This window comes from Cuculus canorus, chromosome 3 (genome assembly GCF_017976375.1).
Source record: "Cuculus canorus isolate bCucCan1 chromosome 3, bCucCan1.pri, whole genome shotgun sequence".
Taxonomy (NCBI): domain Eukaryota; kingdom Metazoa; phylum Chordata; class Aves; order Cuculiformes; family Cuculidae; genus Cuculus; species Cuculus canorus.
In genome coordinates, this window is record NC_071403.1 from 119,747,064 (window position 1) to 119,801,715 (window position 54,652).

The 54,652-nt window shown below is 40.3% G+C and overlaps 1 protein-coding gene across 3 annotated transcripts; it reads right to left on the reverse strand.

The window, feature by feature from the left end:
* Positions 1-6,057: 6,057 nt before the first annotated feature.
* Positions 6,058-40,535, reverse strand: OPN5 (opsin 5). Of its 3 annotated transcripts, none has more exons than XM_054064236.1 (7): positions 40,250-40,535; positions 30,579-30,731; positions 24,787-24,906; positions 20,935-21,105; positions 17,510-17,844; positions 14,269-14,513; positions 6,058-12,914 (listed from the first exon to the last, which is right to left on the reverse strand). In XM_054064236.1, exons 2-7 carry the CDS (start codon positions 30,715-30,717, stop codon positions 12,851-12,853), a joined length of 1,074 nt encoding a protein of 357 aa, XP_053920211.1. In that variant the 5' UTR covers positions 30,718-30,731; positions 40,250-40,535; the 3' UTR covers positions 6,058-12,850. The 3 variants fall into 3 exon arrangements, with proteins under 3 accessions (XP_053920211.1, XP_053920212.1, XP_053920213.1); XM_054064237.1 differs by lacking the exon at positions 40,250-40,535 and adding an exon at positions 34,605-35,080; XM_054064238.1 differs by lacking the exon at positions 40,250-40,535 and having other exon boundaries at positions 30,526-30,621.
* Positions 40,536-54,652: the final 14,117 nt, after the last annotated feature.

Here is a 54,652-nt window from a genome sequence, read left to right on the forward strand (position 1 = left end):
CCGAGACCAATGGGATGAGGTTTAACAAGGCCAAATGCCGGGTCCTGCACTTGGGGCACAACAACCCTATGCAGTGCTACAGACTGGGGGAAGAATGGCTGGAGAGCTGCACGGAAGAGAAGGACCTGGGGGCAATGGTTGACAGCCGACTGAACATGAGCCAGCAGTGTGCCCAGGTGGCCAAGAAGGCCAACGGCATCTTGGCTTGTATCAGAAATGGGGTCACCAGCAGGTCCAGGGAGGTGATTCTCCCTCTGTACTCAGCACTGGTGAGACCGCATCTCAAGTACTGTGTTCAGTTCTGGACCCCTCACCACAAGAAGGATGTTGAGGCTCTGGAGCGTGTCCAGAGAAGAGCAACAAAGCTGGTGAGGGGGCTGGAGAACAAGTCTTATGAGGAGCGGCTGAGAGAGCTGGGGTTGTTTAGCCTTGAGAAGAGGAGGCTGAGGGGAGACCTTATTACTCTCTACAACTCCCTGAAAGGAGGTTGTGGAGAGGAGGGAGCTGGCCTCTTCTCCCAAGTGACAGGGGACAGGACAAGAGGGAATGGCCTGAAGCTCCGTCAGGGGAGGTTCAGGTTGGATATCAGAAAAAAATTCTTCACAGTAAGAGTCATCGGGCACTGGAACAGCTGCCCAGGGAGGGGGTCGAGTCGCCTTCCCTGGAGGTGTTTAAGGAACGGGTGGATGAAGTACTTAGGGACATGGTTTAGGGAGTGTTAGGAATGGTTGGACTCGATGATCCAATGGGTCCTTTCCAACCTTGTGATTCTGTGATTCTGTGATTCTGTGATTCTGTGAATGGCAGCCAACAAAAAAATAGCAGTGTTGGAGGGCAGCCAGGATATTAATGTACTGTAGGTGCTTTTGCTTGTCTGTCTTTGAGAGTCATTGTGACCTTGGAAGAGGTAGCACAGTCTTGAGGATGTCCCATCCCTCAAGCTACACACGAGGGTAGCACAAAACAGCTGTAAAGCCAGCCTGGTGTACTTCTATTTCTGCTCAGCAGAGTTCAATCAAAAGATATCCAATATTATGCTTGTAATCATATCTTCTGTCCACTAAGGTGTCTCTGCTCATGTAAAGCCACAGGAGAGGCACTGGTAGAAAGGAGTGGGTGGTGAGCGCACAGGTCCTGCACATGTGCCCCAATTGTAGAATATGAAGAGGGAGAGCTTGGCGTGACCAGCAGATAAACAACTGCATTTTGCTCTTTTCAGCCTGAAGTCCAGTTTAATACATCAGAGAAGCCAACATTATAATTTTCTCACTCTCTTTTGAAAATGCTTCTTGGCTCACTGTCTGCTCAGACATGACTGTGATGCATTAAAGCATTAATGCTAACCAATTTCTATGCAAAACTCTATGTAACAAATATCCAGTGCATATTTCATGTCTTCAGGAAGGCTATGCATTGAATGAGAATGAAACAGGAATAGAAACTTCAAACCCTATCTTTTATAAAGCTGGCAGTTTTATCTCTGCATCATTCATGATGCCTTTATCCTTTATTCCACTTTCTTTGAATAAACATCAATAAGGTTTCAAACCCAAAATTTTTATTCTTTCTGCTATGCCCAGATCTACTTTACTACCAGTGTGGTACACAGCAGCAAACTACTTTCAGCTAGAGTATAGTTTTCTTCTTTTTTCCTCTCTGTTTTTCTTTGTTTTCTTGTTCGTACAGCAGTAATTTGTGTTGGTTCCTGATATAGGTACAAAACTATATCCTGTGGCTATTGATTCATACAAAGCCCTAAATACCTTTCCAGGCAACACACCAAGGGATTTCAAACTCAACAGAATTATTCCAGGATAAATTCTAAGTATTACAAGATTAATCTCTATTTAAAGGAATGAATCCCTCACTAAAAAACTTTACTTTCACCATGGTAATGAAAATATCATCCTAGGAAATAATTCTACCAAAATGTGATGTTGGAGTTTAAGATACTGGTCATCGAGACTGAATTCGGTGGAGATGACATTTAGAGATACAGAAATTGAGACATCTAAACAAAAAGTTTGCTCTTTCAAGGACACAGTCTGATTCCTTTGAGTCCTTGTTGCTTGATGGTTATCTTTAGGCTGAAGAGAAGAAAGTGAAAATATTCCTATGGAAAGATATAGGCATGACTCTCCATTTCTCCTTCTCAGTCTCTTCAGAAAGGCAACTTGCTTGGGCTAAACAATGAAATAGTAATGGGGCAAGAGAAAAATAGAGAAACTAACTATGCTGACATCAAGAGTCTTTGAAATACAGCCAGACTGATTAAAATTCCTTTCTCCAGTGGGACAGAAGAAGCAATTGAACCTTCACTGTCCACTTGCTCTGTGTGCACCGTACACTCGCTGCTATTATGAATCTCAGGAAAGGCTTTCAAATTTCTCTACAGATAATGGGAGAAGCATCAGTATCACACTAGGTATGTGGGTGAGGTATTTAGACAGAGAGCAGAACTTTAATAAAGCCTGACATTCGGCTCCCACTGGATTAATGTAGTCTATAAGTCCATCACAGTTTTCCTCCCTATAGGCAAATCAATGATTTGCTTTACATGATTTTAAAACATTCTTTTAAAATCAAGCATGAAACATTCCAAGAAGAGAAACTATTCACACAGTTTTCCACAAAAATATCAAGATAAGTGAAAGCGTACTTGCCAATATTGTTGTTCTGCTTCGCAATTAAAAGTAAAGAGAAGAAATTGAGGGAAAAGCTTTTTAGCAGGGCCTGTAGCAAAAGAACAAGGGGTAGTGGTTTTAAATTAAAAGAGAAAAAGTTTAGACTAGATGTTAGAAAGGAATTTTTCATGCTGAGGGTGGTGAATCGCTGGCACAGGTTGCTCAGGGAGGTGGTGGATGCCCCATCGCTGGAAACATTCAAGGTCAAGTTGGACGGGGCTCTGAGCAACCTGATCTAGATGAAGGTGTCCCTGCTCACTGCAGGCGATTGGACTAGATGACCTGCAAATGTCCCTTCCAACCGAAACCATTCTATGATTCTTCAGTTTTCTTCACAAAACTTCACCTGTGGTGACCACCCGCAAATATCCTGAAAAGGGACGCCCTTCCTCAAGTTGAATATCAGTATTTTTGAACAGTAGGTACCTAAAAGCTATCTTGCCTTCACCACTCCTCTATGCTTTCTACTTACTGAATCCCAGGAGAAGTGTATGAAAAACTAAAGACGTGTTCACACAAACTTGTCTTCATGTTAACCAATACTTTCATGAACCCATTTCTGATTGGATTCCCATCAACCGCAGCCCTGCGCTCTTGAGCACTGCAGCTCCTGCCAAGCAGGGAGAGCTTTCATGTGGAAAGGGTTTTAAAAACTCAGCTTTGACCCAAAATACCGACTCTGTGAGATGCAGGTTTCTTCTAGAATCACATCATAGAAGTGCACAAGGTTTTACAGTATTTTACTCCTGAAAACCTTCCTCAAATAAATAGTGAGTCTTCATTTAATACAACAATGAAACAAATCTTTTATATTGAAATTCAAACCCCTGTTTGATTCCCAGCTGCAAATTCCACACATAAGGTTTGAATCCACCACAACCTCCTCTCTTCTTCAAATCCTGATTAAATTCTTATTTCATTTTCAGCTTCCACTACAGAAGAAGCTTACAACAAGCAGAAAGCTCCCCACTAATCTTCAAATCTCCAAGGAGAGTACATCTGTTATGGTTCTCTCTCTGATCTTACAGTTATCCTACTGATCTAAAAATAAAGTTTTTTTGCTCATAATTATTTTTTACAAAACCCTTTGTTTCTTTCTCCATATATCAGAGTAACAGCTACAAAATAAAGGAAAAAAAACCTGGGTTTTTATTCTGGCTTTGAAGAAAGCTGATAGAAATAACCCTTTGTTCACCTGGAGGACTATTTTTGTGTCATTTGTAAGTGTGACCTTCAAAGAAAGACAAAGCACCTTCTTCAGTGCCTTGAAATAGCTGTTGTTGGATCTAAACCTATGTCAATGGAATCAAAGCGCAGCGCTCTCAGTTTCGGTGGACCCATGCGATGTAGGGAGGAGACAGCTCCCCATGGCTGTTAAAGAAAGGCTGTTTTTCAACGCTTTGTCAGGGAACGTGTTTTTTGTCACCTTTGCGGGACCAGAACCTGCCAGGAAGAGCTCCTATGGCTCCTGCACAAAAATAATTTTGTACTTTTCCCTTTGTATGATCACAGAGTGCCTCTGCACAATTGGCCAGAGGCCCAAATTCTGCTGCAGAACGAATGCCCCCCACCACTTAACGATGTTCTTCCAGGACAATGAACACCCTTTCCTTTTCCTCAGACCTGCTTTGTTATACCGGGATGATTCATTTGGGGCTTTCCAACTTCTGCACGGTGAAGAAATGGATTCCTTTCACCCTTCCCATGCCATCTGCGATCTGTACCACATCCTACCAGACTTCACCCTCTTCCAAGGTGAGCTCATTTAACCTGTCTTTGTACAGAAGCTGTTCCGTGTCTGGTGACAGAGGTTTGCTGTCCTTCACCTGATCTTTCTTTCTTCCACCCTTAGGGCTGAGACGGGGCACTTGGAGCCGTGCATGTCCACCTCAGACACAGCACGCCAGGAGCGCAGGCAGCAGCTTGGCATTAGTTTCCAGCCCAATCCCTTTACTTACAGACCTTCCTGCCTTGTTTTTCGCTGTAGCTGAGCTGGCCGTGAGGGCAGAGCAAAATGAGATTGAAATACCGCCAGTCACGCCACCTGACACTCAGCTTTGTGGTGGTGTAATCTCCTGCAGTTTCTGAGCTTTGGCTGCTCAGATTTACGCACAGATTACTGCTGGCGGGGAGAGGATGAGTCTGGGAGGAAAAGCTCTCGAGGGCTGGGCAGCCTCTTGCCTGCCTGTATCACTTTACCTGCTGCCAGCGCTGCCTGGCAAGGTTTTCCACCATGTCCTTGGTGTCAGAAGAATGGATAAATGACAGCGAAGAGTCTCGACGTCCTTCCCTTGTTATCCACAGCTGGACCGCTGACTTGTGCAGCCCACAAACCCTTCCCAGCTGGGGGAATCAGCCTCACCCTGCAGTTTCTCCAGCTCATTTCCTGCCCTCTGGCCAAGCCAGCAGCACGACAGCTAATCAGAGCAGTGGATAAACCTGCAGCATGGGATCCTTGGGTCTAACTCACTTTGCACAGATCCTCTTCTTGCTGTCCCTCACTTGGAGGCTGAGTTATGCACCTGAAAACCTTGCAGGGGATGTGATGCTGTCCTGGAGTCCCTGGAGTTCCAGGCAGTGTCCCTGGGCTCTCCCTTGCAGCCATCGCTCCCTGAGCAGTACCAGCAGTGATGTGCTGCCCACCCGCTGCTTCCAGCCTCGCGTACTCGCTGCTCAGCCCATCTAATTAATCCTCACGCTTCTGTTTTTTCCATGTGATGCTCCTATTCAGTTGCATAAACAAACCAATTCTGGACAACAGCTACCAGCCCGTCTAAGCTGACACCTGATCCGAATGCTAGTGGCTCTTAAGAGCGGGGTTTCTCTCTCTTTCTCCAGTTTTCAACTCCTCTCAGTATTCTTAAAGAAAAAGGAGGTAAAAATGAGAGCATCCCGCTTTTATGGACCTTCAACGGAAAGCATATTAAAAACCTGTCAAGGCAGCACTGCAGAGGACCAGGATGCCCAAACCGTGGTACCTTCTGCAGCTATGCAGGATCCCTCGGCCACAGCTGCCGGCTGTCTTGTGGGTCTGAGGGGGCAGTGGAAAAAAGAAATGAAAAAAAATGTATATTGTTCTTCTAATCAGGTTGGCAGAGACAAGAAAAAGCAACTTCTTAACCTCACACTCTGAGCGCTTCTCATTACACTGAACTGGGCTTTACCCTCTTTCTGCAGGCGCTTAAGTCACAGCAAAGCCCTTGACTACAGACATATATGGGTTATAGCTTGAAGTAAAATAGCACCAAAGGTAGCCCTGGTGTGAAAACATCCAACTTTGTAATCAAAACCCAGAGACAAAAGGGCAGGTAAAAACATCAATCCATTCTCTTGCTTTATTTGAAAGCACATTCAGATAACAAAGTGTGGAAAATAAAGTCTGCTCGTGATGCCATCAGTCTGTTTGTGTGTTCAGAGGAATGAAAAAGGGCAGAGAAAAATGAAAATAACCGGTTTGTTGCTCCAATAAAGTGACAGCAAAGTGTCCCCTGGTGTTAAGTGCAGCCAGTAGGTTTGGTTTTTTACTGCTTCATAACACAGTGTTATATATTAACAAATATTAACTCAGCAACGCTGCTTGAAAACTTACACAGTTATTTACAGATTCACTCCATAAATTTTCTCTCCCATTGCTGATTGCAGTTCCAGGACATTGCACTGACACACAATGCGTTGGGAACATTTATGGATGCTAACAACCAAATTTCCTACTGTGAGTTACAAGACTGTGGCAGTTTATGAATTCTCCCACTGCTCTGACCTCTGAGGTACATTAATAACCACACTCAGATCTTCTGTGATACTTTGAGCTCCAGTATACCGAAAAAAAATGCAGTAATAAGAATTCTAGGAAGTTCTGTATTAATTTCTTGTAGCTCTTTACAGCTTTGAATGTTGCTTGCGGCACCAACTTGCTGCCACTGACACTTCAGCTGTGCAGCCCAGGAGGCAACTGGGGAGGTTAAATGCATTTTAAAAACCACAAAATGAAGCAGAACATGGAAAAATCTGATACAACCCAGCGACAGGAACAAAGTAGTCTTCAGACTTCCTCGCCTTTACGCTTCTGGCCAAGTTAAATCCTCACAGCAGTTGGTACCTCCTCTCAGCAAGAGGGATCCTCCTAGCTCCAGGTCTCGTTATGTAAGTCAGAGCTGGAGAACTAACCCCGGAAAATGGTCAATAAATCTGACTTTTCCTGAGTCTGGCATGCTTTCTCCTTTTATTTGTAACACAATTTCAGAGCACAGCCAGTTGCCTGATCTCAGTGGAGTTGCTCCCGGTTTGTGTAAGCGAGAGAGCAATCCGGCCCCTGCCTACTTTCCCTTTGCCTTAAGGACCCAAACCCTCTGCTTCAGGCATTATAAATGATGTCCAAGGCCGGCAGTGCTGCTGTAGTGGCAAACATGGGAGACAAATAGGAAACCTGAGACCTTTTTTACAGAAGAAACTGGAAATAGATGCAGAGCGTGGACTTCTGAGGACGTGTGCACCTATTCTCAGCAGGAAGGAATCTGATCTCCTAAAGAAAGGAATAAAACTGGCTACTAAGTGCCTGTCTTATCCTGCTCGACAATACTAAGCATAGATCACTATCACAGCATCAAATGTGAATACAATTCTACTGCCAACAAAATGAGACAAAATATATAACACACACTAGAAGGGACACTTGAAGTAATTTCTTAATAAGACAGACCTTTAGCAGTAGGTATATCTTTCTATTCAATGATCATACCTCAGCTTTCAATGACAACTAAATTCCAGTTATATTGCATCAGTATCACTAAAAGTCTATTGATGTCTTTGTAAATTTATCCCTATTAGAAATTTAATTCCTAAGAATGAAAAGGTAGATCTACCAACATATATTTTTCTAAAGGTAATTTTCTCATGTAATTTCCTTGTGGTTATTTGTTATATTTTAATTTAATCGCTTTGAGATTCCTGATTTATTATCATATTCTCCAAAGCTCAGTAGCATAACTGTAAATATTTTATTCTAAGAAATTGTATATGGCAGAAATCACAGCACTTCATCTAATCTTGAACTCCCAGGTGTTGCAAAATGCTACCTCTGAAAAGCTCATCTAACAAATGAGAAAACAAAGATACTTCTTTCATAACAAAGTTTGACTTGGCATCTAAACATGCCACAGCATTGCACCAACTATGGATTTTGAAACAAATTCATTAAAAGTGAGCTTTACCGTGTGACAGGTCTTTTGAAGCTGGTTTCAGTGTGTCTACAATCTAGCTGTCCACACGGGAAGGTCAGCATTGCTCCCTCAGAAACACAGATGGGTCCTAAGGTGAGATACTGCCAACATTTAAATCAAGACTTCATTCAGAAAATCAGATATCAGGACTAAAAATGGCCATTTAACAGTGTTTCCATTTGTAAATAATTTCTGATAATGGATTGGGTAATCTGCTCTTGATTTGCTGCTAAATCATGTCCTAAATTCTCCCCTTAAGATCTGTTCCAAATCCTGACTCTTCCACTAGTTAAGAAAGCCCCATCTCAGCTTTTCCTGCCTTACCTTCCAGCTTTGCTTTCTTTTTATCACCTTCTGAAACTGAATGATTCCCTTTCTTAATTTGCATTATAATTGCCTTAAAGCTGCTTATAGACTGATATGATTTACTCTCAGACCTTTCCTTTTCTGGGCTGCCTTAGCTTAACCCTGTCATCTTCTCCTCTTAGCTTCCCTATAACTAAATCAAAAGAAAAATCAAAAGATTTTGTTCAACAGCTCAATAACTTACGTAAACATGTTGATGATGATGATAATAAAGACCTCTTTCCTTCATTGCAATGCTCTAAGAGGGAGTGAACCAATCATCCATCTGCCTTGGGAGAGGAGAGGGAGAGAAATAGGTGTTGTGGTGCACATCATTTATTAAGAGTTTTCTACCCAGGGCAGGGAATATCCTGAGCTGGGAAATGTAACTAAAAAGATGTCAAACCTGCTTTCCTAAGGGATGTAGGATGGTATGTCCGCGAGTTCCCCGGAGGCAAAAAAGGCGGTAGAAACGGGATCATAAAATGAATAATGTACAATTGCAGAACGAGTAAGTGCTTGGTCATTTAAGAGTAATTAATATTTATTCTCATGACCAAGATCACTGTGCATAATGGAGATGGGACCGCCTTCAAACAACATTGTCCATACACAGTCATCCAAGAGAAAAGTTCCACCAAAAAATCCAATTCTCTAGCATTTCACCTGTCAGTTTGTTAACCGTACTCTCTTCATATAAAGTCACATCATTTTTCTCTTTCCCTTTGGATGTCACAAAGCCAAAAGTTTTCTACTGGCTGCAATCGTGCATTGTAGGTCATAAATATTTTTAACAAACCATTTATTGGGTTGGGGATTTTTTCATTATTATTGCAGGGGTAGAAATAAATTTTGCTACAGCTGCATTCGCCTGCACAAACAAACATTCTCTACTGTATCCCAAAAGCTCATAACAATAACTTCTAGTTTTAGTGCTTTATATTTTGAAATTCTGCCACAAACGTTTGCTTAATTCCCCTATTTCATGTGTCTCTTTGAGTATTGATAGCTCTACATTGTCAACAGATTTCAGAGTCTGTAGAAGATGGTTTATAGGTATTCCTCACCTCTGGCTGAAAATAACCAAACTAAAAACCATCCATGGTTTGCATAATTTCACTGCCTTAACCTTGAAATACAGAGTAGTGCCTTAATCTCAGTGGGACAATCCAACTCTTCAGGTCAGCTCATTATCTAAACAAAGGCTTAACTTGTGTCAATTATTTCCTTCAAGCCCCTGACAGTGAATTCAGATAACGCCTTCTTCTTGGCAGCTCAATCTGGATGTCCACATAGGATATATAATAAAAGATTCTCATCTATAGCTATTATTCTTGATGCCACTATTTTCATTGAAAAACATTTAGTTTAATGTTAATACATAAAAGAGGGAAATTTCTTAATTTAACAAAGAGGCTGAAATATTGAAAATGCAATAAGAAATTTGCTCATCAGAGTCGTATTCCTTATTCATCACACTGGTTTTACTTTGTTGGTGCTTTGATTAAGCTCAGGTCACAAAACAACGTGTTTGAATCTTGCAGAACATTTAAAAGATTTCTTGAATGTAAATGAGAGATTCCTTTTCTCTTGATGACCTTAGACCAAGGCGACAGGTCTCAGTTATATATAATAATCAATTATCAGACTCAACACATGGACGTGACAAAACTCTGTCCTGAACATCAAAAGCAAATGATTACCTTTTGAACCATCAGGCTACAGCTTCGGATTCAATTCAAAATTGATTGTAAAAATTTGTATCCATAATAAGGCCCTGTGTTCCTCCACCGCTGCGATCCCAAATGGAGCATAAACTAATTGCATGATGTTCACAGGTAGAGAAAGAAGGTGCTCCAGCTCTCTTTTATCATTGAATCAGATGAGATCCATGACCTCTTATGTTAGGATTCTGCATTTGAATCACAATACTGCATGCTTGAATGTCTTGCTTGACTCAGGAAAACATCTTTCATTTGAACACGTGCTCAATGTAAATAGCTCTCTAACTTCCTGCTCAAATTAGTCTTAGAATTTCCTACTATTCAGCAGCAATAAAATTGTGTCTTCAAACATATGTAATTATGGAACTGAATAAAAAAATAATATCTTTAGATAAATCATGAGAAACACATTTATCATGATTCCAGAAATTCATATTTAGACTTTACTAAATTTCTGACCTATTTACATAGCACATCTACCTAGCACGTTCCCTCTAGTGGAATGCAAATATATTTTACAGTCTTTAAGAATATAAAATTCAGCCCTACCACAAATGTGTATGTCTTTCTGGGATGACTCAGAAGCGATTTCCAAGGGAGTGCATACTTTTTAAATTAAAAAGTAAAGAGAAAAGCTTCCCCAATTAAAACCATAGGAAGGATTCATGTACAAATTGTGAAATGATCTACCCTGAAATCTGGTAACTCCTTCAGTCTTACCAGCAGTTTTCCTCCAACTAATCTACTTTTACAGGGCCACAGTACGTCTGTCTAAGAGCAGACCTTTGTTAAGATAAGCATCTACAGACATCACCTGAGGTTTGCCTGGACGAAGAAAGGAATAAAAGCTGCAGGAAAACAGAGGGAAGATTTTCAACAGACAGCTTCGTAACCAAATCTGGAAATATTGTAATGGGTGCCCTCTGCTCTGGATCAATTTTGGGGCACAATTTGCAGCTGTAGTCAAGTAATAAACTTGACTTATATTGAACAGTCTATAGAGGTGAAAGAACCCAACTTCTTGGTGAAAATACAGCAAAAAATATTGTACAGGTAAGATGGTAACACCTTCTACCTCTGTGCGTTCTCCAAGTATTTATTCAAAACCCCTTATCTAAAATATTGCAGAGGAGGAAACAATACTTTCTTCTACTCAGCTTAGGAAATTCAACAAAATTCAACTTCTACAACATTGTCTGCAGAATGAGACGGTTGGGATATGCCAGTAAACAACAGATTACTTTAAACCTTCATGATATTGTGTATAAAACAAGATTAACATCAGTACAGATCAGCTACAAAGAAGTTCAGTTCGGTGTGGCAGGGAGTATGTGTTAAACACAATCGAGGAACAGCAGCATGATAAAAAGCACCATTAAACGCTAAACAGGAAAACAATGAACCTCTTTCATAAACGCTTTCTTTCCTTAGAGGAACAATTCAGAAGGAAACTTTAACCCTCCTAACTTTCTTATTTTTTAATGAATGGTCAGCATAAATCTGTGTGGGAGACTCTGTGATTTGCAAGTAACTTACTTTTTATCGTATCACGTTCTTCCTAAAGAAATGACCCACAAACATCAAAATCATTATTTCAAGCGTTAAAAAGCTGCTTATACTGAACTGCTAATTTTTGGTCTGTAGCCATGCCTCTACCTTAAGGTTAATTAAAAAAAAAATAAAAAGAAAAGGTATAATTACATCTCAGATTCAATACAGCTATTTTGGCTGCCTCACTCTGCAGGTCTTTTCAAGGCACATTGTTTCTCCATTGTGTACATTAGGAACTTGAAGCTTTCTTCTAGTAGGACTGTTGTTTTCCTAAATTGTTCCTAATCCTCATTCTTCCACAGTTTAGTGTTTAAAGACTGGATACAACTGCATTTGAGAAAGACTCATGTGTAACCTTTTGCACAAATTCACTAGTTTTGAGCCTGGTTTCATGCTTAGGATTGAGGAAGGATTTGTCACGTTATATTCAATAATGATCACATAAAGAATTGTGGAGAGGACCATACGAAGTGAAAAAAGTCAAGTTACTTTCCAAGAAGACAAACCTGTCTGCTTATTGCCATGACTTTTCACCTTAATTTTGGCCAGAGTATAATAAAAACGTGTGCAAACTTTTGGTTTGCTCACATTGGCAAACGTGAACTGACTTCATTTAGGTTCTGCTTTTTTATTACAAGGTTATTAAGAATTCCACACTATTGAAATGAAACTAGCATTTGAGCAAGAGACCTGTCCCCTCTCATTCGTAAGTACTGACCTGTGTGAATGCAGCACTTCTGACCCTCCCTTGACTAGAATCAAAATATTTCTCAATATTAAAGTGGTTTTAAGACAGCTTGTAGTCACTTGAGTTGGAGAGGCATTCACAAGGGATAATCAGTGGGCTAATTTTTCTCCAGTGGGTGATTCAGAGCCCTGATAAGTGAATTTCTGACTGATTTGTCCTCTAAGGAATCCTTTCTCTCATGCTCCAGTTCTCCAGTGACTGCAGCAGGAATCTCAGGAGAATAGCTTTAGCAAACTATGACTGGCCTTTGTGAATACTTTGTTTTCTGTGAAGGACAATATCGTCCAAATTATCACTTCTTTTACAACTGAAAAAAAAAAAAAGAGGTGTTTTAAAGGCTCTGAATAAAAAAAAATTAGATGTGAATCTTTTCTGTTTCTTCTTCTTCTGAGTACATAAAATATATGCCCAGCTCTAATCCCACTACTTCAGCCAGGATGGAAAGAAATACATTGTACATAGGATTAAGGAGTGAAATAGAAGTGTCATCATGTTTTAATTTATTTACAGAAAGAGGAACTGGAGATAGTACGATTTTTTGTCATCAGGTTTTCATTTGCTTTGTGCAAAAATGAGCCTTCAGACTTCCATTTGGGTTTCGTTCATTGCTGTCGAGTCTCTTTGTGCAGATATGGAATACATCCTATGGGAAGGAGAGAGCAGAATCATCATTTTGTTCTTACCAAGATGGCAATTAAGTTCCTAACTCTAGTAAGCGAGTTTTCCAAATCATTTAGCTCATGTGCAGGCCTACGTGAGCCAACTTGCATTCACCATGACAGACCAGGAGAAACCTATTTCATAGAATCATTAGGTTGGAAAAGACCTTTGAAATCATCAACTCCAACATTGGAACGCTAGGATTGAAGACAAATAGGGATTGAAGACAAATCCAGAGTCTGAAGATTCACTGAAGGCTACTTCAGATATGTCTCCCATTTACCTAAAACTGCAGATAGAGAGGTTTTTGATAAACTATGAATTCAGCGCTTCAAACACTTACAACCCATATAAACTCTGTGTTCTGCAGATGGGATAAATCTGAGCGTAGGATTAATTTGCTAAGGGAAGCTGTTGAAGCTCAAGATAATGATTCACTCTCTCAATGATACACCAAAAAATGTTGGAATTGGTAAGGTAATAATACGGATGATGAAATAGCCCCGTGTCTCTAATAAGTACACACTGAGGCACACACATTTTAGGTTTCTGAATCAAGTTAGTCTACCGGAGTTCTATGGATTCACAGTCACTGACATACGTAGGGCATTTGTCATCTTTTTATCAGTTTACACTGTCAGATTAACATCCATCATCATATCTCATTGTTCTTCAGTCACAGAAGTGAGATACTCTTCTGGCATAAGACAGACCTAGAACCACTTTTCCTCCAAGTGCATAATTAATGTTACCAGAAGCTCCAGTGGTGCTGAGCACAGATTTTACCAGAAAGTTGGAAATAGAAAAGAAGCCATTTATGAGACCTTATTACACATTGGTTTGTTCATTTCGAGATTTTTTTTTTTTGTTGTGAGTGGTACCTACAGGGTGATTAAGGAATTATTGCCTCTCCTTGCTAATTCTGTGGCTAAAAGGCGTAGTATTGTATCAACAGGTTAATTACATAAGGAATTAACACAATTCTCTCATTCACATCACTGGCAATGGAGATCATCAACACCTTCCAGAGGTGATCCATATAATGACATGAAAGTAAAGGAACAGGAGGACAGGGGCAATCCATAAACCAGTAAAACCAATGGCACTTTTTCCCAACTGTATCAATGGAGTGGCAGCTGGATGTAAAAGAATCATCTCCTTGCTTCTCTTTCTACACCTTACAAATTTTCATGGCGAAAAAGACTCTGAACAGTTCAGGATAAAAAAAACCCAAGAAATAAAATTCAAAGAACTGTGTGTCTGGGTAGATCTGACTTGGGTACATTTTTGGGACACTGTGTACCTTAAGATATCCTACCTCTCCAAGAAGAAATTACCTTGAATTCTTCGAAGAGCTCTCCTTCTGCAGTGTCTTCATTCCACGCGACCGGCAACAGGCAAACTTACAATCAATGACCTGGTAAATGATTGGGTTGTACATGGCTGCTGATTTTGCAAGGAGAGTTGGTACCACTGAAAACTGAATGGGAACAGAATCCGGCTGTCCGAAGGCTGACCAGACAGAGACCACAGCGTAAGGGATCCAGGCGATGAGGAACCCTGCGCAGATCAACATTGCCACCTTGTGTGAGGAAAAGAGAGAAAGAGGTTGATCTCTGTAGACACTGACAGCACAGAGCTAGGCAGAATGCACATGAAATTGCCACAGAATGGAAGAGAAAAATAATAACCCACTTCAGATAAAGTTACAATATGAACAAAAGCTGTCAGGCATTTCTCTTCTCTTTATTTAGCGCCTATTTACTTTCACCTGACACAGAGCAGTTAATGAGTGTGCTATCACAGGGCTTTAAAAACGTTTTAAGGTTAGGCTAAATGTGAACAAACTAAATGAGGTCTCAGAAAATATAGTATTTTGACATCAAATTTAAACCATGTAAGGAGCAGAGTCTTTTGAAAATATACAGACTCTCTTTGTTAGGATAATATATGACACAGAACTCTGAAAGCCTTTTAAAATCTTAGCCAGATCTTTGAAATGACAGCAGGTTAAACTGGAAACGCTGCCCGTTGGGGTTTTCTTTGTTATTTTGGTTTTTTTTTTTTCCTTGCTTATTTGCAGAGACTCTCACTTCTATAGCCGATATTCCAATCAAATGTTTTTCAGATTGTCAAAGAGAAACCCAGGCTCTTTTCCATTCCCGTATGAAAGAAGCACACGCTGGGAAAGCAAAACAAAAAAAATAATTAAGTGCAGGTCTTCCAGATTTTGGGTCCTTTGAAATCATATTCCAAAGTTCATAAAATCAAAGTCTTTGAAGATGTTTCCAGGACTGAATTAAATCCTGATGGTATGTGAGAGTGGGGGAACCTGAGTATCTCTGTATGTGATTTTTGGTTTTAGGAGAGTGTGTACCTGCCTATATATACATTACTGCTCCTTCTTTTGTATCACCTAGTGTTAGTCACCGAGGCAAAAGCAAAGGAAATTGGGAAAAGAAGAAAAGAGAAGAGTTTGCAATATCCTGATGTAATGCAGAACTGCTTCTGCCCTTGTAGGTGGTGTTGATATCTCACACAGAAGGTGTCAAAATCCAGTGGGACCAATCGCCTGCTATGAAGATGGCTACTGGTAACATGAGAAAGGAGAAAATATTTTGCCAAACTAGATTTACCTTCTGCCAGCACCCAGGGGGGCGTTATGGCTGTCACTGGAAAAATGACAATCATTTTAATTCCTTTTAAGACAAATACAGAACAAGTAACCATAAAGTCATGTGCTGTCAGGTCTCTGGGTACACCCATTCCAGCAGCTGAAAAATAACTGTATTTACATGGGTAAACCAGAATTGTAACTGTTGGGATTTCACTTGGAAGTGAGAATGTTAGTACAATGTCCAGTTTTCTGCCGCTTAACCCACAGAATGGAATTTCTACTCCATTAGAATCTACAGATGCTTTAAAAAGCAAATTTCTACTAAATATTTAGATTGCCTTCCTGGCAATGAGAAAAGAACTTCTTTGTAACAGGAGGAAATGTAGCCATAGGAATGTTTTGTATAAATATGAAGGAATAACTCTTTGGGGCCAAAATTAGTGATTTATATACTTTACCTGAACCAGCCTGCCTGCACTCAGCTGCAGCTCGATATAGCTTCAAATGCCATCATGCAATAATACATCTTGAAGAACATATGCCATTTGAGTGCTGCCATTGACTGACTATTACTGCTTCCAGACTGACAGAATTACACGTGCACTCACTAGGAACAATGTCATTGGCAGTATTCCAACAAAAAAAATTCATCAGAAAGCACAAGGTTTTTGGTTATTGTATAACCTTTTGTGCATCCTATAGTTCCACATCTTGATGGTAATATTGTTTTCAGGGAAATTTCATTCTTCTCTGCTTTTTTTTGTCATCTGTCATTGAAGAAACAAGACAGGCAAGCCGAGGATCTCAAACACAGCCTGCTTGAAATCGTGCTGTGGAGTTAAAGGTGTTATGACGGAGACTCGTTTTCCATATTTATATATAAACCAACATTATGCTCTCCACTGTAGATCTGAGACAGAAGAGACAACCAACGTTTCCATTCAAATTACATTAAAAGTTTTACACAATCCCTCCAATAGGGAGAAAATAAATACCCAACCTCAAACTGAAGGTTTTAATTGTTCTTCAAAGGAAAGGCGCTGGATAACCACAAAGCAGTACTGTACTGAAAGAAACCTTACTAAAGACAAGTACAGTTTTACTGGCAATGTTGTCCACATGGACCATACAAACAGCTACCCGAGGTTCTCTATCTTTTGAGGCATAATGCCACTTATAGCTGGATATTGTCTAACTTTCAGTTCAACTCCCCAAAAATGTAATAAAAATTGATCAGCCAAGCAAAAGATACTGTTTTTCTCCCTCTCAGCATGGCTTAGAGATGCTGGTAAACCTTTCAAAACTAAGGAATCTGGTTTTGTTCGGTATAAGCTTTTATTTCGTGAGATTCTTGGCACAATTGCAAGAATCAGCAAGGATCGTGGCTGCCAAACAGAAAACAGATTCCATCAGAAAGGGGAGATAAGATATGACCTGAGATGGAAAATTAATGTTATCACTTGAGTACATTTTTATCAGCTGCACCTAACGGATACATTATTTGCGTAAAAACAATTGCAATATAACGGGAGTGGCTTTGGTTTATGTCTTCATTAGCAGAGGAACATAAGCTGTCTGAAAGTTTTATCTGCTTTTCTGTTACAACTTCTGGGCACCTCAAACATCTTAAAATATTTCTTTACAACTGTTTCTGAAAGCAAAGGGATCTTTATGATTGGGAACAGAGCCACACGGAGATGATGTGATTTGTATAAGGTCACACAGGAAGGCTGTGGCAAAGCTTCAAACTGAATCATGACCTGAGGGACTCAAATGGCCTAATCCCAAAATTATGTTTCAATGCCTGTCTCTTCCCACGTTGACATTAACGGAGGAGAACACTTGAAAACACACCTTCAGAGCGCTGCACTATCATTCAGAATAGAAGAGTATAAGGTTAAAGTCTCCAAGTCTGTTTTAACAACCCGTCAAAGCAAAGTGAGTTAAATCTTCCTGCCTACCTTGGTCAGCTTCATCTCCAGTATGTGGCTGTTCTGAATCCTGGTATCATAGTGAGCAACCTCTTTGGTGGATGACTTGACTTTTAAAATTATTTTGACATAGGAAAACACAATCACCGCAGTCGGGAACAGGAGGCAGAAGAAAAGAATACTCAGAACAAAAGCCTGTCCAGCCACCGAAGCCTGCGCCAACCACCAGTCCAGAGTGCAGGAGGTCCCAAACGGTTCAGGGGCGTAGCTCCCCACACCAGCAAAAGGCACCGTAGCCCAGAATGTTGCATAGGCCCAGATTATTGCTAGACAGATAAACGCATGATGTCTCTTAAGCCAGGTACCTAGAAGATAATTCAAGAGGTACAAGTTCAAGTCCATATGTATTTAGCTCAATTGTCAATGTCATTCTACACATGCAGTAAAAGTTTTCTTGGCTGTTCAACAATGACCCAGTAGGGTTCATCTCGTCTCCTCCCAGGTATTGATAGTGACTGCTGGGCTAGCCACCCTAGCTCATATTGGACCTCACAAAGGGAAATGCACACTCCTATGGAGGGTTCCAGCTGACTTTCTGTCAGATCTTTACTTTAGGCTATGATGATTTGCAACCTAGAATAGTCTGTACAAAAGCAATCCAAATAATTAGCTCAGCAACGATCCTGGGATTCTTGTCTAGAAATTTTGAAAATTGCTTTGTGGTCAGTAAAGGCACATTCATAGCGTGTGGTCAGATGAGATGGAGGCTCAACCCATGTGAAGGACTAAGTGTTTAGTTCAGCCTCTCATTATTCATTATGAAGGCTCGCTAGCTTCTGCTATTTCCTACTCCTCCTGCATGTATTAAATGGCCAAATAATCGATCTCAGGATGCTTCTTAACATAAATCATTAAATCAAGTGACTGAAAGACAAGACTTTACAGAGGATACCTCATACACATAATTTATTTTTTCCTTGTCATTCTTTTCCAGTACAGTAAATCACCATGTGAGTACTGTCAGAATTATTCTTAATAGGTGTTTTCATGTATCATCAACATTTATTTTATTAAACACTAATGGCACTCCCAGAGTTGTAGAATAAAATATTGTCACTCTGCTTATCTTTCATACAACCCTAATTAATCAACAAAAGCTTTAGTTTACAAGCTTCCCATCATCACCTATGTTCAACATGTTAGATTCAGCTAGGACTAACAACTTAAAACCTACATTTTACACAGAAACTCAGACTATGGTATTATAACAGTTCCTTCCACCTTAAAAGATCTCATTTATTTTTACTGCCCATTCACTGACATTGAGGACCTTTCTTCAGGGTTTGGGAATAACTGAAAACAAATCCAAAGGAAAGAAATTACTCTAATTGCTCAATGATCTAAAGGATCATTGTCCTTTCCCCAGGTAATTTTACCTTTCCAGATCAGCAGAAGGAAGATGAAGACTGACCGTCAGAATTCAAGGACAATGACTGAGAGACAGGAAGTTGGTTTATTGTGTTCAGGTATAGAAAAACTAGAGCAACAGTTGCATGAAGATTAAAATAGAGGCATTATTTTCATAGCTATTGTCAAACCACAGCAATCTTTTAGCAAAAAAAAATTCAGTTGCTGCTTTTGTTGCGAAACAAAGACATAAGTATATAGTCAGGTGCTCTGGGGTCCTCATTGATTTAGGCCATGGGACCTGCTTTCAGAAATTGAACATACAACTTGCAGGATGCACTTCCTAAGACAAGGGTCTTCCAGTACCTGAAGGGGCTACAAGAGAGCTGGGGAGGGACGTTTTACAAAGTCTTGTAGTGACAGGACAAGGAACAACGGCTTTAAAAGGGAGAGGGGCAGATTTAGACTAGACATAAGGAAGAACTTCTTCATGATGAGCACGGTGAGGCACAGGAACAGGTTGCCCAGGGAAGTTGTGACTGCCCTCTCCCTGGAATTGCCCAAGGCTGAGTTGGATGGGCCTTTGAGCAGCCTCATCCAGTGGGAGGCATCCCTGCCCAAGGCAAGGGGGTTGGAACTAGATAATTTTTAAGGTCCCTTCCAAACCAAACTATTCTATGATTCTATGATTCTATTCCAACAGGACAGGAGTAGATAACTTATTCCTAATAAGCCAGAGATTAGCTTGCCATGTTGGACATCCTACTGGAACCAGGTACCTTCCCATGGAAGAGTAACATGGGAAAGGTTGGGTTGTAAATCCCAGGTTTCAGGAATTTAAATGAGAATAAATGTTCTTATACAGAAGAATGGCAAAGTTAATCACCTGGACTGAATATGCTAAATGTGTTTTTTGCTCTCCAACATTTTGTATGGACTAATTCAATCAGAGGTCTGACCGCCCTTGAGAGGAAAGATTTTGAAGTGTTCTGTCGACCTTGAACTAAGAGGTCATACAAGAGCTAACTGTATGAATGCAACCGGCCATGAAATACATACTTCAGTACTCCAAGTCTGAAAAATTGGCTATGAGTTGTGTTGCCACTGAATTAGTTTGATAAGACCTTTACAGAAAGAATGGAAATCCTGATTAATGTGAATGATGTAATTAAAACTTGGCTAAGGAGACCTTTCCTGTACTCATGTTTCAGGAAAAAGTATGGACATGCCAGGATTTAAGGTAGCAGATCTCTGCTCAGTACCATAGATTTTAACTGACAGCGCACAGCTGTTGGACAGACCAGCTTTACATACCCTTCCTAGCCACAAACATTTCTTGTAACTTAACATCTGTTAAGAGATCAGTTTTATGTCCCTCAGGTTGTATGGGCAAGTAATTTCTTATATGTAAAGTCATTTTCTGTATTGTGTTGAGGGGTTATTCCCTTCCAATACAAGAAAAACATCTTTTCTAATTGGTGACAGCATCTATTAACTGGAAAGAATGAAGCATGTATTCAATTCATATTCAAGAGGTACAAGATATGGATGGATATGATGATAACAGCTTTCATTGCTAAATCCATTTCATCCTCTCAGGTTCCTTCTCTGACAACATCCCATTTATTATGACCTACTGCATATCCAGACCTTTTAGACGTTTTAAATAGCTCATCGTATATCTTAAAGGAATTTAGCAGTCTAATAAGGAACACTTTTGTGTGTTGGGCCATAAGACCTTGCAAGATGCGCAATACTTGAACGTATTAATGCCAGTAGGCCTTGACAGACAAAGTGATATATCCATGGGTGGTTACTAAAACTTACAGCTTAAGCAGTCAGAAGAGAGAAAACAGTGAAGGTGTTGTATCCAGCAATACAAATTTAACTGGGACTACTTGGGTCATACAAATAAATTCCTTTTATCTGTGTGTTCCGCATAATATTTCATAAAAGCAATTTAGAGAGTTAAAGCATGATTTCAGTCTAGAAAACTATCACTTATTATAATTTTTCTGTAGTCATTTCATACAGCTTTTCTTTCTTACCATAAGACAAGTGGCAGATCTTTAGGTATCTATCCAGGCTGACAGCTGTCATGGTAATAAGGCTCCCACAGCCAAAGAAGAATCCAGCCCATCCATACCAGCGGCAGCCCATCCATCCAAAGATCCAGCGGTGAGAAAAGAAGGAAATTATACTAAAGGGTTTTCCTACAACTTCAAAAGGAGAAAAGAATATCAGTTGACGGACAAAACCCATCACTGATAAAACCACTCTTTTCCAAAAAAAAGCAAACCCTCCCTTTCCGCAAAGCTAACACCAGGAAAAATGCTCTGCAACTTGGAGAGAGGACTTCAGGCACAACAGATGTGATGACTTGAATGCCCTTCATTCATGAGACTAAGACAGTTGTAGCTAGATCCCGTAGCATCTATGCCATGGTAGGATGAGATAAGCCTGCAGAGTGGCTGGAAACAGGTGCTTTACTGCAGCCCATGTGGACGACAAGTAAACTCGTGGTGCTGGGCACGTGCAAGCTCTGCCCCTTATGAAAACGTCAGAATATGTTTTAAGTCCACATGTAAACACATGCCAGTAGATAAACAGTATAGTTTATGGGTAAGTCTGGGTTTACAACAGGCACAGATCAAGTTAGGCTACGTCTCCATAGTCAATTCAGTGTCTTCAAACACAGGGTAAAGAAATTTGCCTTCAAAGAGGACTTCTGCAAACCTACCAAGACTCCACACTAGGATGCAGACCACGATGTAGCGTTAGTTTAAAAAAGAAGGTGGTGCTATTGTTGCAGCATAGATTCGAGCTGTGGAAGTGGTTTCAGCTCCTGTCCGTATCACACTCTTCCTCGGTGACTCTCAGCAAGTCACCTGGTCACGGATATTAAATTATTTAAAGCATCCCCAAATGGAAGGGAAATACCTAACTATTTCAGAGACTGTCCTAATGGCATCTTAGCTCATGTCTCCGTTTGTAAGTGGGTGGTTCATTTTGGCAGAAGTGAAGTCGAGGCTTCTGTTGTTCCGTCTTCACTTTAAAAAAGATTAACACCACTCATATTTTTTCTAAATATCATAAAAATAAGAAAGTTTGGAAAATGTGATTTCCTAGCTGGAAATCTCCACTTTCTGGTTTTTATTTTTTAACGTTTTGTCTCAAAATAGACCAAAAAAAAAAATCAACTTTAATTGAATAGAAAACTACAAAAATTTACAATCTAGGAATATTAGTATGCTTTCCAGATCCTTCTTTACTGCTTATCAGACCGACCTGAAATGCTTCAAGGTCTGAACGGTTCATTTAAACAACATTAAATGTTAAACTCCACTTTCCTGTGACTGTATTTCTTCCTGCACAGCAGTATCCAGAGAACCTCAAGGATTTGAAAACATCCCAGCTGCCTCGGATCAGTTTCCCTGGATGAACCACACTGTCTATAATGTCACGGTAGCTCAATGAATTGGTTTCTAAAGAAGACTAAAACGGTCTTGCAAACTACAATTCCCTCAAGTAACGTATTCATAGAAATCGAGATAAAATCTCTTTTGTTGAAGTGATCCGTAGAAAAACATTTTTGATTGTTCCCATAAATATTCTATTTCAGATCAAACTGATGCAAAACTAAGCACTCTTTTTTCATTCTTAACAGAAAATTAAAACATTTCCATCAAAATAAAATCTTGCAGAAAATGGCCTTTGCTCCATTTTCTATGCCAAAAAGCATCATGCTTGAAAACACTTCAAAATAAGACTTATTTTTAAACAAAGTATTTTGGAATTCTTTTTCTTTAATTGAAGCCTACAAGGAAAAGTCAATATACTACGTGCTTTTCTCCAAGCAGAAGAAATGTATTCTAATTTTTCAAGCAAAAGCTGACCCCAATGATTAAGGTTTCTGGAAAAACATTAACTATCTCAAGTTCTAAGACATATGCTGGGAGTCAGAAGCTGTAATCATGTAAATCTCTGCCATCTCTAAAGGCCAAAACATTTACTTGCTCAAAATCCTGTTTCTGTTCAGCGACATAGGACTGGGAACATTAAATCAGTGCAAAAAGAGCCCGATGCAGTTTTGAACAAGCTGCTGGTGCCACCCTGTGGAAAACTTCAGGAAGCAGAGCCGTGGCAGAACGTGTTTCTTGAACATGATGCCAAGATAAGTATGTGAAATAGGAATATATCGGAATAAAATAGTCCAATCTTCAATCAATTTAGCAGACAAAACACATCATATTGTTTGAGTCAATATGTTACATAAATAAGAAAAAAAAAAGGAAAGATAGGGTAGATAAAGTATGCACAGCTGTGCTAATCACAATTAGTTTTAATTACAAAAGTTAAACACACAGATGGATTGAGATCCCCATGGAGAACAAGGTGCCCAGTTGGTATGGTGGTGACAGACCTTGATAGAGAAACCAGCAGCCTTCACACGAAGAGGGTTCCCAAACTTGCTGTAGTTTGTGTGGTTCAGACAGGCAGCTTCTAAGATCAGGAGATAGCTGTTACGTTGCAGATGTATAACTGTGGCAATTCTCCTGAAAAGATCTCTCTCACTGGGGTGACTCTCATTGGGGTCAGATATGAGCCTGATAAAGTCAGACAGACTCTCAGGACACAGAGGAGATGGGAGAACCAAAGAAGCAAAACCAGGCTTGGTTTTTTTCTTCACTTCTGCTCCAAGACGGAAATACTGTCCCCACGGCTCATGTGCCAAAGAAATCATTGGGATTTCTTTGTGTGGAAGTCAAGCAGAGATATTTATACTGAAGCCTTTCTTCTGTTGAATTTATATCTCCTTCAGAAGACCATATTTATTGATCACCAAGAGGCATCAAAGTTACTGGGAGCCCAGCAGCTCCTCGGCCACGTGCAATGAAAGCAAAATGAGCTTTGGTTTTGGGAGGCTGGAAGCCATCATTTTATGTTGTTCGGTGCTATTTTAGGCATTTGGATAAAAAAGAAAGCATTTGGCAGAGTCAAGGACCCGAAAAGGGTGCAACGGAGCTGGAGGCAGGGTTGCTGGTGTGTGCAAAACACAGGGGACAGATGACTTTAGGAGCATGGGAACATACTGTCGTTTATATTGCACTGGGGACATCTCATGATCAGCCTCTTTATCCCTTAGATTGTCTGCTACACAAAATATCCCTTTTTAGAGGATGTCCATTCCTCTCTTTGCATTTTCATGTGGTCATGAGTAGCTGAACGAGACTCACGTCAGGAGCCAAAAGAATCTTCAAAGGCTTTTGATTCTGCAGCTTCTTGTAAACCTTTCTAAAACCCCCTTCCTCTCACGCCAGGGCATCCAGGCTGTGGGGTTGAAGTAAAAACCCCTCCAGCTGCCTGATGTTGCCCCTACTCTACAGCAAATGCTCGTTTTCCTGATACAGAGGCAAAAGATAATGGTCATTGAAGAGAGAAAGACCTTAGCTTTGATTGGTTGATTACCAATGGCATTTTCCAATTCTTTCCCCTCATGCTCCTCCTCAGTCATATTTGGCTAAATATGTATTTTTTGATCCTTCCTGTTGCACCCTACAGCAAGAAAATATAGTTTTCTTCAACCGTAACACCAAATTATTTTGTGGTTATTGTGCCAGGATCCACACAGGAGCTGTCTTTGAACACCTGCCTGTGCTCAGTAAACAGGAGTTTTGCCTGAATAATACAACTAACCCTGTTTTTTAACTCTTCACTTTTCATTTCTTTCCATCGTATCATTCAGTAATGTTATTTTCTATACTTCCCTCTTTGTTATATGCAAATAATAGAATAAAAAGCATTTGGGGCTCCCCATGCCTTCCAGAAGACTGTTTCTTGCTGCTGCCAGAACGAATAGTGAGAAAGCAAGAATGAGTGAAAACAAGACGGGAAATTACCTGAAATGCCTAGATCACACACTGCTAAATTAACAGTCATTATCTCAGCAGGTCTCAACTTCTTTTTGCGTTTTGAGGACATATAAATAACGTATCCATTTCCCAGGGTTGAGAGAATCCCTAGAGAAAAAAAGAAATTAAAAGAGAAAACCAATAAAATTAGGATTCTCCTCAAAATCAACAATATCTCATCTTCCTTGGGAAATTTTCTGATGTTTTCAGCCAGAATCTGTAGTCCTAAGGCTAGACATTTTGTTCTGAAATATGATCATCTCATCCTTATTATGGAGCTCATAGAGACGGTTACTGCAGATATCTCCCTCCCACAACGAGTGCTGTTTTCTCCCCTGCAGTAGGACATTACCTTCTTCACCTGAGCCTGCACGACTATAGTTTGAATGCATGTGATGGAAATCCCATCATTCCTCTGTTCTGACTAACCTCGTTGGTCTCACAAAGACTTATACAACTCCAAGAACAAAAAATAACTGTCTGTAATAACAAGGATGGCAGCCTCTGACCCATTAATTTTAATAATTAATAATTATTAATTTTAATAATTATTAATTTTAATAATTTACTATAATCAGAGGTTGAGGGATAAATTTCTAAAATAAAGTTAAGCAAGATATTAATATCACATCTTAAATTTTACAATAAACATTTATTTCTATCATAAGAAAGAAAAATAATAATATATCTGATTTTTAACTTCCAGATAGAATTCAGTGCATGAGGAGGGATCTTTTTCGTGTTGACTGACATCTTTTTTGCCGTATCACTATGCAAGGACCCGCAGGGCTCAACGCTGAGAGTAGTTAATCAGCCATGGAGCTAATCACAGTGGTACCAAAAATTACAGCATTTCTGGCTTCTGTTTTCCTTAAAGAAAAGCATTTATTCACCAACTCATGGCATTAAGGGAGAAGCTGGAGTGAGGTTCAGCCTGGGAAAATGAGGAGAGAGGAGAGGTGTTTTCCTGAAGCATTTTGTTTGTCATGTTTGTTTCTCACTACTTGAATCAGTAATTAACTATTTTCAGTTAAGTTAAATTCCCTAAGATGAATCTGTTTTGCCCACTGGTGAGTGATCTCCCTGCCTTCACCTCCACTCCGCCTTTATCTCCACCGCTTTTGCTCCCTCTCCCACTGCCGGGACTGTAAGCGAGTGGCTGCCCTGAGTGCTGGGCTGCTGGCCAACGCCAACCTTCCCACTGCTATAAAAAAGTCATAAATAACTCAATTTTCCTCTGTTGGTGAAGCAGAAAAGTCACTCTTCGTAGTGCCTTCCTACACGTGGGTCTGGTGGTGCAAACTCAGCTGTCTTCCATGGATCAAAAAGACCCCACAGTGCCCCCATCCACCCAGCAATGCCATCCCCTCCAAATATTGTCTCTTTGAGCACCACATAATTTTCCTCAGAGTCTGCTGGAAGGCCAGAGCTCAGGAATTAAACCTCAGGAGTTAAATGGGTATTTCCTCTGGCCCATAAATGGGATGATCACCTTGCAAAGGTGCCATGTCCTCACCCAACCAAGAAATCCAACCTGGGGACATCCAACCAAGAAATCCAACCTGGGGACATCCATGAGGTAAAGAGAAAAATGGTTCCCAGAGACTAAAACCAGACTATTTCTTAAGAAATACAAGCAACAGTAACTGAAAAATTACCAAACTCAGGAGAAAAAAACTTGGATTTTGAATTTGTCAGTAATAAATGCAACAACTGCCTAATTGAAAACACTTTTTATTTTTATGCTGACAGCTTTTGTTTTCTATATTATTTAAAAAAATAAACAGGACAGAAGTTGGCTTGCCATTTAATATTAGGTTTATTCAAGAATAATTTGATTTATCCTTGGTGAATTCTTATGGCTCTGAAAATTTAATCAGAATTATAAGTAGATAGAGATATTAATTTGAATTATTTTCTTCCTTGCAGCTAAGTGAATGAATCTCAGTTTTTCTGTGCATTTGTCATATATCTCAACCCTTTTCTCTCTTCCTGCCATTTTCATTCTAACATTATTTAAGATATCTAGTGTGCCAGCATTTACTTTGAAATATCTTTCAAAAGCACCTAACACCTTGCTGAATCGTTTTCAGCTGACTGGGAGTGCAGAGAGATGTCTTCGTCGGGCAAGTCTCTGAAGAAATCACAGAATCACAGAATCACAAGGTTGGAAAGGACCCATTGGATCATCGAGTCCAACCATTCCTAACACTCCCTAAACCATGTCCCTCAGCACTTCATCCACCCGTTCCTTAAACACCTCCAGGGAAGGCGACTCGACCCCCTCCCTGGGCAGCTGTTCCAGTACCCAATGACTCTTACTGTGAAGAATTTTTTTCTGATATCCAACCTGAACCTCCCCTGGCGGAGCTTGAGGCCATAATGCTCATTATTAGTAGCAAAGTTTCAGAGAGCCCCAGTCCATGACCTCCTAGTCCTACTGGCTGGAAGACTCCAGTGATAATTTAAGTTGCCTTTTGTCCACACCTGTGTCTGACCATGTCTTATCTGAATTATTTTTTAACTCCTTGGTGACACAACTGTCCGTGGCATCCTAACACTATTACATAAATATACACAAAGAGACAAGAAATGAGGTAACTAAAAAAGTGATGCCTACAGAGAAAGAGCCAACCTGCAGTGAATGGTGCAAGTGTATAAAAGATGGAATCTGAACAGGTAGGGTTCTTTTTCTGCAGTCTGACAGCAATGCTAAACCATCAGAGAAATAAATAAAAAATAAAAAAAAAATAAGAAAAAGAAGATAGTTCAGATTACACAGTAATTTGCAGATTACACAGTTTACAAAGTGAATGTGCAATACTGCAGAGTTACCACAGGACAAAACTACACCCCAGAGCTATTTAAGCACATAAGTTTTGCTTACTATTTTGGATACTTGAGAGCTGGGATTAATTATAAAGCTGCGAATTAAAGCAAATTTACAGCTTGGCAAGCCTTTTTTTGTGGAATTTGGTGTCAGTGAATGGTTTTATAGAGCTAGACTTTCTTCTCTACTACCTCAAGGTTCACTGTCTACCACCAAAAATCTCTCCGTGGCAGTTCTTCATGTCCCAACAGAAACGTGGATGCTTTGAACTGTCAAAACTCAGCTTAGTGGAAAAGAAGATTTAGGATAATTTTTGCCTGCAGAAAGTAAAAATAGGCACTCATATATATGCCTGGGAATAACAAAGATTAATTTCCCTTTAAGTAAGTTCTCATATTTTCGCAGGTCCACGCTATTATCAAAATGTTGCCATCTGCCTGAACAAGAATGAGCTATAAAATACAGATCTGCACATCAACAGGAGCTAACAGAGGCATCCCCAAGGCAATAAGACAAATTGATTTTGTACGGTACAACTTGCATTAGCCCAAGCAAAGTCTTTTTTTTTTCTTAGCAAAAAAAAATATATATTTAAAGACTATTTTACTGCACAGAATACCTGACATTGCTCCTTCCACCAGTTTTGCTTAACTCCTTCTCTTTGTGGCTGAGCTCTGAGGTGTAATCCAGCTTTACTGATAGAAAGCATAACTGTTTTCTTCCTCATGCAAACCCTTATAAAAGGAGGGGACTGTACTTCTGTTGGCCTCTGGCAAATCAACACCTCTTACTGTATTGAATGCAGCGCCTAAAATACTGCTGTGCTGGGGTAGGAAACACAAAACCAGTTGCTATTGCTGAAATGATTGAGGCTACAACTGACTGGCAGCTGAGCAATGACTGCTTAAAATCATCGTAATGATTGCTAGAAGGAATTAAAAGTAGCTGTGCAGGACAACTGTGGTATCTCATATGATCGATGCAAGTCCAAGGAAGCTGCAAATATAGCATTTATAGGTGCATGTGAAATATTAGGCTCGAATGAAAGCTGTTTAACTAAAGTGTGTAATGACCATACAGTAACCAAGTAAAACGCAATGCAAAATGAACGGATGAAACAAATCAGTTAAACCCACAGCAAAATGTAGGATATGTTGTGTAGAGATACACCTGCACACAGCAGAGCTACGGTTTGAACCTTCCTTGAACCTTGGGCACTTTGTACGAGTCCACCGCAGGCTGTGTCCAATCCACAACACCAGGAAGGGGGGACTCTTAGTGATAAGAACAATATCAAAATTATCATCAGCCCTTTATAAACTATAATTTTAGTCTCCTCACATTACTCGTGTGAATCTGTTCCTTCATGGTTAGCTTTTTGGTTTGTCACTGGAAATTCATTATTTCTGTTTCTTGCCTTAATTTGATTACATCTATATTTTTCAAGATGTTTCACACCTGACAGGGGTATTTCTTTGGAAATAGATAAATCTACACTAAATGCAGCCAATATAACAAGGCAACACAATTGGAAGGATTCATTTCAACTCCTCAGACATATTTCCCAGGATTAAAACTAAATTTGCTTAGCCAAGCAAAAAGAGAACCAAAGGGGGTTATTTTGGACAGTTCAATGAAGACAACTGTCTGCATAGCAGCAGAAAAAAAAGTTATATGTGAAAAGCTAGGATAAATACAATTGAAAAAGGAATTCAGAGCGGCTGAGATGGCAGACGAAGATTTCTCTCTGTGCTGTTCTCATGCACGTACAGTTTTGTATTAGACATAAGCAGAAGATAAATAAGAAATAAGTGTTATTCAAGCTTTTGAGAGACCTTCACTGCAGAAAAGATTAGATTACTTGGAATGGTTGAGGGAAAGGCAGTGAGAAAGAGCAGGAATTAGAGATGTATAATAGCGAATGAGAAACATGAAGGTAGGACTGAAAAACCTTTACAATTTGTGCAGAAGGGATAGAACAAGAGAATTAATCAAAACTAAAAGAAATATCAAGGAATACTCTATACATCTTGTACTCATCCTAGTGTCCAGCTATTTGAGAGCTCAGTTTGGTGTAACACCGTCACATGACTTTAGCCCGGCTTTACTGAGAAAAGAGCAGTGAGAAACTGCATGAACTAGAGCCGTAAAACATAGGGAAACCTAAACCATGGGAAGAATCATAAACATTGAGGCAACATTTAGAAGCTTAGTGTACTTGAGAGCAAAGGTATTGACACAAAATATACCACCCTGCCCCCATCCCCGGAGAAAAGATGGTAAATCATCAAGAAGGAGGACCTTTTTAGTCCTAGAAGTAATAGAGACCGGTATTTCCCAAGTGAATGGCAACTTCTTGGCATATGAATAATTAATGTAGAAACCAGTCTCAGCTGTCATCTGTGTGCACTAACCAATAAATAATTGTATTTATTCTGCTTGAAAAGTCACTTTGCACATGGTAAAAGACTCCAAAACAAAAGGGAGAGGTGTTAGGCAGAGAACACTATTCAATAGAATATGTAACAGAGGACAGCTGACGCCAGGAGCTGAGCCAGATTCGAATGAACATGTCTGAGGATGTTCTCTTTGCTGCTCAGGCACATAAGAAAGGCTTTGAAAACTGGACATAAAATTCTTATGGCATAAGGGCAAAAGTCAGTCCTGGTTGGGAACAATGAAACTGCAAGCCAGTAACCTATCAGGAGAAAAAAAATGAGTATTTCTTCACTTTTTGCAGGAAGATCTACTGCCTAGAGCGACACTGTCTATTGACACTGCTGACACCATATTTCTAACACACTCTCTCCTCTCCCTGCTGGATTTTTCCATCTAGTATGAAGAAATATGTAGTTACCCATGTAATAAACAGCAGCTTCTGCCTTCCTTATGAGTACCTGCAAGAATGCAGTGACAGTCATGTTTCAAAGATGAATTATAAAATCATTACCAATCACTGTCAGATAAAACCCAGCCACGATGTCAGCTTCTCTGGAAAGCTTTGAGGCAAAGGGATCTTCCTTCTGGAGGTAATGAGGGAGGTCTTCTTCCTGGGAGGAAGTGTTGTGGTCTGATGCCATCCCATTCATGTCCAGCTCAGGGTCTGAAAAACAATAGTGAAGAGTTTAGAAGAGGTCACCAGAAAATGTAAAGATATTTTTGTTCCTAAACAAGATTTATCCTCCTGTCTTCATTTCTGCTCTGCTGGCTCCCAGGGCATTTCAGGATCCAATTCAAAATTGGATAAAGCATCCTGCCACCGTTTATTTCATTACTTGCCTTATCCAATAGTATCATCCTTCATATGGCACTCATCAGAGTAATCCGTCTGAGCAGAATCCAGGTACCAGTGTGCTGCAGCGTTCGAACCAGGGCCTCTGAAGTGCCATTCCTGAATATCTAAAGGGAGGTGTCCCTGCCCATGGCATTGGGGCTGGAACTGGATGACCTTTAAGGTCCCTTCCAACCCAATCTATTCTGATTCTATCTGAAGGATCTTCATGTTTCCACTTAGATGTGGGTGTGATCCGAGACTGAGAATACAGAATAAAACAAGGGCAATTGTTCATGCCTGAATTGCTTCATTGCTCAATGTGTTTAATGCACACTGAACCTGTTGTCTTTACCCATTCACACTGTTCCCTTAATCCCAATAAACTGGGAATTATCAGTTAGACAGTCTCAGGAATTTCTTCCTATCCTGAGGGGCGCTACGTCTACAGTGTAGCTCCGTGAATTTTACAGTTAAGTGAAAAGTTACATCTATATATTCCCCTTGGAGTTATTTAGGTGGTGGGTTCTAATGTAAATAATTTTACTTGATAGTGGTTATAAACTGTAATTGGCTATTACAGTTCTGAAGATACAACAGGAGTATTAAATAATACATTCATCTAGGCAAGCTTGTTGAGTTTTTCCCCATTTGTTTTTGTGTGGAAACAGGCGACTGAGGTCAAATGGCAGGAGCCTTCTTTGGTCAAAGTGGACTGCTACAACATGGCAGATTTTGTTGCTTCACTCAATAGAAGCTGTTCACCTGCCTGCAAATGTTAGTGTTATGACAGGCTAGTCTTATCTGGTTGCTGAAAAAAAGAAGAAAAACTCTTATCTTGGCTTTAAGCAAAGAGAACACTTAATTTCTTGAAAATTTCCAACAAAAATAAAAAGATTAATGTCTAACTTCCAAAAAGACACACAAATTTTCCTCAATGTTTGAAATGCTGTCTGGCAAATGAACAAAAAGATAAGTTTCAGATATAGGAAGATAAAAACCAGCTTTGCTTGATGAACACAAAAAGAGTTACAATGAGGTATAATACAGGATTTTAATACCAGATTATGGCTTTAGAAGATTTTCATCATCCTGATTAGGTAGGAGGTAATCGTGCTTCTCAAATGAAGCTGTATTCAAGCATTAAGTCTCACTTCAAGAGTGTAAAAAACATAAGGGAGATGTAATTGACGAGACAGAATAATTATTCCTGTCATAATTCCAAGTTCAAGAAAAGCCATAACTTTTAAACTATTAGGTAAAGCCTAGCAAATATTGGGGATGTGCATTTTCCCAGATCAATTACTCCAGGAGCCAAGATTTGAACTGCTGTGTCTTTTCCTTTGGGTTTGTTTATACATTTATTTTTTTAGGACACCACAGCACTAAATGACTGATAAAAGTCATGAGGTTCTGATCTACAGTCCCTAAAAGTTAATGAGTCAGAAGCTATGAAATGTTATTTTAATATAAACCTCACCGATCCAGATTTCATTGCTGTTCCTGTGAAGTTGTAAAACCTGTTGGAAGCTACAAAGAGGAACGTTGTATGAACCCAGATTCAAATTAAGGCTTTTTCCATGCAGCTTAGGTAAATATTGGAAGATATTGGCAAAATCTGAAGTCCTTAAATTAAATTAGGAAGAAAACCATTGGTATATGTTAGCCTGCCAAAAATGGATGTATTTAGTTCATGCAGAATAGCCAAACTGGTGTGAACTGGGGAAAGCATTTCTGTAAGTTTGCAGGGAAATGAAGGAAATATTAATACCAGCCATCTTATAGAATCATGAAATTGTTTAGGTTGGAAAATATCTCTAAGATCAAGTCCAATCATCAACACAACCCCACGGTGCCTATTAAACCATGCCCTGAAGTGCCACATCTACACGTGTTTTGAACCCCTCTAGGGGTGGAGACTCCACCACTGCCCTGGGCAGCCCCTGCCAGAGCTCCACCACTCTGTCAGTAAAGAGTGTGTTGGGGATCAGATGAGAAAGGAGCGGTGTGTCATGTGTGCCATAAGAATCGCAGAACCTCTGCGACAGTTGGACATTGCAAAGAGAGTCCTCTGCGAATGCCACTGCAGGAGCAACGCTTTGATGCGCTTGAGAAGAGAGTACGAGGAATGAAATATTACATTCAAAGTCATGGACCACATGTAAGTGCTGTAATTATTTGTAGAAACACATGAATTTACCAAGAGAAAAATGGTAGAGTGAAACAGACGATGTCTGTGGATCCAGTGCTACCGCATAGAAAGAATTAGTAGAGTTACTTTGAAATGAATTAACACAGCTAAAGTGATACTATTGATCTTATTAATTAAGAAAATAACTTTCTGCCCTCTCATGATATTTTACAACAGTAGAACTATAAATAATTTTATCTGAGTCAGAAAAAGACAAAAGTTTAAAAGATACATTAGTGTCAAAGGGTATTGTTCTCTTTTAAAGAGGAAAAAGGAGAATTATCTTTTTCTTTAATATGGCCAATGACATCTATTTCTCAAAGTCTCCATAAGCAAAGTTAGTCAGCTCTCAGTGCCTGCTGGACCCCAGTTCATACTGCCAAGTGTCATTTTTATTCTAAATTTCCCCCTTATACTTCGCAGAGCCCGTCTCACCAGCGTGGGCTGTGGAAGGCAAAGGTCCCCAGTGGCCATTGCCTTGTCCTCCTACACCCATCCCGGCTTCTACTCTGATAGCACAAACCATGAGTGCAACACACCTGGCAACAAACGCTGCTCCACCCTTTCACTGCCTACTTAGCAGCACTCGTTTTTCTCCAGTGTGATGATGACTGTCAACATTTATTTCTGTAACAAGCACACTTAGCCAAGTATTTCCCAGCAGCCCAACTAACTGCTGTATTTAGGAACATAAACAACAGCCACCAGAAGACTTATCCCAAAACATCCACAAAGCATCCTCCTTTCTTTTTTTTTTTCCTGACCTCCTAATATAGTAAAAGAGATTTCCTTAAGAAAGAAGTTCTTGATTTAATCTCAGTTGAGGGCTAAAGTCTGAAGACTCAAAATATAGACTGGGAATCTTTCTTTTGTCTTTAGTAGACTTGTTTCGCCACCAGTCTGTTGGTCATTGTAGAATAGATTCTCTCACCCCTGTTGAAAAGCAATCATCACTTTGAATTCAATGCACTAAATGTTTAAACTAAAAGTTTAAAAAAAAAAACAAAAAAACCTAAATGTTTAAACTAAAAATTTCTGCATTTCAGATGAACACTGTGCTTCATCAGATCTGATGGCTGCTCTTTTGCTAAGCAGGACAAAAATCAGAAAAAAACCCAACATTTTTCCAAGTATCAGTGCTCAAAAAACCAGGAGGGTGTTTGTGCAAATATGTGACAATAACAAAAAATTGAACAGTAAGGGGCAAACCTTTTTTTTTTTTAATTAAGTCCTTGACTGATAGAATCATTAGGTTGGAAAAGACCCTAAAGTTCAACTCCAACCATACCTGTCCACTACTAAATCATGTCCCCAAGCACCTCATTTACCAGACTTTTAAACTCCTTCAGGGATGAGGACTCCACCACCTCCCTGGGCAGCCCCTGCCAGGGCCTGAGAACCCTTTCCATGAAGAAATTTTTCCCAATGTCCAATCTAAACTTCCCCTAGCACGGCTTGAGGCCATTTCCTATTGTCCCATCACCTGTCACTTGGGAGAAGAGACCAACACCCACCTCTCTGCAAGCTCCTTTTGTGTAGTTGTAGACAGTGAGGAGGTCTCCCCTCAGCCTCCTCTTCTCCAGGATAAACAACGCCAGTTCCCTCAGCTGCTCCTCACATGACTTGTTCTCCACCCCTTCACCAGTTTCGTTGCTCTTCTGTGGATGTGCTCCAGGACCTCAATGTCTTTCTCACAATGAGGGGCCCAAAAGTGAGCACAGTATTCGAGGTGTGGCCTCACCAGTGTGGAGTACAGAGGGGGATCAATAGGCATAGATTAAACCCCAAACTCTCAAACGATGTTTTGCAACATAAGTGCTTTGTCTGTTGGGGTAGGCACACCTCAAGAAGTATTGGAAAATAAAAGAGTTATCAAGGGCTGGTTTCTTCTTTCTCCCTTGGAAGACTAAAAAATTCCATTTTGCAGTAGGTCTCCAATGACCAAAATGTGGGAACAGAGAGCACTACACCGTAGTCATTTACAGACCGTTTTTCCATCTCACACCCTGCTGAAAGGTTCTCAGTGCCTGTGAAAAGAGATTTTAAACCATAACAAAAGACACCAATCTGCTGCTTCCTATTAGAAATGAAACCATGCTTATTCCTGTGCTGCAGACATTCATATTTAATTAATACAAACAATTCCACTTTTAAATAATATATTCTTTAAAATGGAACTGCTCCACTATAGCCAACCTCAGGAGATCCACTGTCCTGACTCAGACACTATAAAATGATTATACCGAGCCTCAAAACTTCTGAGATTGAAAAAAAAAAGGCAATTTGAGGATTTTTGTTAGGTCTAATCAATGCAGCCCTACATCAGTTACGCTCCTTGCTCTGTCCTTATCACCCACTGAGGTGTTTCACCGTGTGCTTTGTGGCTTGGTCAGGCTCTTCTTGCCCTGAGGAGGAAGACAAGGACCTCTTATGAGAAAGGTGCAGACCACAGATAGCACCAACCTTCCTGTTGCTTTTCTCCTATAGGAAGGGCACTGAAGGAGTGAGCAGAAAAATCTCAGTTATTCCTGCAGAGCACTGACCACATGATGTTCTTCCTAAGGTTTAGACAAATCCAAGGAATTTTCACCTTCAGGACATTTTACAGGGGGCAAATGACAGCGACTACAATGGACCCAACCGTTGCCTGACATTTATCAGGCACTGACTTGGTTTCAGGGCTTTGTAGTCCCCTCTGTAAAAGGCACAGTGCAGACAGAGTGTGAGACTTTCTATGCCCCAGGCAAGGCCACATCTGCCTTGACATCATCATCCACAGAACACGGGATCTTCATAGTAACTGCTGCTTCAGCAGCTGTAAACCGCCAATGGGATGCATCCAGGCTTTGGTTTTGTCCACTTACATTTCATCACACACCATGACTTTGCCACTGTCCATCTTCTCCATCCTGGTTTAGCTGCTTTCCCATCTTCTAAAGGAGACTCACGGGCCCCCTGCCCTCCTGAGAGGAGCAGACAGGTCTGGAGGACCAAGCGCAGAGCCATCCCCGGGGGTCCTGCAGAGTCTCATCTCTACTTCCACACAATGGGCCATTTTCAGCAAATTGCTAAAGCTCTTCCCGCAGAAAGAAAACAGAGTGAGCTTGTGTCTGCGGCAGAGGTGGGCCAACGGGCTAATGTGTGCTGGTGCAATGCCTCTCAGGTCAGTGATATGAGCAAGAACAATGTGTTCTGCTGGTTTGGAGAAATATTATAAACCACAAGCTGTCCTAAGTAAAGGCACACAAAGCTTTTTAGAAGTAAGAACGGACTTAGCAGCTGCTGTAATGAGAGACTGATTTTGCTGGTGACATCATTCTCAGAGACCTGAAGCTGTTTTCTTCCCCAGGATAGCATCTTTGCAAGACAACTGATTTATTTAATATAAGGAGATCAAAACTGAAATGTCAGATCCATCTCACCAGCCTGTTAAGTTTTCAATCAGAAGCATTATGTTTTCACAACACTGTGACTATACAGTTAGTCCTCAATATCCAAAGGCCACATAACAGCATCCACAAGCCTGAAGTCACCTGAATTTTACTATTTATATGTGGGTTAGTTTTCCTTTAGCTCAACAAATCAACAAATAGCCCTCTGAGTGGTATAATACCTGCTAATATCCCTGACAGCAGCCAGATACGTGTTTGTGTCCCGGAACAGTATCCAAAAGTGTTGGGGTGTGCAAATTGTGGACAATCTTCTTCTTCTGTAAACAACAGAGTATTTGAACAAGATTGGTGGAGCAGCAGCCTTCACATCGTTTACCTCCAGTTAGGAAAGACAAATCTCTTAACGATTCACTTTGGCTGCTAATAAATCCCACCGTGTGTGTTTTCCAAAAGGTCAGAACCACGATAATTCTGGAGGACCGGGTGATATTTCAAATAAAACCAACTGATTGGTGACTGGGGCTTTACACCCTCTGGAAGGCAGACACCGAGAAACGAAATTGTGGGAAACAGTCATTATACCTCCTACAACCAAAAAACAGACTGAGGAGGACATCAAGCAAACACATAATCCTTGCCTGACTTGAAGGCAGGACAAATTCTGGCTATATTGTCACAAGCTGTTGTCCAGCCTATTGTCAACATGGAAATTTCACAGGTAATTTTTATTCCTGATGTTAATTAAAATTCTCACAGGGAGACACCACTCGCTTCTTAAGCGACTCCCATCGTTAGAACAGAGAGACTCACTTCCCCAGAAAAATCCTTAATATCCAGTCAGGCAGATCCTTTTAAGGAGGAGTCATATTAAGGATTAATTTCACTATTTTGGTAGTTTAATTAGTGTAGGTTCAATAATCTGCTGTTTCAATCTTGATAATAGAGTTGTTAATGCAAAAGGGATTATAAGCAACATTGAGCTCAAGGAAGAACAATTCAAGTGCCTCGAACAGGTGACATATATATGGAGAAGTGTACATTTATGGTAAGCAGTGTCACTGGTTTGGTAAGAATTGGGCATCAACAGAGCTCTTTGGGGACTCAAAATAATTTGAAACTCACCATAATAGTATACTACAAAAAATTGCAAGAGTTCTAGGAGCAGGAAAGTTAGAGGAAAGAAATAAGAGAAATTCAGCATAATCTGAATTCAAAAACAAGCATTATTTTGTCTGGAGAATAGAAGGTGTTTAAGAAGCACTGACTGAAACTCAATTTGGGCACAAATATTAAAATTAATAGACATATAAGCGTCTGAGAAGCAACAATAAAGATTTCCTACTGCTTGGGTTTTCGTTCATAAAATCAACCCAACTGCAAAGTGTGGTACACGCTGACACCGTTATCACACTCTACGCAGCACCGTGTGCCGGATGCAGTGCCCAGAGCAGAGGGCATTTCTAGTGCCCTTGCCACAGGGCGTGGGAAGGCAACACCCCAAACGCCCTCACGGCTTTCCCAAGAAGAATATATTATTGCAGGGGCCCTGTTTAGATTTTAAAAAAGTTAATCTCCAGATTCAAGCCTTTACTGCAAAGTTGCTTATCTTTGAGAGACAGCATATTAGGAGATCTTTGTCCTCACTGTATCCCCAGGGAGTTCTCTGGCACATCAGAATTTCCTCACATCCATGTTCGAGTTCGCCTTGTTTATGAATTTCAGAGCACACACTCTTGCTCTTGTCTGGGGCAGATAGGACTGTATTTCCTTGCAATAGTTTTCCTGGGAGTCCTGGTGGCAAAGAGACCTTCAGCCGTGTGAACCTGCCGCAGCCAAATAATGCTGACTTAATGCATACCACCTACCCAGCTCTACCCATCTTTCAGAGGGAACTTGAGGGTCTCTATAGACCTGAACCAAAACGAAGCAAAAGAAAACAGAGCAGACACTTCACAGGATCTGAAGAGGCTGCAAAGCTGTTATTGACTATTTCTATGGCACAGACGACAGAGCAGTGCTAAAGCAGGTTTGACACTCCTGCTTTCCTGAGGTTGACTTGTGCAAAAAAGCATGTGCCGCTCAAATATAGGAGATACATAACAGCAGAGACCATTTGGAGGAAAAGGGAAAGCAGTCACAGTGATGGCATGGGTCAGAGAGGGCAAAAACGAGGCTGAGTAACCCAGCGAGTACAATTCTAACCAAGAAAGCAGTACCCTGATAGCAGTACCACAGGACAAACAACAACGAGAAGCTATGGAAACAGGACCAGCTAAAGAAGAACAGAAAGGCAATGCCAATCCCTAAGATCCAGCACCGGTAATTTTGATTTAGGGTTCTGGAACACTTGTAGGTGGAGGTTTCTTATTGCAGAAGAAATCCTATTCCTCTGCTTTGACAGAGCGATCCGTTTATCCATTAAACAAGAGCCCTGGAGACATGCAAAAACCTGATCCCGTCTCAAGGAGAAACAAATGCCTTCTGGTCGACCAGCTTATGAAATCTCATCTGCTCCTTTCTCATGTAAAACAATAAGACCTGGAGTAAATACATGCATAACTATTTTCCAGCTCATAAATCCAATTAGAATGGCTTAGTGATTTACGGGCAGTCACATAGCGAGTGAGAGGCTGGGAATGTAACTTGGAAAAGCTGACTCCCTTCCCCTCGCTCTCTCGCCTGGATCTCTCTCCTTCTGTTACAGGCTGCGACTGATATTAGAATGGTCCTTTTGGTCCCTCTTTACTACTGAAGCAGCAGTTGAGTGCTGCAGACCCCAGTGCAGTCAGGCACACAGGGGGTGCCCGCACCTCACTCAGCAAAGAAACACTCTTCAACTACATGTGAACACTAGAATTTCCTGATGCCTGGCTCTCAGGTGAGTACTTCAGTGCTAATTTGCAATTAAAACCAGTTTGGAGTTCTGCTAAATACAAAGAGCTGTTTTTTTGCTTTGCTGTGAAGTGCCATCACAGCCCTGTGCTGACTTACAGCTTTACACCTCCAGGCAATTGTCCTTTCTGCAAACAAGCAAAGCTCTGAGGAAGGGAATCAAACACAGTTTCTGCAAATACTTTCCCTCCTGTTGTAAGAGTATTTTGGGACATTTGTTTTAATTTCTTACTTTGAAAGCAACCAGTAAGCAGTATAAAAATAATACCAATCAGATAATCAGTAGCAACTCAAATCAATATTTCAGGTTCTTGATATTGCTCAAAGACACAAATGATCACTGCTTTCAAATTCATTCTGTAACAAAGATAATGCCAGATCTGTACAGAACTTAAAAAGACTATAGGAAACACCAGTCCAAAAAGGACAATATTGATGAAAATTCCATTATGCTGCCCAGGATTGTCACATCATGAGATTACCCCTGGTTACATCACACATACCCAGAGACCTGATGCCACCAGAAGGAGTGGAGGAGAGAAAGACAACAAGAACACTGTGGAACCACTAAGTATCAAAACTTTCAGAACATTTTTTCTGACTTGGATCCCTCGGCTACATCCTAAAATCTTTATTCTTATGATGAAACTTTATTCTTATGAGGAAAGTAGGAAGGCAATCAGGAGGATTCTATGTGAAACTTAAGTGTTAGTGAAGGTAATATGAAGATGGACCTAAATTAAGAATGCAGTGAAAATACATAATGTGAGCACATTGATGTGCACATATCCATGCAATTATGCAGCTGCACTTTTTGCATATAGACACCGATACTTCCAGCATCTTAGAAGAACAGGAGGAGAAACAGGACATACCTTATTTGTGAACTCCGTATACAGCATCCCCTCTAGAGCTCCACAGCTGATTTTATTTCAATATCAAGACTGGAACGATCTGTAAAAGCCTAAATCCACAGTGCTCTTGGTATTTGAAGTTTTAGAATTCAAGAGGACGGGGGAAAAAATCACACAGCTCCTCCTTTCTCTGCTTCCCAACTCAGGCTCCCAGGTCCTGGATGCTGTCCTGTTCCTCCCTCTCTCCCTCCTTCCCAGCAGTGCTGCTGTTGATCATCCCATGAAAATCACTGTGTGGAGCATCCTGCCCCTGTGTCCGTGCCTATCAGCTTTCCAAAGAAGCAGAGACACCTCAGCGAGAGACCCTGGGAGTGTACCACTGGTGGAGGAAGGGGTGTAAGCCGGACCCAGCCAAATTCTGCTAAACCACATGTCACATGCTGCTGGATCCCTCCTGCCAGCACAGCTGTAATCCTGCTCAGCGCCCGAGCCACAAAACAGAGAAAGATTTCGAACTCGGAAGTTTACATGCTTTCTCTCATTAGGCAATTCTTACTTTCTGGCAGGAGAGGAAAAAAATCTGCTGTCTTAAATGGTGCTTTCACAGAGTTGCAAACAGCATCTTTTAGCATTATTTTTCATTTGTGTTTACCAGCATCACCAGTCACTTATAAAACTCATCTGGATAATAAGAAGATGTAAATCATCATCACTATCCTCAACTCAGTACATTTTTACATTAACTGAAGACCTGACTTTCAATCCCCACTGCAGTAAAATAAAATTTAAAGCCTGCAAAAGAAGTTTAAAATACGGAATGCAGGAATCAATCCCAAATTGATTGAAATTGAAGTTTGAATCTCAATTGAAATTAAGATTGAAATCTCACCAAGGCAGATTTTGGAGTCTGCACAGCTCTGCCCCACAGAATCAGTTTGCTTTCATCAGCTGCCTGGTCAAGAAGCACTTTGCTGGGTAACAGCAAAATGAATCCAATCCTGGATATGAAAAGAATTTTGGGGGTAACATTTTTAGTTTCTCTGTTTGCAGAGAGTAGCGCTGTCACCTCTCTGCCCGGGGCTGAGATATGAGGGGTGTAGAAGTCACTGAAAGCTTTTAATAAGTAACAACTTCATGTCACATTTTGATTCCAAAGATCAATACAGACGCTGGTACTTTCTTGTAGTCCATTTTTTAAAAGCCACCATCACTAATTTTGTCAGCATCTATCAGTGCTTGCCGAGAGGTGTAAGGGTTGTATGCTCCAAGCAAATGAGAAAAAAGGGTTGTATATTAAGATGGTAAAAGAAGATAAGAGAAAGTAAATGATTTGCAGAACTGTGGAGATTCATAGAATCATAGAACGGTTTGATTTGGAAGGGACCTCAAAGCCCATCCAGTCCCACCCCTGCCATGGGCAGGGACACCTCCCACTGGCCCAGGCTGCTCCAAGCCCCATCCAACCTGGCCTGGAACCCCTCCAGGGATGGGGCAGCCACAGCTTCCCTGGGCAACCTGGGCCAGGACTTCACCTGCCTAACATTCTTCCTAATGTCTAATCTACATCTCCCCTCTTTCAGCTTAAATCTGTTACCCCTCATCCTATCCCTGCACTTCCTGATAAAGTGCCCCTCTCCAGATTTTCTGTAAGACCCCTGGACCATTGCTCAAGATGCCACAGTATAAATTATTACTACATCATCATCATCATCATTATTATTATTATTATTATGGAAAGCTGGGGCTGTTATTGTTATTATTAGTTTTATTATTATTATTAATATAACAATAATAACATCAAATATTGTTATTATTACTTTAACAAGGAACATTTATACTACTACTATTACTACTAACAATAACAATAATAATAATAATAATAATAATAATAATAATAATAACAACAGCCCCTCCCCAGCTTTCCTTTAAGTACTGTAAGGATGCTCTAAGGTCTCCTCAGAGCCTTCTCTTCTCCAGGCTGAACACCCCAACTCTCTCAGCCTGTCCCTCATAGCAGAGGTGCTCCAACCCTGGGGTCATCTTTGTGGCCTCCTCTGGACTTGCTTCAACAGCCCCGTGTCCTTCCTGTGCTGAGGACTCCAGAACTGAACACAGTACTCCAGGTAAGGTCTCACAAGAGCAAAGCAGGGTATGTTTTCTCCTTTCCTAATGAAAGGATTGGGAGCAGCCGGGTTTTTGGTTATGGACCGGCCCCCGTTAGTTCACTTTGACTGAAGCTTTCTTTGACGCATACGAGGATCCTTCAGCCTGTAGGCACGACACATAAAGGGAAGAATAATGAAGCTCCAGAGACTAACTCTCTAACTGACCCGAAATCCAGGCTGCACCATCAAAAAGCATGTGTGACAAGGGATTTCAGGGCAGTTCACTGCAGAATTAACCGGAACACGGTGCTTTATGCTCAATTGATTTGAAGTTGCTTTGCAGAAAATGCCTGTCTTTAATGCCATGTTTTACTTACAGGGTGAAGAATCAGGGCAGAGAAAGAGGAAAAGCACAAACTTTTTCATACAGAACATTCCAACCTGGTGATTCTATGATTCTATGATTAACTCTGGGTAAGATTCTCAGTCTTCCAAACAGTCAGCATGTGTCCAAACAGTATGTAGACATCTTGAGATATGAAATCCCAGAAACTCTAGCCTCTCCGGTTCCCCTCCAGCACCAGGAGAAGGACACCAAACCTCAAGAGGACACCAAGCTGAGCGGCTGCTCTGCAGGTGATAAGTCCCCAACAGACGCCGCGTGGTATCCTTCCTTTCCTTACCTCCGCTGTTATTCATATCAATATGGAGAACAGTGGTAAAGAGCAACACAGAAACGGTTGAAGAAAGCAGTACAACACAGGTCAGGACTTGACACATGAAAAGGAGGAAAAGGGCAAAATGGGTGTAATTTATAACATCACTGAGAGCCTTTGGCATTAGGAAACTATAGGAGCTTGGCCCTCCTCCAAAGCAGTTACCAAAGACCTGGTCCTTCAGAGCTCCCGTGGACACTTTGGACTCAAAATATCTTTTTTTTTTTTTAAGAAGGAGTTTGATATTTTCTATGGAGTGAAACACCAATAGATGTAAAGTATAAATTGAAGTCCTTTTGGGTCATGTCACTTATTTCCAGAAAGGATTTTGCTTTTTCTAGTTGCAGAAATCATAGCAAACAACACATGACAGGCAGAAGTGGAAGCAAACTGAGTTTATTCCTCAGTTTATTGCAGGTAATGTTGGTGATATGATGTTGTCATTATTAGTAACAGACTACTGACCTCAAGTCCTCCTTTTAGCCCTCGTCTTGACTGCTTGCTTTACTTGCTCCAGCACCAAAGTAGTCAGGAGACTAAACTCAACGCAAAAGAAAATGGTCAGATTATTATTTTTTTAACAACAATTCTTGTTCAGTACCTTTAAAACTTGGATTTATTCACATTTAGTAAAGTTTAGTCTTATCACATATGGCAAAAGTCCAGCAAAGAAACCCATGTGAACAAAAGTCTTAACATAGTCCAGGATCACAGATCACTAGGAAAGATCCTTACTAACAAACAACAGTGTGAAAATATCCCCAAGCAAACCTCAAAACTAAAGAGTATCAAAAGAAAGCGTTGCCATCAAAAGCAGCGCTGCCGACTTGGGGCAATGACATCTTGTCTTGAAAGCCCTTGTTGAGCACCCTCAGGAAATTACAGGAACCTCAAGGGTGAGAAAGTAGCTTGGAGAAGAGGAACAGCAAGAGGGCAGTGGAGTCTGTGTAGATATTGTTATTAATTGCATTAGTAATTTTACACCTTCTATTTTAATTAAACAATTTGGATTACTGATGCGTAAGTGTTGTTTCAATTGGATTAGTAGCAGCTTTTGATTTATTTTAATTGGATTAGTAGTCACTTCTTGTATGTGTGTGTAAAGTCCATAACAAGATTTTGACTGCATCAGGTCAGGCTGAGGATGTGGTACCAATGTAAACGCTGCGAAGCCTTCGATGAATTAGTTCAATCATGTGGGGCTTAGTGAAGAAGTGAGACTTAAAATTCAGGTTGCGGAACTTTTTTTTTTTTTCAGGGACTTTAAGGGAAAAAAAGCCACAGTTTGGAAAATGATCCAGTGACTGAAGAGAGCCAAAAGGCTGCTGGTCTTCCCCAGCTTGGATGAATCAAGGTGGTATGTACCTTTCATGTCAAGACCACCATAAACAGAGAAATGGAAGGCAATAGTGAACGTGCAAGAACACAAATCTGAATATTTGATTGGTGGGTTTTTTTAAGAAAAAAAGGTACAGAACTCAAAAGGTGTGGAGGAAGGAAACCCACTAATTCATTCTCTTCATTTGTTGATTTTTTTCTATTTTTAAAGCAGCCTTTTAAGAAATTATTGATTTAACACAAAAGTAAAGGAAAAAAAAAAACAAAACCATCACAACAGAAAGGCAGGATTTCAATTATTGATACACCCCAGGAAGTAATGTATCTCTTTGACAAACAACACAAAGTAAAATAAAGCTCCATACATCACTTGCACCACTATGAGTGTTCTTGGTGCAGTAGGTAGAACCTTAGTCCAAAGTAAACATGGTCATGGGCCAACTGCAGATTGTCTTAAATGTTCAGCATGTTCATTCACATGGTTGTAAGTACAAATCATTGGCTTGATGCTTAATGTCACACTGATCAACTGAGATAAAACCTAAATAATGCTCTGCTCTGCTCATGCAGTTGCAGCTTGGCAACTCACAACGGCCTGAAAAAGGAGAATTTGAGGGCAAAAGCTTCACTCAACAGGGTGTGTCCACCCAAATTACTCCTATGGCTCTTCCACTCTCTCATTAAGAAATAGATGCCAGGATTCATTAGAGGGAAAGTTGTGCAAACCTCCAAGTCACACATCATGACATGTGACAGAACAAATTAACACAATGCTGGTGCAAAGCTTTAGGCGTGGAAGACCTCGGCAGTGGTTGGTGCCATCATCTCTTGACGCTTCATTTTCTAGTGCCAAAACATGTTAACTGAATCTTGACTATACTAAATATATTAGCAGCATTTTGTTCAATATCTTAAATATTAATGCTGAGACAGCGTTTGCCAAGGGAAGACATTGTGCCCGTCCCCAAGCCTTCGCAGTTGGCATGACAGTAAATGAACTCTGGTGCTCTTAACACTGAGACTTTCTCCAGGGTCACCAAACCACTATGGAAGATACATCGCACAGCAAATGACAGTGATGCAAGCGCATCAGCCCACTGATATCAAACTGAGAGTTCTTGAGGAGTTAGAGATATATGGGATGGAGGAGCTATAGCATTTTAAAACAATGCAGAGCAATTTAGCAGAAAAGAGTTAAGAAAATATGTCCAAAGGAGTACTGAATCCTTACTGCACCAAAACCTCACAGTTCCTTTTCAACCACAGATTTCAGATTGAAATAGCAACAATAGAACTGAAATGCCTCTCTTCCTTTTGGATACCAGTTTTTCAAGTAGCCTCCAGTTCCACACAATTCCCAGTTGAGTATTGAAGTGGATGATCAACAGTACAGCTCAAATTACAGCCAAAAGCACGCAAATGAAAATGAGAGTTTTATCTTTTGGCCTCTAAGGAAAGTTCGTACTTATTTGTCTGCCTGTCCGTGCCTGCCCAGTGTATTTCAGCTGTAAGTGAAAGAAGTTTTTCTTCAAGTTTTCTCCAAGTTTTTCTTCATTTCTTCAAAACACCATTTGTATTCAAATTACCAGTATTATTTGTCAAGGGATAGCCTGTTCTAGCCCTTCTCACTAGTAAATGCTCCAGCTCTGAAGTTATGAATTAGTCACCTGTAAGTTCTTGAGAAGGTAAAATGCAGCACAAAAGCTCCAGCATGTTTAGTTCATCAAAATACAGCTCTGTCCACCTATATACTGCAGGTAGGTACTGGCAGTACTGTTCCTTTTGGACAAACAGCTCGAGTTGGGTAGGAAGGTAAAATATTACCTTTTTCTTCTGACCCCTAAGGAAAAAAAAATAATTCTTCTTAACATGTAATCTTCAAGAGAAATACAATCTTTTTGTACGTGAACAGAAATCCTTGTATGGGTATGTGAGTTTCTCAGTCTTTGTGCAGTGTCTATGTCCACTGCTCTATCAGCAATTGGACTTTCAGGAGGACAAGTTCTGCATATTTAGCTATGGAGAATTCCTCAAGGCCCCCCTCTTCTCTTGTTTTCTGCTTGTCTTTGCCCTCATCCTGTCATAAATAACCCTCTTCAACCTTTTCTCTTGCTCTTAGTCCTTACTGATTTCTTGATTTCTAATTCCTCTCTCCCTTGCACGCAGAACAAAATTTCTCAGATGTGTTGTCTGTCTGTCAGTCACTTTAAGATGCCACAGAATGGAATCCATCTACATTAGCTCGTATCCCTTACTGCAGAGAAACGGATAGTTTGGTTCGCATTATTGCCGGAGGACATTTCACCTTATTATCAAAAGCATAACTGAGAGTAGTCAAGTGCATTGCTCTCCAAATTTTCCAAGTCCAGATTTTCTAGGACTGGAGATCTAGGTCTAAAATTAGACGTAATTCTCACTTATCAGATACACATCCCTCTGAAACAGCCTGTACCAACCTCTGCTGCAGATGTAAGCAATATCTCCTTTAGGACGCATGCACGTAGGAATATTTTTTCTCTTACTAAGGCATAAAAAAGATCTGTCTGATCAATGAAGCAACTAATTCTGTCCTCTGGGTCTGCAGAACCTGTCAAAGACAACTTTAAATTAGGTCACTTGCTGACAGTTCACTCAGGCCATCTGGGTATGTCTCACTTCCAGAAAGTCCTGTCTCAGGCAATGAGGACACCTTGGGATTTCTGGTTTCTGCCAGTGGTTCCCTGGTCTTCCAAAGGGAGGAACATGAAAGGTACAAAGCAAAGAGACAGTCAATTGAATTGCAGCAGCCCATCATGTACAGTTGAGCAGACTTCTGGACTCAGTCCCACAATGTATGAAGATAATTCTACACGCAGGCCAAGATTCATTTCCCCTAACATTAGCTGATGAAATAGTAAACATCAAAATTTCAATGTTTACACTCCTCTTATCTTTAAGTATAAGAAAAATAAGCAGAAAACAACACTTTCATCATGGAACAGTTCAAAGTAGGAAATAGGTTAAATAAAGAAAAATGGAAAAATATATTTTTTTAAAAAGTTTCTGAAGTTAAAAATTTTCTAAATACTCATTTTTAACTTATTTACCCCTGAAAACTTACATTAATTGTGAAAATTTAATGACAATTAAGCAGCTTACTTGCCTCCATGTTTCTTAAGGAAGTGAGGACTACACAATTACAGTGTCCAAGTTGTCCCCAATAACTTTTGAACTGATTCATTCCCTCCAAAACAAAATGAGTAGAAATCTCTCAATAGATCTTATTTTTGATGTTTTGAAAGGTCAGTAAGAACACTGATGAAAGGAATGCAGAACCATGACCTCTGCTGTTGATGGAGGCCAAGAAAGGACATCAGCCTTTGTTTAGTGCTTCATCGACAAGTGAAACTCCAGTATTTCTGTGTACAATATTTTTCTTTAGACATCTCTTAAGGTTAAGAGGCATGGAAAAAACGTAGCAAGATTGTTTTAGAGGGAAAAGGGAAGATATTCATTAATAAGTGAAGAATAATAGAAAAAAATCAAGCTTTATTGATTCCACTACTTGTGATAAAACTGATTATTTGCTCGTATTTATTTGAAACCATAAAAAGCTCACTGATTTCACAAGCTATAGAGATCAACTATCCAGGTTGGTAGACTGGTAAGTATGGGCAGATCCTGTACATAAAATGAGAAATGGTTCCACCTAAGAGTCTAGAAAAAAGGCAAGAGAATGAGCATTTTAGTGTAACTCTGAGCTGATCAGGGCTGGATCAGCTCAGTCACTTAAAACACTAAAGGATCCTCCTACTTGTCCTGTTTGCTTGTGTGTGTGCACATCCACTTACCTGGTCAGGTGATGGGACAAGAGGGAATGGCTTTAAGCTGCGTCAGGGGAAGTTTAGATTGGACACTGGGGAAAATGTCTTCACAGAAAGGGTTCTCAGGCCCTGTCAGAGGCTGCCCAGGGAGGTGGTGGAGTCCCCACCCCTGGAGGGGTTTAAAAGGATGAGGTGCTTGGGGACGTGATTTAGTAGTAGACAGGTATGGCTGGAATTGATGATCTCTACGGTCTTTTCCAGCCGAATGATTCTATGATTCTATGAAAAGGAATAGTAGAATGAGCAGAAAAGCAGTAGCAGCTGGGCAAAAAAAAAGAAAGGCATTCCAAACAGTAAGAAGGAAGAGAGGAAAGTCTGGAAGTAAAACGGATCAGAAGAGGTTCAAAGGTAAAAAAATAAAGTGGAAGTGTTTCTGAAAATGATTTGTCAGTAGTTTAAACTGCATCTTCTATGATTCAACAACCTCCAACATCGCCTTTAATGTTTCAAGGTAGGGACATCGTCCCTTTCCACTTCCTTCAGCCCTCTGCTCAGCCTTGTTTATCACTTGCCCACTTTTCCTCTCCTCCCACTCCCCTCCCAAGCACTGTTGTTTCCCTGTGCATGTCACACATTTTAGCCCTTGGACCACAGGCTCCTCGCCTCCCCAATCCCACAAGTGTCAGGCTGAAGTCTATTTACTATGCTCTATTTAATTCCAGAGAAAGAAAAACAAGCAGCCAAGAAGAGTTTTGGCGACTGTGGTGCCTGGTCTCGGTTATGCTCATCGTGCCCCACCAACGCGAGTAAGAGCAAGTGTGGCAGCAGGAAAGTCTCTGCATGCAGCCGAGTGTTAAGCAGACTCTACCATCGAATTAACACTTATATATACTAACAAAAACCCCACCCTAAGCAGTGTTACCTCCAACGCAACAGGAGGTGGCAGCAAAGAAAATATATAAGTTTCTCAAGTCACCCCGAAGGTGGTAAAACCAACAGAATTAGTGCTTGGAGATGTGAAATATTAGCTGGTTAAACTTTGTCATTGATTCGTTTCTGGTGCATTGGTTAAAAATGAGAGATCTTAAAAAAATAAACAATAATCACAGCGTCAGAAAAAAATGATTATTATTAATTTTTTTTTCTGGAAAATGCAAAGGAAATGTTTTGTTTCATCAATTTGAATGTGTTTGTGTTAGATGCAGGCTTAATATCAAAACTCTCATGGTATTTTCACAAAGTTCTAATACAGATGGACAAGTCACACTTTATATTTTAAACAGGTAGCAAAAAACTTAACCACTGTCTATGTTTGTTATCAATGCACCAGTACTTACCCATTTACAGAATCATAGAATGGTTTGGGCTGGAAGGGACTGCAACCTGTTCCACCACCCTCACCATGAAAAAATTCTTCCTAATATCTAATCTAAATCTCCCCTCTTTCAGCTTAAAATCATTCCCCCTCACCCTATTACTGCAGTCCCTGACAAAAAGCCTCTCCCCAGATTTCCTATAGCCCCTCTTTAAGTACTGGAAGTGATTTTGCATCACTTGAAACAAAACACAAACAAACCAGCAGAGAACATCAAAACCTTCCCCGCAGGGAGAGGACACCTAGGAAATACTTTGACGATCAGGCAGTGACAAAGGAAAATGGATTTAATGATGAGTAAAGTGAAGACCACAAGAAAAGAAAAGAGGGCAAAGGACAAACCAAGAACACTTGAAAACAGTTTAGTGCAAGAGTCAACAAAATTTGTGTTTGATATAATAATTTTTTGCTCTTTTCAGTTTCTGAGACATAAAGACCATTGCCTCTGCGTCTATGTAACGCACTTTTGGGAGATGAACACAAACCTTCATTAAATGGGGATGCAGTATCTACTTCTCCTGTATTGTTGTACGCTGGCAGATGTTATGACTTTCTTGGAGGTCAGTAAATGTAAATCCAAAGCACTGTGTGTTTGTGCACAAGGACGGATGTTAGAGGTCTCTCCAGGCATGGGGTCTGGCACGGACAGCAGGTTGGAAACACCTTCCTGAAAAATAAACCCACTTTTTCTCTTATTGTTTTACACCTTTGCAAAATGTGTGACATGCAATGGCAGCAGAGGCTCGCTGAGGTGATCCCGCTCTGATGACGTCTCTCTCATGGTGACTGTCTCCAGGGTGTCGGGACTTTCTGGCTGGTTTTGCAGCTACAAAATTAATGCTAAAAACTGTACAAAATGGGAGTCAGCCTTACAGACAAGTGTGTGGTCCCAAACTTCTCATAGCATCTGCCATGAGAAGGATAGAAAAAGGTGAAGACAACATTGTCAGCATTGTTAGAGGGCTGTCCGAGGGATGGCATCACCAGCAAGAAGCATGAAACAGAGGTCCAACCTGGCAATGGTGTTTCCACACATGTGTGCCAAGCGCTGCAAAACCACCTGGCAGAAAATACTTTATTCTTGAGCTGCTTTAGGACAGCACCATTGGTTTTGCAGTAAACAAAAATACAGACAGAACAGAGGAAAAAAAATGACCTGAGAAGTCTTTGGTGGCGTAATTTAATTCTTTTCCTCTGCTGATGCGCTTATAATTCCCTTCATCCTAACTATTTGTTCTTTCTTTAAGTCATTCATAGTGTTTGGATGGATTATTAAAAGTGTTTTAAAAGTTCCTATTGGAGAAACTATAAACAGTGCCTACAAAGCACTCTGCGATAAGCTGCTGGCTGGTAGAAGGCAGGGAAAAAAGGACAAATTGAGAGCTCTGTGAAGACCCATATGCAGAATTCAAGCATTTGGTCATTGAGCTCTTGCTTACGGACAAACTGGCACTTCCCAAAGGCAATTTGCCTGTTGTGCACTTGCCAGGCCCAGCGAGAAAAATAGATCTTCTTTATATGTGTATAGATAAAGAATGTAATCATTCATATAAGATACATAAATATGATATACACATGAACATTCATACAAGGTATATAAATATATATAATGCACATGTAAACATTCAAATAAGGTATATAAATATATATAATATACATGTAAACATTCATATAAGATATCTATATATAATTGAGATGATACTCGGAGATTATTTTCAATGCATTTTCATTAAATCCAAAAAGCTTGTACATAAATCAAACTATGGTTCATGGTAAGGCTTTAATTAATTCAACATGCATAGAAGCTGAGACTACTTTCTGATGTTATAAATAAGATATTAAGCATATATTTAGCATAAGAAGGTTAAATGTGCTTTTAAATTGTTTTAGTGTCATAGACAATTTTTTAACAAGATGAGTGAATTTAAGACTCTAAAGTGTATTAAATGGGAGATGATAAAATGAACAGAGCAAAAATTACAGGAGGAATAAAATCAAACGAAGTATTGCAACTATTTTAAACACTCAGCTTATGTTTGACAGGAGATATAGACCAAAGAAGAGGCAGAGCCCTAAGTGACCACAGCATGGAGAGGTGAAAACGTAACCAGAACCGGTGGTGATGATATGCAGGTAACTCCGCTTCAGTCATGTGAAAGGCAATAAGAACAGACCCAACTGCCATTTTTCTAAGCCCTTCTTTTATGAGTTCTAACTTCAGTATAAATCATGCTACCAGAGGAACGGAGGAAACTTCTGCATAAATAAGAGAGCACTCAATGGAATAATTTTACAGTCTTCACACTATGAGAGCCTCATATCCCACACAGCGACTGAGTAAAGTTCCAGTAAAAATGTGTAACCTGAAGTGTTATCCTCTAAAAATATTTTTCTTCCTCAAGGAATAGAAGTTTTGAAAACACGCAAACCCACGATGGTGGATAAGCCTTCACCTTAACCATTCCAAGTGTTCAGAAGAGGCCCATTTATTTATTTCAAATCCCTTGCTGTTCACAGCCTCTCTCCCTCTAAATGGTGACACACAAATGGTACGATCTCTACTGGGGTTCTGGGAGCTCCCAGTCAGAGGGCTGGACATTATGAGACAAACTGGAACTTGGAAAGAAAGTCTATTCAAGAGCAGAAAATGCTTTAATAACTAACTTATTTATAATTGTAAATACACTCTTTCAAGATAATGCTCTCTGGAAGGCACAGATGGAAAAAAAAGATAATTACTGGAATGGTAACTGGAGTTTCACAGCTTTGAGAGCAATCCCTTGAGGACAGGTAAACAGCTAACATCTTGCCATTGAAGAGATTTTAAAAGGACTCGGGCATATCATGACAGGGGTCACACACCAACCGGCCACTGCTAAACTCGCTTAGATTATTTTAAGTACACTGACATAAATTATATATACACTGCACATGTGCGTGTAACTGTTGGCAGGAGCTGGTGCAGTGACTATTTCCAAGGTCACTCAGCTCTTCTCTTGGAAAAACTGTTTTGCTACTCATGTTTGGAGTGAAAAAAAAAAAAAAAGAAACTATAAATAAATTCCCTCATTATAGCAAACCTACCAGAAAAGGGAAACAGAGATCAAACTGTCTGGAATGGCATATTGGCAATTCTTTTTTTTTGCAACAAGTCTATGGGTACTTCACTGAACTGCCTTCATCCTTGTTTTGATGGGGTCCCCAGTCTTTCTGTGCCATGGAAAGGAAATGCATTTGTGTTTGCACTGTCATAAATAAATACAGTTCAGCCATTAAACCATCCCTACACCAGGACAGACGTTTTACAAAGGACGAGGGGCAATGGCTACAAACTGGCGAGGGGCAGATTTAGACCAGACATAGAGAGGAATTTCTTCACTCTGAGGGTGGGGAGGCCCTGGCCCAGGTTGCCCAGGGAAGCTGTGGCTGCCCCATCCCTGGAGGGGTTCCAGGCCAGGTTGGATGGGGCTTGGAGCAGCCTCGTCTGGTTGGAACTGGATGATCTTTAAGGTCCCTTCCAACCCAAACCATTCTATGATTCTATGTTAATTCCTCTTGTAAAATTTAAACAAGAACTGTGCTTGAAGAAGAACCTGGGCCAGTGGGAGGTATCCCTGCCCATGGCAGGGGGTGGACCTGGATGGGCTTTAAGGTCCCTTCCAACCCAAACCACTCTATGATTCCATGATTTAACTCACCACCTGGCAGTTATATGCCAACACTGAAAGCTGTAGTCCCCAATATGTCACTGGAAACACGTCCATCCACCTTCATATGCTCAAAGGAGGAGATTTCTTATAATAGCTTTATTTTGATCCATTACCATATTATTGTCACGTAAAGCGCAAGTAAATTGAAGGTCTATTTAAGCTTGGAAACGTCTTCCAGCTGAAACCTCTTGTATGTCAACCACATGAGCTATAGACATGCAACATTATTAGTTTCTGAATCACTTAATAGGACATTATAAGTTTCCTATCTCAGATTGTAAACCTAAAGAGACTACTCTCAAAACCTCTGTAGCGGAAAGGTGCAGATAAGTTTTTCCCTCTTATTCTCACAGAACTGTACTATTTGATTGAAGGCTCACAGTCATCTCACGGAATTGTTTTCTCCTTACACTTCACATCAATTTTAAAATCATTTAAGTAATAGCTTTCGATACCTATAATACCATCTGTTTAACTACAGTTGTCTCCTTCCCATTCAATCTCCCTGAGATTTTTTGAGACTTGAAATATAGAATTTCTAAGTTGCCAAATCATCACAGAGAATCCTAAAGAAAGAGATATGTACCAAGAAAAGATATGTACCAAGAGCCTTTGGTACTGGCTTTTCATAGTTATGCTAAACATAATTAAGGTTTTTTTAATTAACAGTTTTCCAGTAAAATTAGTGCATGCCCAATCCACGCTGAAGTTCAAGACAATCAGCACATAGGGGTGATTTTTCTGGGAAAAGTTCACAGTCAGAAATATTGTCTTGAGGATGTTAATTTAATCAAGTCACACTGACATTTTCCCCTAAAGAGATATCAGATAATAGTAGGAAAAAGTCACATCACCTCCTATTTCTAATAAATACAAATAAACCATTTCTAATATATCTTAGTACGAGTGACACAGCTGTGCAATACCAACAGTATAAAATGTTTAGCTGATGAAGCCATTTCACAAGTGGAAAAGTGAAATCATGCATTAACTTGCTAAGACAGAAAGATGTTTCCATTATTCTCCCTAAGGAATTTCTTTAGACGCTTTTTCTTTAATACACGATTATGTCTTACACCAGAACAGACAGCCCCGAGGAAAGAGGATTTTATAAAATTCAAGACAGTATAGAAAAATTAGGAATAGAATTTAAGACCAGATTAATTTCTGGGAGTTTATTTATTGCCGGGGGCGAATCAGCAAAATCTTACCTTGATACTAAGAAAAAGAGAAGAATGTGTCAATCAATGAGGATAGCTGGGGGTTAACTTGAAAGTGTCCAATGGGCATTTTTTGGGGTAGAAACACACTGACTAAAGTTGAGTTCAACCTTCAGCCAGGTACCAACCACTCCAAGGGAGAAGGGAAAAAACACAG

Bases quoted from the DNA above. Each gene is read 5' to 3' on its own strand.
- OPN5 (XM_054064236.1), bottom strand. From the start codon at position 30,717: ATGAATGGGATGGCATCAGACCACAACACTTCCTCCCAGGAAGAAGAC. The intron at 21,106-24,786 runs GTAATTTCCCGT...CTCCTTTTGAAG, and splicing joins GTGTGATCTAGGCATTTCAG to TTGTAGGAAAACCCTTTAGT. The intron at 12,915-14,268 runs GTAATTTCTTCT...TCCTTCCCATAG, and splicing joins AGCTCTTCGAAGAATTCAAG to GATGTATTCCATATCTGCAC.